The sequence below is a fragment of the Cupressus sempervirens genome, chromosome 10 (assembly GCF_028749045.1).
Source record: "Cupressus sempervirens isolate cs-2001-9-10 chromosome 10, ASM2874904v1, whole genome shotgun sequence".
Lineage (NCBI taxonomy): Eukaryota > Viridiplantae > Streptophyta > Pinopsida > Cupressales > Cupressaceae > Cupressus > Cupressus sempervirens.
The window spans coordinates 32,426,636-32,498,724 of NC_143127.1; positions in this window are offsets into that span (position 1 = coordinate 32,426,636).

Below are 72,089 nucleotides of genomic sequence, written 5' to 3' on the forward strand. Positions count from 1 at the left end.
CTTAGGCTATGAATACAATCCTTGTAATGATACATAATTTGCAACATGAGAATAAATCAATAAGATAACTATAATCAAGACAAATAAAAGGTAGAAAATATTTATAAAATATTGAGCTCCACCACTATGTCTTCTATAAATCTAGTGTCTGTATGGGGCATTAATAGGTCAGTCTTTTGGTGCAAAGAAAACCACCACTGTAAAAGAATCAACATAAGTTATAGGTAATAAATGTTAATGATCAATGATATATTATAATACACATTCAGAAATAGTTGTTTATGATATATTATAATAAACATTCAGATATATTATAATGTTAAGAATCTACTTTTGAGAATGGACTAATAGTTGTTTATGACAGCAAGCTTCCAATAATGGAATATGGTTCAACCTGATAGATATTTATTGGTGATAGATATTTATTGGTGAAGGAAATATGTCTGATCTCTTTCCTATGCAAGGCCTTCACCATGCTTACAAAAAAAATTGTCTATTTATTTGATGAAAGTAGTGTACGTCATTGATTACTTATGCAAGACCTCCTAAACCATTTTGCAATTTGATGAAATTTGATTGTTTGGTTCGCTGAATAAAACATATTTTAGTTTTAAAAAATAATGGTGGACTAAGCTTCCAAAAAGTGAAGGCACAGTTTTGATTTGCTTTACCTTATTCGGAGGGCATTCACAATGTAAATATCAAGTTAGTGGGATATCTATTTTCTCATAATTAATTAATCACTAAAGCCATTTATTCTCTCAAAGATTATAAGGGCAAGAATAAGATTAGGGATGTTCATTGAAATTGTAATGAGATTTCACATCAAGGGGAACCAAGATTTTTGTAAAATAATTCTAAGTGAGAAATATGGTGGAAGTGTTAAATGAATATCTATAGCATATTTTACCTTTTCTTAATTTTTAATTTTAAGAAATCAACATTAATATTTTTTCAAAAAAAGGGGGTAAAAAATTTATAGAAAATCAGAAAGCACTAATACAAAGAGATCAAGGACCTAAGGTCCCGAGTGAATACAAAAGAAAATACCCAAATAGAGGTAAGATAGCCAAAGCCATCATCTATCACTATTCTCAACCCTATCCTCATCAAGAATGCTCCTTAAGTCTAAATAGAGCTCTTGAGGAATCAGCTCCCATTCCTCAATACTCCATCCCTCAGCATGCTCGAAAGCCCATTTTGCCAAGCAGTCAGCTGCCCTATTCCATGCCTGTGGAATATGTGCAAAAATCACCATGTCCATCAGAGAACTAATATGAAAAATTTGTTGCACAATCCTAGCCAATTGCCAATTAACATCAGTCACTTTCTATTCATTAAGCAAATTGATTAAAACCTAGGAGTCAGACTCACAAACTAAATTTCCCCATCCTTAAGCAAGAGATTTCTCAAGAGCAGCAAGAATAGTCAAACCCTCCACCAAGTTAATGGTTTGAATCCCATCATAAATTGAAAATATAAAGATCACTGATCCCATGGCATCTCTACCAATCTCGCCAATACCAGCTGGACCCGGATTAGCCCTTGAAGAACCATTAGTATTGATCTTCAAGGTCCCCTGGGGGGGCAGCTGCCATCTACCAACCCTGTCAATTTTTTCCTTCTCACAACGCCATCTCTTAGCCCTAGTTAAGACCAAAGAAGATCCCAAAGACCCCAATCTCTCTACCAAATTTGTATCTCGTTTCCCCAAAGGAAAGTCCACTACGCACTTAGCCTCCACTGCCTCATGAATCATTCCCAGTAACCTCTACCAAATTTTTTGTACTAGCCTCTGCTCTCCACAAAAGATCCTTCGATTGTGCTCCAGTCAAATCTGCCATAATAAGAAGATAGGCCCCACAAACCATACCTCCTGTAGAAAAGGAGCCATAGAAGGGGGGCAACCCATCCTTTGCCAAAACTTGGTCAAGGAGGAAGCATGGACACAAGGAACTGCCCAAACTTTCCACCAGAAATGCCAAAGTTGCAGGGCAAAGAAGCAACGAAAAAACAAATGAGAAGAGTCCTCCTCATTAGCCCCACACAAGACATAAATAGAAGGGCCGTAGAACCCTCTCTTCTGAATATTATACCAAGTCAAACACTTATTTCAAGCTAGCATCTAGATAAAATAGTTGCATTTTGGCCAAGATAACTTGTTCCAGACCTTCTTCCACCACTGCACTTTAGGCACATCCATCTTATGAGACACCAATTTTCTATATCTAGAGGCAACTATGTAGATCCCCTTAGAATTGGGAGACCAAGCAAGAACATCAGCCTCCTAGAGAAAAAAACATCTTCTACTGGAGAGGATATTTCGTACCATCACACACTCCTCATGTAAATCAACAACTAGCCATTCATTTGGGGATTTCCATTTAGCCATTTCCATCTACCCACAAGGGAAAAAAGACTTAAAATCACTCACCCGAGACCACCCAGCATCCTGAAACCACTAACAAAGAAACAATAGGTTGAGAAACTGAGAAATGATAGGGGGATAGCCATCCAAAGAGTCGGACTAGAATTGGGCCTCCTCCCCATTGTTGCAAATCCAGAATAATCCATCCTTAATAAGCTTGGTCCCTTTCTTTAAAGTATCCCAAATCACAGAACCTGTCTCTCCAAGTGGCAACCTGGAGATATCAAGAGGAAGAATCCCTAGAAGATACTTCTGAGAAAGAACCAGCGCCCAGCTTTTATCCTGCTCATTACACCACCGCCAGTAAAGTTTAGCAGCCAACACCTCTCCTGTCAAAGCCGACTGCCTCAAGCCAAGTCCCCTGTAATGTTTCAGACTACACACCACTTCCCATCTAACCAAACTCCATTTGGAGGCCTCCAAGCAGCCTGCCGATAAAAATTGGTGCATCACCAAATCTAGGTCCTTAAGAAAGCCCATAGGAGCAACCTAGAGCATGCATCTATAAATGGCCAAAGCCTGCACAACTGACTTAATCAACTGGACACGACAAGAAAAGGATAACTAGCGGTGGGTCCAATGATTAAATTTCACCTAAAACTTATCCAAAATAACCTACCAAGAATCCCTTGGGAGCCAACTCACTGAGATGGGGATGCCAAGATACTTCAGTGGAAGATTCCCGATCTAAAACCTCAAAGTGTTGGCAATCCTCTGTTGAATAGAGCCTAGAGTATTGAAGAAGTAGATGGAAGATTTTCCTTCATTAATCTACTGACCTGAAGCAGCTAGGTACACATCCAAGACCCTACACAGATTAGATGCCTCCCTCATTGTAGCCAACCCCATCAATGCAGCATCATCCATAAATTGCAAATGAGTTTGCGGGGGTAAAGCTCCTCCCCACCTCCAGCCTTGAACAGAACTAGTCTCCACATTCTGCTTAATCCATCTCCCCAGGCCTTTGCTAGAAGAATAAACAAATAATGGGAGAGAGGGTCTCCCTGACAAAGCCCCCTAGAAGCCCCAAAAAGCTCAAAATGGCTCCCATTAATAAGCACCAAGAAAGAGACTGAAGTAACACAACCCCAAACCCATTGAATCCACTCTTCCACAAAGCCAAAAGCACTAAGAGCCTGCCACAGGAAGGACCACCTTACTCCATCATATGCCTTTGCCATATACAATTTGATGAACACTGCCTTTTCTTTTGATTTGGCCATAGAGTGGATGGCCTTAGTTGCAATAACAATCCCATCCAGAATTTGTTTGCCAACAACAAAACCACTTTGCTCCTCAGAGATTATATCATCCAGCCCCTTCTTTAACCTATCTACAATAAGTTTGGAAATAATATTGTAGATAACATTGCGTAAAGAGATGGGTTAGAATTGACTCAACCTATCAGCCCCCTCCTTAGGAATAAGAGCAAGGAAAGTAGTGTTAGTGTAGTTTTTTATTTTTCCTATTTTGCTAGGTTTTTCCTACACTTTTAATAATCTCGCTTAGGTTAATAAAGCATGTCTTATTAGGTGAATGGTTGTGAGGTGTCACCTTCCTACATGTGAGCATCCATTAGCTATCTTGGGAAGATACTTTTCTATCTTTAGTCTGATAGATGGTTGCTCCTCATTGGTTGGTGTTGCCACCTCCTCCCTCTTCCTAGCCTATATAAGCATGCTACCTGGCTTGTATTTGTATCTCTTGTTTTTGCATCCTCTTAATGCTATTTTGCTTCCAGCATTTGCATTACTCTCTTGGAGACTAACTCTATGATGCTATTTTGATTTTGTATCATTTGCATTCATAGTTTAGATATTTACTCTTTGCACTAGTTTTCTGGGTTATTAATCTTTTCAGATTCTAACATGGTATCAGAGCTTTTCTATGTGCAAGAGTAGATTTTAGTTTCCTTATTTAAGAGATTCGGGGGGGGGGAATAAACTTTATTGTAGTTTTTTGAAAAATGAAGTATGCTCTTCTCTTGCATTTTTGGATGATCCTGAGAATCAGAAAAGTTTTGACGAAAACAATTTTTCTCTGGGGTTTCAATCTCAAATCTGACAACCAACTTGCATATTTGGAGTTTTCAATCAGTTTTGCAGGTTCCAGCATGCCATTGATGGACTTAAGAAGCTAATCCAGCACTTGCATGTCAAATTTTGGTTGCTGGGGTCGTTTTCTGATTTTTGGAGCCGTTTTTTACTGTTAAAGGCATCTGATTTACACTACAGCAATATCTTCTGTTCATCAGCAAGAAAAACGCTTTCTGGGTTTTGTTTGCAGTCCCAAAAAACCATCTGGGTATCTTTTAGATTTTGCATGCAAGCTGTATATTTTTCAGAATCGAGCATGCAAAGCTACAACCATACCCCTCTCCGTTGGCAGCCGCAGATTTGAATGCAGTTTTCAAATGTCTCGTTCTTGCTCATACAGACTTCAATTTTGATGATTCTTGTTATGAACTTGGCTATTTTTTTATGCTCTATCTGCTAGTGGAGTTATTTTTTGATTTTTATGCATGAATTCTTCAGAAATTGCAAATTCTCAGCCGTGACTGTGCACAATTCTCATTTTGGAAACTTTGGAGGATCATAACTTTCTCATACGACCTCGTATCGAGGCGATTCTTTTTTTGAAAGTGCATGATTTTTCGAGTAGATCACAGTGGTGTTGTTTGTTTTCTTGATTATTGTGCCCAAGTTTCACTTTTAGCATATGCTCTTCATGAGGGTTTGTAATGCATTGAAATCAAGACCACTAAGTATCTCTTTCTAGTGGTAGTTGTAAATGCACTAAAATAAAGTGCCAAATCATAATTCTTTGGGGGGGGGGGGGGGGGGGGTTCTTTGATTGAGTAAAAAGGGGGGGGACATTGTCGTGGCTGGGTTCTCTTCTTTTTAGCATTTCTTTGCATTTCTTCATCATGGATCAAAAAAATATGCCCATCCTAACTCCATACAATTACTTTGAGTGGAAATCACGCATGACAATTCACTTAAGGAAAGCTGGATTAAATAGGATAACTATGGGACTTGAAACTGAACCTGCTAAAGATGAAGATAAGCCTAAGTGGTTTAACAAATGTGATGAGGCATTTGGAACATTGTGTTTGTCTGTTTCTCCTGACTTGCTATTTCACATTGAGTCTTTGGATACACCAAATGAAGTATGGACAAAACTAGAAACACTATTTGGCACACAAGATTCAATGAGGGGTCATATGTTGGAAAATGAATTAATAAGTTTGAGTCCAGGAAATTTCAACACAATCCAAGATTTCTTCACCAAATTGAAATCACTAAGGCTGTAGTTAAAACAATGTGGAATTGAAAAGAAAGATGAACAACTGATTCTTAGTATTCTCTCTAAGCTAAGTTCAGAATATTCTGTGTTTGTCTCTACCTTCTATGCTACTAAGGGTGCACTTGGTACTCAATTCACCATGCCATCTTTAGATGATTTTGCTATCAATCTCACTCGAGAACAGGACAAGCTAATCCAGATGGGCATTCTTAAGTCCTCTAAGTCACATGCCTTGGCTGCCAACCAAGGCACAAAAGAACAACAAGGACAAAGTAGTAACAACAATAGTAAGGACAAGAAACAAAAGAATAGCGAGGAGAAGAAGGATCAGATGCCAGTTTCTTCAAAAGCAACTATTGATACACCATCTTCCAAGGGCAATAAACCTAAGAAAGAAAAGGTCAAATGTGCTTATTGTAAAAGACCTGGTCATGATGAACATAAATGTTTGCAGAAACAACTTGATCACTTGACATACATTCTTGAGAAGAATAATATCAGTGTTCCTGAGTCTATCAAACAAAGTTCTAATGAAGGGTCTAACAAAGAAAAATAAAATAGCAAGGGGAAAGGAAAGGACAAGGCCCTTTTTGCAGTTGTTTCCTCACCATCCACTTGGCTTCTTGATTTAGGTGCTTCAGACCAAATGGCTTCATCTAAGGAAGAACTTGCATCCTTGGAGCCATGTACTATGCCTTCTATTTTGATGGGTGATAACACTCTTGTTGAGGTGTGTAGAAGAGGGTCTGTTGATGTGGGGGATGGTACATTCCATGATGTTCCTTATGTACCCTCATTGTCAACTAATCTCCAATCGGTACACCAGATCACTCACACAGGTTTAGGCAAGCAGGTTGAGTTCACTCCTGATTCAGTGGAGATATGTGAGTTGCACAATGATTCTACAGTTGCAGTTGGGAGAGCAGATCATCAGTCATGACTCTATATGTTTTCTCACTTTGTTCCTGATCCTCCTTTGACTGTTTCACTCACTCATTTTAATAATGTGAGCAGATTATGGCATGAGCAATTTGGCCATCTTAACTTCCACTACTTGCATCAGCTTAACCAGCAGAGCATGGTCATAGGGTTGCCTTCTACTTTGACATTGGAGTCACTTGGAATACATGATAGATCCTCTGATGGGTCAGATTCACTTGAGCAGTCTTCTACCTCCACTTTTGATGCAGAGAGTGATTCAGAGGACTCACCTCCTTCCTCTCCTAGTCATCATTCATAGGTTGATGATTCTCCTCTAGATTCTCCATCTTCTGGTCCACTTTGGGCTAGACAGACCTTGCAGTTTGCAGGTGATTGGGTTGGGGATCCATCAGACACCAAGCAGACTCGTTCACAATTCCAGGATGCTCTACATATCTTCATTGCTACTGCCTCAAATCCACATTCCTTTCATGAGGCTTCTGGTATTTTTGAGTGGGATACAACTATGCAGGAAGAGTATAGTTCCTTGATGAGGAACCACACTTGGGATCTTGTCCTTTTTCCTAAGGGAAGAAAACTTGTTCGATGCAAGTGGATCTACCGGACAAAATTTGCAAGCTTTGCTGGAGGTGCGGGATGCTACATCTTTTGGGGGGGCCTCTTCCTCTCACTTGGAGTCCTAATTTTCTTTGGGGAGTCTCTTTTCTCTCTCTTTTGGGGGAATTTTATGTACATGGGTACCTCATCAGGCTTGACTTGCCGGGACCCATTTCTACATCCACCTAAGCTTCGCTTATGGGGGGGTGTTAGTGTAGTTTTTTATTTTTCCTATTTTGCTAGGTTTTTCCTACACTTTTAATAATCTCGCTTAGGTTAATAAAGCATGTCTTATTAGGTGAGTGGTTGTGAGGTGTCACCTTCCTACATGTGAACATCCATTAGCTATCTTGGGAAGATACTTTTCTATCTTTAGTCTGATAGATGGTTGCTCCTCATTGGTTGGTGTTGCCACCTCCTCCCTCTTCCTAGCCTATATAAGCATGCTACCTGGCTTGTATTTGTATCTCTTGTTTTTGCATCCTCTTAATGCTATTTTGCTTCCAGCATTTGCATTGCTTTCTTGGAGACTAACTCTATGATGCTATTTTGATTTTTTATCATTTGCATTCATAGTTTAGATATTTACTCTTTGCACTAGTTTTCTGGGTTATTAATCTTTTCAGATTCTAACAAGTAGCATTTAGAGCCCTTAACATTTGCTTGTTATGTTGAGACTCTTGAACCATAGCCAAGAGGTCAAATTTGATGATATCCCAGAACTCTTGAAAAAACTCTATAGGGAAGCCATCCGGACCTAGTGCCTTCCCCCTCTTCATGTTAAAAACAACCCCTTCAAGCTCCTCAAGTGAGATATCCCTCATGAGCTGTTGATTCATATCTTCAGTCACAAGAGAGGGGATGCATGAAAGAACTTGCGCTTCCTCAAGAGACCCCCCTTGCAAATCCTCTCAAAAGAGGTATTCAAAGTATTGGACTGCTTCCCTAAACATTTCAGGAGAGGAAGAAAGAAGCTCTCCCCTATCATTCACCAATCCCGAGATAGAGTTACCATGTCTCCTAGCTCTCATAGAGTTGAAGAAGAAAGTTGTATTTTTGTCCCCCTCTTGTGCCTTCTGTTTCCAGTACAATTCCTCTCATAGTTCCCATTCTTCAAGCATTTTCATAGCCTGAGCCTCATCCTGAAGCAATTCATCAGTAACCCCTGCCTCTCTTATCCTTCTAGTGATGCCATCCAAATCTACTTGAGCCCCTACCTTTTCATGAAATAGATTCCCATAGTGCAAACAATTCCATCGCTTGAGCTCAAATTTAACATGTTGAAGCAGCTTGGCAAAAATATACATTGAAGTACCATAAGATGGTCTACCATTCTTCCACCAATCAGAAACTAAATCTTGCAATGATGAGACCCAAAGCCACATAAGTTGGAACCTAAAGGAAGGCTTCTGTAGCACCCAAGTTGATTCTAAAGCAAGTTTGATAGGCCAATGGTCCGATCCCCTCCAATCCAAGATCTTAGAGAAAGATGACCACAGCCCGCCGATCTAGTAACAAGAAACCAGGAACCGATCTAACATTTCTACAATATAAGACTCACCACTCTGACGATTGTTCCAAGTGAACTTCCATTGTTCAGTTTAGTATCCACAAGGTTCAAGGATTTGATATTGTCTTGAAACAACAGTGTGGAAGGCTCCAGTCTACCAAGACCCCCTCGCTTCTTAGCCAATTCACAGATAGCATTGAAATCTCTAGCCAAAATCCAAGGATGAAAGGGTAGCATGCTATGAATTAGCCTGATGTGGGACCACAAAGCATGTTTACCCTGAAGATCAGTAGTTGCATAAATATTAGAAAATAATATGACCTCACCTGTCTCCAAGCAAGAAGATAGAGAGGATTTGGAGGAAACCCACCAAAGAGGCTAGATTTTTCTAGGATTCCATAAGAAAGCTAAACCCCTAGAGGCACCATGGGCTCCAATGCATTGGCATTCCCCACTTCCCTACAACCTAGACTTCAGACCTTGCATACTTTCCATAGATAACTTAGTTTCTTGCAGGAATAGAACATCAGGATCTTGTCTTCTGACTAACTCAAGAATAACTTTTTGTCTGGGGCCGCTATTCAAGCCCCTCACATTCCATGACAAAACAATCATTTCAAGGGGCATGAAAAAATAGAATCCAAGGGCTTAACTGCCTCTAACTCCACCAAATTTTCACCAGCTAATTTAATCTTTTCCACATCCTTTTTTCTGCCAGGTTTACCAAATTTTTCTGCCCCACCCTTCTTAATATCTTTCTGCAAAATACCAAGCTTGGAAGGAGGCTTATTCTTTGCCATAGAACTTGAACCAATGAGGTGTCCAAGAGTTGGAGAATCCATACCTGTAGTTGAAGCAATGGCCAAGGGTTCCTGTACCTCAGAAGTCCCCTTTTGTTGATCAATATCTGATTGCCGAAATTCCTCCCCTAGGGGTTTCATAGAAAACTCAATAATAGGATCATCTTGAGCTAATTCCACAAGCCCATGTACCAAGTTGACCAAACCCGGGTTCACCTCCTGTTGGCTAAGCTCATCCAAAACCTCAAACATGTTAAAGGTATCATCTTGCCTTTCTTTAAAAGCCCTCTTAAAACCCTTGTTCCTATTCCAAGCCCTGACCAGAAAAAAGCCATTAGAAGCCCCTACCTCAATAGTAGCAATGTCCTTCCCTTTATCTACCTTAGGTGGCTTGGTCTTAGGTTGTGACGATTGGGATTCTCAAGGATGATTCCTTGGGCATCTTCGCTGCAAATGACCATATTCTCGACAAAGGCAACAATGAAATGGAAGAGCTTCATAACCCAATTGCTACACCCAAGAATAAGAACCCACACACATCTCTATTGCATCTGGTAAGGGTATACTAAGATCAATTTCAACACAAATACGAGCAAAAGACATTACCTTTTTACCTAGGGTCTGCGATGAAGTCCCTATAGGTTTTCCAAGCACAAAGGCCAAAAGATGTAGCACATCCTCATGACAGCATTCAATCAAAAACCTTGGTAAGCAAACCCAAATAGGGACACGATTTGGTAGCTCCTCTGCAAGATTGAAACCTGCATGCTACGGCTTAATAAACAACCTGACCTTATTGTGGAAATAAGGACCTCCCTCAAACACCCTATTATGAACTGCAGTGCAGTTGAAAGTAACCATGAAATAACTGTTGGCCAACAATGTTATCTCCATTTCCCCTTCTGGCTCCCAGGTCCTCCGAGCCCAAACCTCCAAAAATTGTATGGAAATCCTCATTCCAAGAAACTTGCAGTATAGGGAATGGTGCAAATAATATTCTGCATCATTTACAATCATTTCTGCCAGGACAATTAGTTTAGGCCCCTCCTTGCATCTCTCGATACATCCATTGGTCTTCATAACCTTTGAGCCATTTAATAGCCCCAAATCGACAATCTTAGAAATCGGAGCAAATAGGTTATTGTCAAAGGTCATCATCCCTTGGCTAGGGAATTTAGGGCCTAAAGCCGCCCAAAAATCCATGCGGGGGCTCTTCATTGCTGACTCCCCCATGGCATTAGCCATTACCACAAACTTCACAATGCAAGAGGGTTACCCTCCCTTCCCTTTATCCAAACCTGTCCAACTTTAGCTGGAACCACCACACCCCATCTACCACAACCCAAACCAGACCAGGGTAGCGGGCAGTCACAAACCACGAACACCGTCCACATCCCACAAATGATGCAGGTCAACAAACAACTACAGAGCTTTCTCCGTGCGCAACAAAGTCTCCACCTCCAGATCACGACCTCATCTGCAACCCGTCAGGGAGAACCACCCAATAGTCATCCCTTAAACCTATAAAAGCCCACCATCACAACACATAGGAAGAACGAGAGTAGAGCTAGGGCACGGGTGCCCTAGCTTGAAATGCAAATGCAAGCAGAATGCTTAGCCAACATCGTGTCTAATCTCAATGAAAAGGTCCTCCCAACTCAACATTAATATTATTGATCTTAAAAGAATCTTATTTTTCAAATGCACAATCATTTATAAATTATTTATTTTGATAATGAAGAGAAGATTGTTATAATTTTCTTATAATTTATTAATAGTCACTAAAGCCATATCTTCTCTATCTTATCTTCTCTCAAAGATTATAAGGACTAGAATAAGATTAGGGATGTTCGTTGAAATTGTAATGAGATTTCACATCAAGAGGAATTGAGATTTTTGTACAACAAATCTAAGTGAGAAATATGGTGGAAGTGTTAGATGAATATCTATAGCATATTTTACCTTTTTTTAAATTTTAATTTTAAGAAATCAATATTAATATTAATTGATGTTAAAAGAATCTTATTTTTCAAAATGTACAATCATTTATACTTATTTGCTTTGATAATGAAGAGAAGATTGTTATAATTTTCTAGTAAATAGTGATTGGTGGAGTTAAGTTCAAAATTTTGTTTACAATCTTTCTTAGAATAATTAAAACTTACGCTAAAAAAATCTTGAAAAATTATAAATCATAGGTTAAAGATAATTAGAAGAGCTAGGTTGATCGTTATGAATATTCATTTATGTGAGTTTTCTTAGGTGGATCCCATAGTTATCATTGTCAAAGTGATGTGGATTTCTGGATATGATGAAATTATGAAAGGAAACCTTTATTTCACAATTTAGCATAAAAGAAAAAGAGTGCATCCTATTCATCTCAACAAGGGAAATAGAAGATGGTATTAAATATTATATCTTATTATTATAGTTCCAATCTCCCAACTATCTCCACACACTTTTCTTGCAAGATAATTGATTGTATCTAACATATGCACTAATGAACAAGAAGGGTTTTGGGTAACTAATTGATGATGTGCACCAATATTAGAGCTTCTCAAAGTAGCAAGAAGCAAACTACTAATCTCAAACCATCATAAGTAATCAATGTAACAATAGAACTTATCCAAATTAATCTCATAAACATACCAATGCCATTAAATAATAAGAAGACTAACATCATATTAGAATCCATACCTTCAATTCCATGTCATATAAGGGAATTGCTTTCCACCGTGAGGGAGGAAGAAATAATGTCAAGGTATAATATATAAAATAGAAGTAGGATGCGTAATTTTTTTAAAATATTATATAGACTATAAAAAACTCAAAAGTCATTTTTTTTTGTCCTTTAGTCTTAGATAAAAATAAATCAATTATTCCAACCATTTGAAATTGAAATAACTCAAAGTGAAAATAAATATATTAAAAAAATCACACCTACAATAATAATAAGACAACGATATCTATAATGAAATCATAAGTATATATATCAAACAAGAATAAAAATCATAGAAATAAAGATGAACCATGAGAGCTAGAACCAAGTTAACCCACTCCATTTCCAAAATGAAAATATTATTAATGAGCTTATCTATAGAGATAATCGACCTCCAACATCATGCCATATGAAAGGAAACTTTTTACCATTGAGGGAGGAAGACATGACATCATTGAGTTGTAATCTTCAAAATAGAAGAAAATTGACTATTATTTTAATATAATATAGACTCTTAAAAACTCAAAAGCTATATATTATTTTCTTATATAGTTTTAGATAAAATAAATTTCAATGATTTTCACTATATATGAATAGAATTTAATTCAAAGTGACCATTAATACACTGAAAAATATACGCCTATAATAATAATATGAACAAGATATCTATGATGAAATCAAACATGCAAAACAAGAATAATAATAACAAAAATACAAGTGAACCATAATATATAACCTTTAACCTACTCCATCTCCAAAATGAAACTATTACTGATGAGCTTATCAATAGAGATCCATCTCATATTTCTATAGAAAAACATAACAACACTAGCTTATAAAAAATATGAATAGAAAACAATAAAATTACTTAATTTGAACTATAAGTGTATGATAATATTTCAAATATCTTTATCTAGTAGAACACAAGGGCACAAACCAATTATATCTATAAGATTTGGCTATGGAGGTAGCCACCTAGGATCCAGAGGCAATGGAAATCACAACAAAAAAGAGATAATGAATATGAGGAGAATAAAGTGTATTCCTACCAAGCATGCAATACAATCAATACTATGGATGGGTATGTATAATAACTAGAGTTCATAATTTACAAATGAATGTTTACACTTAGCCAGTTTCTTAAAAAAATGGCTCAACAAAATGAGGTTGTGAAAAACTAGAATAGGGGAGCATTACATACTTTAGGATCTTGAGTCTAAATTTGAAATGGTGTCACTTAGAATTTGACCAGTCTTCACGAAAATGACCATAACTTATTCCAAACGTAATTAAAATCATCCAATCCAAAATGAAATAAAGGATTCTACTCATGTTCCATATAGGGTAGCATTTCTAAAAAGTATTTGATTTTTTTAACACTATATAGGTCATTTTCAAGGAGCGTAGCCCCCACGTTTGAGTATATGACACCACTCCCTTTTTGACACCAAAAAACTCTAGGTAGGCCATATTTATTTATTTTTGAATTTTTTTTTTTCATTGGTTTTTTATTATTAAATTTTATTGGTCATTTTTAAGAAAATTGTTTTTCTATATGCAAGTTATAATTAGTTTTATTGTTTGAGTACAAAAAAAAGCCGCAATTGTATATTGGATTTATATTTCTCATGTATTTTATATGTACATGATTAATTTTTATTTTTGAAGTAGAAAACCTATTCAAAAAGTAATAAAACAACATTTAAAAAAAACAAAAACTAGAATAGAAACACTATATACTTCAATTATACAAAAAATAAATAATAAGATCTATAATAGAAACCCTAAACCCTCACCTCTCTTCATGTCAAGTATAAATCACTAGTTGGCACTAAATACCCTCAACCATATATCCTATCTATTAGACCTAGGTTATAGTTAATGTTCTTTAGACCATCCATTCTATCTTAATACCAAAATCCTAAATCCTAGGGGCTCTAGGCTCTATATAGTTGAAATCAAATATAGGTGTACCTATATACCTAACTACCATCCATCTCACCATATCTCTGTTGACAATTGGCTAATTGTGATATGAAATTGTTGTGATTAGTGGCAAAATGGGTGAACCCACAATAATAAACATGATTTGCATGTTCGCGTGAACATACGTTCACACGAACATGGTAAAAGTGTTCACACGAACGACATGTTCGCATGAACATGCAAAATCACAAAAATTTTAGCCTTTTTTTCATATTTTTTTTTTTCTCTTTTGACTACCATAATTACAGGAGAATGATCTCCTACTGTAAAATAAAAAATGTTAAAATGTGCTGCTTATAGCAAGCTTTCCAATGACTATAATTTTAATACATAATTTAATAATTAAGACTTTCAAATATGAATTTAACTCATTATAGGTTCATTACCGATTGAACATCAATCGACTTTGACACCTCGAAAAAATTAGTAAATTAGGTCAAATTTTTTTTGACAAATATGGAGGAACTGGCTTATTGAGATACCTTTCTATTCAAAAAAAAAAATGGTTTATGATAAATTGACTTCAACTTATCTGTGTCAAACTGAACGTATGTCTGAATTACAGTTCATGTCACTTCAAAACTTCATAAACTATACAATATTCAACCAAAATAAATCAAACCAAATGCATCCTCTGGATATTGATGTTAAAAATCTAACGTCAAAAGAATTACTTCATTATCATTTATAGAAAAAAAGTTATGTGTGTCAAACGGACTGTCACTTTTTAAAATATTGAATTTTATTATGTACCACTTTTCAGAGGAGATAAAAAAAATTGACATAAGTAATTTTTTTTTTAGATTAAAAAATATGGTTAAAAAGTAGGAACAAAGTACTCAAAATCACTAGTTTATGTCATCTTGAAATTATCTATAGTTTTGGAGATATAGTCACTTGAACGTGACGTTTGTTGCAAAAATATTGATTTCAGTGTCAAAATTGGTCAAAAAGTGGAACCCATTATTGTGGGATCACCCAAATATGATGTACATGTTGACAAGAAACCTCATAAATAAAGATACTTAGTGTTTGGTGATCAAAAAATTATCTAAGTATAGAATTTGGTTTATAAAACTATATTGTTCTGTTCATGACATGTTGCTGATGTCATATTATGGCAAGTGAAGTTACATGGAGATAGTATACATGTTGATGATGATGTGTATAACCTTGTAAGTTTGTACAGACTGTATGAAAAAAAAATTTAGTCATGTATTGATGAAACATGACAGCAGAATTGAAGGAAAGAATTGTTTTGGTTGCAAAACAACTACTTGTCAAATTAGGGCCAACATCCTAGATGTTTAATCTAACTTGGAAAAATGAATTATGGTCTTAGCCGACCCAAAAATATTTTATGTAAAGGCATGGTATTTATGCAGAGGACTTCTTGTGATAAGAAGAGTGTAATCTTGATGTATCATGAGAGCGAACCTGTGAGTGAACTTTTGTGAAAGTGATATATGAAAAGTTTTGTATGAACTATTTGGTGATATGAGATTGAGCTGAAGATCAAAGATCCAAAATGAGATGAAACAAAGATTTAGGATCTCACTTGTTGTTGTAGATAGATTCAAGGAAGACATATGTATTTTAGTTGTTACTACATACATTCAAGCAGTGTAACCTCGAGAAATAATTTTGGATCCATTGAGCTATGGATTGAGTGATGATGTTGTAGTTGGTGACATTGATCTATTATTTAATTCTGAGATAGATAAAGCTGAGCATAGATTTGGTACATTTGATGAGATCACACAACATGCTCATCAAGCAAACTTGGAAAAGGCATCTTACAAAAAGGTTGAATCAATTATGAAGAAAGCATTATCTGAGGCCAGAATGATGGAAAGTGAGTCTGAGGCAATGAGATAGACATTGAAACAAGGAGTATTAAATATTCAACCCTTGTCAATTTTAGTTGCAGAGACAACTTTGGGATAGAGTATACCCTATGCAATAGTATTTGATGTTTAGCCTAGTGAACATAAGAAAAAAATAGAGAGATTTACTGAAAATGTGCCAACAAAGGTAAAGAGAGTCAAGTAGATGGCTTCAAGACCTAGAAAGAAGTAGAAGGCATTGTTGACAATTGAATCTAGTAGTGATGAGGAAATTAAGGAATAGGAAATCAAGAAAGCTAAGAAGGTGACTCCGCCTAAACAAGTAGCAAGAAAATCTCAACAACCATGGAAGCTGAAGATTGAAAAGATAAACACAACAATTGCAAATGAGGGAAACTTTGTTTAGATGAAAAAATTTTATGATCTTTATAATAACTTTGAGAAAGACCAAATTGATATCTCTACTGTAAGACATATCATTGCAAATGATTTAAGTATGAAATATATAAAAGGAGTAGTGAATCAAAAATTCTATGAGAGACTTATAGAGAAGAAGACCTTGAACTTCAAACTAAGGACAATCTGCAAGAGTACTGATGATGAAGATGAGATCAAGAGATTATTGAATAACCTCACTCCTTACTTAAGGAACACATTAAGATCATTTTTGTTCATGGTTGGTGAGAAGGATAAGTTGAGAAAAGAGACAATAGTAGCTATCAGCAAGATGTTGTTAGAATCACAGATAGCAACTCCTCTAGCCCCTAGAACCTTGAAAGTATCAATTAGTGGTGATACTATGAAATTTTTTCAAACCAATGTTACTTTGAACATTGATGATACAAATCTATTTGGTGACTCTAAGCCAAATATGCCTGATACTGAGGATATGGAAGATAAGCTAAAGCAAATTGAGGAAGAAAAGAAGCTTACAGAAATTAAAAAGAAAAAGATAGAGGAATTCAAGAAACAATTGCTTAAGATTGAAAGGAAAAGAAAGGAAGAAGAAGATAATAGAAGAATTGGAGAAGAAGAAAGGAAAAGAAAAAAAATGGAAGAAGAAAGGAAAAGATCAGAAGAGAAGGAGGAAAGAGAAGAAAAAGAAAGGAAAGAAGAGGGAAAGAGGAAAGTTAAGGAAGCAACAAAGAAATAGAGGGAGAATGAAACTAATCCATCCAGTTCATCTACTCTACTCTCTCTTGCAATTTTGGCCACTAATGATGATGATCAAACTGATCTAATTTAATTCCTATCCAAACTCCTACAAAATAATAAGATAGTAAAGAGTTTGTAGAGATCTTTGATGGAAGTGACTGCAAGATTGCATAGTACTTTGACAGTAAAACACATTGAGTCAGATCCAGAACTAAGAGCACAAGTAGTGCTAAAATATTTTGAAAAAGAGTTTACAAATTTGCCAAATGTTGTAGAGGCAAAAACTCAAATTTTCCATGATGCTAACTTGTTTAGCACCATCTACTAGAATATCAAGAATGACTTGGTCAACCTTGATACATGCATCAAAGAACTCTAGAGATGTCAAAAAGAAGGGAAATTCTTGTATGTTAAGTGTACCTTATCATGCAAACTGACTAAGGATTTGGATAGTTAGAGGAAAATTTGAATGAGTTAGAGGCTTTATCTAGCCTAATCCAACACCCATCAAGTAAAGTTGATGATATTCAAAGCCAAGTTGCCAATGTTCATAGTGAGATCAGGAAACTAGAACTTTGGAAATAAAAAATATTGAAGAGAACATCTGATTTTAGAGAATCTATTTCTTTGAAGTTATCATTTGTTGAGAAGCAACTAGAAGAATGTGTCAAGGCCAAGGACACATATACCAACTATTTGTATTCAGATATAAATGCAGTTGAGATTGCATCATATGCATTATATGTGCAATTCTCTCATCAACAAAGTCTACAAAAGAGACATGGACAAAAGGTATGGACAACTTGAAAACTAGTTTTGAAGATTTTATGAAGATTATTTCAGCATAAAGTAAAGGATAGTAGTTTTGATAGTTTTGGACAGAAACTTGACATTTTGTGACCTTTGTCATTGATGTCAAAGGTGGAGTAATAGAAGAGAAAATTGTATACATGAGATTGTTGGGAGAAATACTTGTTTAGTATGAAGTATATTCTAAGGGGGAGCATATATGTAAATTTATAAAGTTTTAATAGATGTGATGTTTATTAAATTGATAGTTAATTTTTGTCACTTAGCCAATTTTCCCTATGTTGTTGCCATCAATGCCAAAGGGGAAGATTGTTGACAACTGGAAAATTGTGATATGTAATTTTTGTCATTAATGGCAATACATGATGTACATGTTGACAAGAAACCTCAAAAATAAAGATACTTAGTATTTGGTGATTAGAAAATTGTCTAAGTATAGAATTTGGTTTACAATAGTATATTGTTTTGTTTATAACATGTTGTAGATGTCATATTATGGAAAGTTATGTTACATGGAGATAGGATACATGTTTATGATGATGTGTATAACCTCAAAATTTTGTACAAACTATACAAAATAGAGTTAATCATATTTTGATGAAACAGGACAACGAAATTGAAGGAAATAATTGTTTTGGTTGCAAAACAACTACTTGTCCAATTAGGGCTAACATTATAGATGTTTACTCTAACTTAGAAAAGTGAATGGTGGTCTTAGCCAACCAAACAATATTTTATGTAAAGGCATGGTATTTATGCAAAGGACTTCTTGAGATAAGAAGAGTGTAATCTTGATGTATCATGAGAGTGAACTTGTGAGTGAACTTTTTTGAAAGTGATATGTATGAAGTTTTTTATGAACTATTCAGTAATTCAAGATCAAGCTCAAGGTTAGAGATTAGAAAAGGAAGGAAAATAACAATAGATTACTTGTTTGAGTAGTGAGCTCTTCTTGTAGTTGAAATTGCATGTTTGGGTAGTGGGCTCAACTTGTATACAATACATTACAACTCCTAACACGGTTGGAATCTCCTAACAAGGATTCAAATTCTCATAATAGGGACTGTTATATTGAATTTTCTCATTGACTCCCAACAAGGTCCATCCTCTAACAAGGAACATATATATCAGTTTATTATCTAGTGGGTATCATCGCCACCAGGGATTTCCCTGGCCAGGGTTTCCCTAGTTAACAAAATATGGTGTCATCAGTTATCTTTATGCATTGTTACTATTATTGTTCAACATTGCTTTATTACTTTGTTATGCATGGTTTAAAGTAAGTAATAATATGTAGTTGGCAACTAAAGTTTGTAGATTATTGATTCATCACCCCCTCTCAGTAATCCATATTTATAATAATCTTCCTCCTGATTACTCTCTATCTCTACCTTATATCTCTCACACTATCCCCCTTCTCTTACCATATATCTCACATATCTTCCCCCTAATTACTTTCTTTCTTAGTCTTTACACCCTGTGCTCCTCTCACACTCCTATATCATCCCCCCTATCAACTTCTACATCACATATCTCTCTTATCTCATGTCAAGGTTCCCCTATATCCATCTCTTTATTCCTATTAATCATCTACACCTAAGAAACCTTAAGACATCCTCTAGGATAATACCACTTATGGCCACTTATGAAAGCTAATGCCCATTAAGAAATCCTGGGACATCTTATGAAGATATCCTAGAACACCTTAGGACTAACTACTTATGGGGAAAATGGAAGAACTTAATAAGATGCATTTATTAATTTTAAGATCTTTACCCAACACTCAATACAAGACAAAGAGGGGATTCTAGGGATAACTCTCAAAATAGCTCAAGTTACATAATTAGCAAGACTCAAGTAAGATGAAGAGATGCTAATGCAAAACTCAAATTATATTAAGGAAGTGTGCAAAAAAAACTCTATTATGCAATGTTAATTCACCTTGGATTTTTTTTGTGAAGGTAAATTGATCAAATTGAATTGGTTGAATTAATCAAAGTGACTAAGTGTTAGATTGATTGATGTTGGCCATTTTTGCCTCCCATTCAGCCCATCATTGATAACTACTCTAAGAGATCTTCAATGGGCTAGATTATTTGATGTGGGTTAACACACTTTTTGGTTGGGTTAACATTTTGTGTTAACTCGGTATCTTCATGAGTCAAGTTGGTTTGGTTCCTTCATTGGTCAAGCTAGTTTAGTTTACATTCATTGACTGAGTTGGCTTGTTTTCCTCATTTGTCAAATTGTGGGTTAACACATGTTTTCTGTCAGAGTTAACATTTTGCATTAACCATTTCTATCATTTTGGAGAATGAATTTGCTGCTCTTTCTAAAATAATTTTTTTTTCCATTTTGAAAGGCTTACCTTTTTTCTTTCTCTAAATCCCTACTACCTCTTCAACCAAACATTCAAGAATTGTGCTAACCAATAGATTTATGCCACATGGCAGATCTTTCTTGTTCTTGGTAGTGAATCTTTGGATATTTTCTGGATGCATCTTGGTTCATTCTTTTGAAGAAGATCTTGACCTATGGTTGTGTTTTATTCATCTGTTGGGGAGATTTTTTGTAGTGCATCTGGGATGTTTATTTCAAAATGAAGATCCACATTGATGGCTCATCCTTTTCTGGGAAAATAAAATTTATTCCACATAAGTCAACTCTAAAATTTTTATGGCAGGTTAACATTGCATGTTATCCTATCCTACATTTTTTGACAATGGCTCAAATTTATTTGTTGCGGCCATGACACGTTACAAGGATTGTTCTTTAATGGTGAACGACATTCGTTGGCCTTGTTTGTACAACATCTATGCATCTCAAGCCTCATTAATTATTGTAATGATCAAATCTCATGGGATTTGATTTCTTACGGCTAGGTACATTTGTTTTTCCCTTCTTATCACTTCATTATATCAAATTGTATTTCATGATCAAATCTAGTTCTAATATTCATTTATTGCTACTCTTTGCAACTCAACTCCACTTTGGTTGGGGATTGAACTCCATAGTTTAGAACTGAGTTATGCCTAATCTATAAAGGCAAGCTGTAAATACTTTTTTTGGGTTCTTCTTTTTCTGCATTTTTTGTAGCAACATTATGCTATGTAATTCCTTGCCTTCCATTAATGAAATCTTTGTTTCTTACCTTATCTTTCCATTTTTCTATCTAGTGCATGTATATGCCTTGTAGTAAATGTTTTCTTTATATATTCTTAAGTTACATGTTGTGTTTAGTTTGTTGGCAATTGTTGCATCAGTGAAAATTATCTTTCCTTTCAATATTTCACCAGTTTCAGACTTGCATGTCACTTTAGGAGATAGATTGAAGTCAAGTCCAGTGTATTTCAGGATTTCATTGATGTGTAGTGCATCTACACGAAAAGTTGCAACCACTATTTCTATCTTGGTGCATCACCCCCTTTTGTCTTTTTGCATTTTAATTTCAATTTCCTTCTCCCTTTTCCCCTAAAGTGGTAGAGTAGGGCACCTTGATAGTAAGGAAGTCAACCTTCTCTAGAGATTCAGCCTCAGAGCACAAGTCCCACACTTGGAGGTTGTTTCCATGTTACACAAGGTTGCCAAACAAGTAGTTCCTCAAGAAAGGGTGCAAACTTTGTGTCAAAAATTTTTGGCATGCCCGGTGGGACAATCAATTTCAGCTACACAAGTTTGTTGAAAGCCAATCAAAATCTATTCACTAAGAATTTGGGTGTTATTCTTGGTGCAATTAGCCTTTAGAGGAATTCCATTAAACACCATGTCAACTCTAGTGCACTTCTACTAGTTTCAAATAGACCCAGTGCTGGTATGTAAAGATCAACTTTGATCTTTTGTGATTTCCAAATCTTTCTATGAAATTGTAGCTTTTATGAAGCTCTAACCATGGGCTTGTTTCATAGAAATAACTACTATTCCCCTCATCTCATGACAATACTATTCCTCAGCCCTCGTATTGCCAATTTCAATCTTAGCCCCAAGCTGGTTATAGCTAGTATGCTCAGAATTATTACTACCCTCTTACCTCTACCCCATTAAACCCAACGCCTCCAAATGATGAAATGAAGAAAATTGAAGTATGATGGCTAAGATGGGTGAGAATTTGTTGGAACTCCAAGTGAAAATAATGGAACAAAATAAGTGGATGGATCTAAAGCTTCAAGAGTGAAATGGGAAGTTGGTGACCTAGGATAGGTAGCTTGGTGGGATTGCAAGGCAACAAGAGATAGAGAGACAATAAGAGGATATGGAATACTAGGCCTATCTCTAATAACAACAATAAGAAGAGAGGGAGAGATAAAGACACATTGAGGAGAAACTTGCTAGGCAAGTTGCTACATCAAGACAGGAGGAAATGAGGCTACAATTAGCTCATTTTCAAATAAAGGAAGCAGAGGCAGCCCCTTCTCCAAAATTTATCATTACCAACTTCAAGAAGTCCCCTCCATTACAAGAGCCTATTTTTGTAACTTCTCCACTACCTATGCTAGAAAACTAGTTGGGTCATGAGCCTTCCACACCTGTCACCATTTCACTCTTTGAGGGTGGACTAGTTGTATGGACTCCTGATGGCCCAAACAAGGAGTTTTGGGAGAGTGAAAACAAGCCCACAAAGCTACCATGGGAGGAGTTACAACCTGCTAAGGATGACAAGGAGGTAGTTTTTGAGAAGAAGGAAGAGCATTCCATCCTCTTATCTAAAGAGTTTCCCTCCTTTGTCTAGGAAGAAGAAGAAGAAAAGGTTTTTCCTTCTTTTGAGGAACAAGTCATGGCTCTTGAGCTCTTGAAAGAAGATGAGGATCTACTACAAGTTGATTGAAAAGAGAACTATTTTCTGCAGTAGACAGTCCTCCATCATATGGTGGATGAAAAAGAGGATCCCAAGGATAGCTCTATCTTTGAGGAAGAGCATGTTAACATGCATGAAGTTGCCTCTCAAACTATGCATATTATTGCAGCCATGATGGAGGATATCGATGATGAGGATGATCTTCTGAATGATTTTGATGCTATCTGCTCTTCCATAGATGTTGATTCATCATCTCCTATATATGAAGAGCATGTTCTTTAGAAACAACAAGAGAAGATTCACACCATACCAATAGCTCTCAAGGAGGTGGTTCATGAGAAACATGAACATGAAGTGGAGATTTTTTCTTCACAAGAAGAGGAGCCACTTCCAAACCAGCAGGATACTACCATTGTAGAGCACAATGGTGAGGTCAAGGCTGATTTCTTGGACCTGACACCATCAAGAGGATTCCCCATTAGACATCTAGCTCTACAAAAAATCAACAAGTTGCCCTCAACCATACTTACTCTTGAGCATGAGGGAGAATTATACAAGGAAGAGCAAACATGTTTTGCTCAAGAATGCATCTCAATGCTGGAGAGTAGCTTCTTTGTCTTCAAAATTGGAAAGGAGGTATTTTATGCAACAATATGTTTGTTGTGCTTGCTGGTCTTTTCAGCTGCCCACACACATGGAAAAAGAAATCAACTTGTAAGGAAGGGTACCTAGTTCAACAAGCCAGTCAATAGCATTTTTTGATTTTTTGTGTTGTAAATATTTGTACATATTAGAGTAGGTGTTTTTAACTTTCCAAGAAGTGCACGAGCATAGTTTGCAATTTTTAAAAAAAAGTTTCTGGAGCTCCCCAGAGTTTTTTTTTTGTTGGTTGTAGAATTTTGTGAAGTTTTAGGTGGGATAACATGTCATTTCTTTTGGTGACTCTATGCCCAATGGATTTCTTAAGGCCACTAGTCTATGCTTAGTAGGCAAGCATCCCCTCTGAGTTGCCAAGAATGTTGGCCCTTTTTACCCCCCATTCAACCAAACATTGATAATCGATCTGAGAGATCTTCAATGGGTTGGATTATTTGATGTAGGTTAACACACGTTTTGGTTGGGTTAACATCTCATGTTAACTTGATCTCTTCATATGCCAAGTTGGTTCGGTTCCTTCATTGGTTGAGCTAGTTCAGTTTATTCATTGACTGAGTTGGCTTATTTTCCTTCATTTTCTAAGTTGTGGGTTAACATGCATTTTCTATAGAGGTTAACATTTTGCGTTAACCATTTTTTCCATTTCAGAGAATGACTTTGTTGCTCTTTCTGAAATAGGGAAATTCACTATTTCGGAAGGCTTACCTTTTTACTTCCATGAAATCACAAAAAGTTTGCTGCCTCTTCAATTGAACATTCAAGAATTGTGCCAACCAATAGATTTATGCCATGTGGTGGATCTTTCTTGTGCTAGGCTATGAATCATTGGATATTTTCTAGATGCATCTGGGTTGTCCATTCTTTTGAAGAAGACCTTGACCTATGATTGTGTTTTATTCATCTATTGGGGAGATTTTTTGTAACATCTGGGATATTTATTTCAAAAGAATATCTACATCAATGGCTCAACATTTTCTAGACAAATCAAATTTATTCCAAATGGGTCAACTCTAAAATTTTTGTGGCGGGTTAACATTGCATGTTATCCATCTTGCATTTTTTGACATCGGATGTGAATTTATTTGTTGCAGCCATGAAACATTACAAGGATTGTTTTTCTTTGACCTTGTTTTCATGACATCTATACATCTCCATGCCTCATTAATGATTGTAATGATCAAATCTCATAGGATTTGATTTCTTATGGCTAGGTGCATTTGTTTTTCCCTTCCTATTATTTCATTATAGTAGATTGCATTTCATGATCATATTTAGTTTTGATTTTAATTTATTGTTTCTCTTTCAACTCAACTCCACTTTGGTTGGGGTTTGAACTCCATAGTTTAGATCTGAGTTATGCCTGATCTATAAATGCAAGTTGTAAATACTTTTTCTGGGTTCTTCTTTGTCTACATTTTTTGTAGTAGCATTATTCTATGTAATTCTTTTCCTTCCATTAATGAAATATCTATTTCTTACCTTCTCTTGTCATTTTTTTGTCTAGTGCATGTATATTCCTTGTAGTAAATGTTTTCTTTCTATTTTTCTTAAGTTACATGTTGTGTTTAATTAATTTGCTAGCAATTGTTGCATAAGTGAAAATTATCTTTCCTTTCAATATTTCACTAGTTTCAGACTTGTGTGTCACTTTGGGAGATAGATTGAAGTCAAATCCAGTGTATTTTGGGCTTTTATTGATGTTTAGTGTATCTACAGGCAGTGTTGCAACCACTATTTCTATCTTGGTGCATCACCCCCTTTTCCCTTTCTGCATTTTAATTTTAGTTTACTTCTCCTTTTTCCTCTCAAGTGGTAGTGTAGGTGCACCTTGATAGTAAGGAAGCCTGCCTTCTCTAAAGATTTAGTCTCAGAGTTCAAGTCCCACACTTGAAGGTTGTTTCAATGTTACACAAGGTCACCTAAGAACTAGTTCCTCAGGCAAGGGTGCAGACTTTTGTGTCAACAATTAACTTGCTTAGGGTTAATTAATTTACTTACAAGAAATAAAAGTGTAACATTAATGATACAATAATTTAGATTTGAAATATAAATGGATAAATAAAAATGAAAATTATCTTCAGAGTGTGAAGAGGAAGATACTTTGAAGGCCTAAAAATAGAAGTCTAAAAATAATAGGAAAATAATAAAGACTAGATGAATCAATAAGTCAACAAAAACACAACCTAGAAATCAATTTGTCCTAGGTACAGGTCAACTTGTCATGATGTATACATCTAATTTGAGGGTAAAGTTTGACCTAGGTAAATATATACTAGAGCCTAAAAGGTTTGCAAATCTTGAAATGTATGCAAAAAGAGTACTCATATCCACATTTGAAACTTTGATCTTTGAATTCGCACACAAGAAAAATGAGAAATTTGATGGGAGATGGTTTTCCTTAATCAATCCCTAGATTTAAGAATTAAAATTAAGTTGAAAAAAAATGTAAAATATGTAATAAAGAAAGATAATCTATAAATAATTTACCGCAACGATGAAACCCTCCAACCCAAAATTCTTTTCCCAAACCTGCATTTGAAAGCATACACAAAGCTTTCTTATTTATAATTATATTAAGCTTTTTTGCTGCCCCATTTTCTTGAGGGGTGTAGGCAATAACTTTCAACCTTCAAATACCATTATTTGCACAATAGTTATCAAACTCTAGTGAACAAAATTCACCTCCATTATTCCTTTTCAAACATTTAATTTTGTCACCTCTTTGGTTTTCACCAAGTGTGTTAAAAACTTTGAATTTAGAAAATGCTTTAGATTTGATAGCCATCATATATATATATATATATATATATATATATATATAAATTTCTAGCAAAATCATCCAGGAAAGTGACAAAATATTTTGCACCTCCTAAAGTACTTACCTCAATAGCACCAAAGACATCTGAGTGTACAAGTTCCAATGGTCTAGTCCTCATGTCATGCCCATCTTTTAAGAAGTTGGCCTACTTTTTCTTGTTATAGAGATAATGTTCACAAAACTTAAAGCTTTTTTATTGGAGATCTGATAGTTGATCCCTTTTGAGCATCACCTCAAGTCCTTTCTTATTTATGTGGCCTAACCTTTGGTGCCAAAGTGCCACATTGTTGCCTACTACAGTCATAGCAACACTTACTTTGGTAGGAATTTCAAAGAGGTATAAAATACCAAATTTATTGCCCTTGGAAATGATCATAGAGCCTTTATTGACTTTCCAAGAATTTAGAAATGGATGACATCCTTGTGAAAAAATCTGACTAACATAAATTAGATTTTCCCTTGACTTGGGAATATGGAAAACATCCTTTAGCAACCATTGGCCTCCTCCTTCCATTTGCACCCTAATATCACCTTTACCAACTATCTCACAAGACTTATTGTCTCCAAGAAATACTTCTTCAAACTGTACTTCATGATAGTTTGTAAAATAATCCATACAATAGGTGGCATGAAAAGAAGCTTTGGAATCTATCACTCACGAATCTGATTTGGTGTCATTTTTTGAAAGAATTAAAATAGTCTCATCCTTCTCATAGGTTTTATTTTCTTCAATATTCCTCACCTTATCATCTGCCTTCTTGTAAGCCCAACAATTTCCTTTTAAGTGGCTAGGCTTACGAAAAGACCAATAGTCCCCATTTCTGAATCTTGACCTTGATCTATTGGGTGATATAGCTTTCCTTCAATTGTAATTGTTACCTCTATTTTTTACTCCTTCCCCTTGTCTCAATGCTGATCATGGTAAGTGAATCACCAAAATTATCTTTATTTTTTCGTCTCATATCTTCACTCAAAAGAGTGAAAATTACATCATCAAAAACAAGTTTTCCTTTGGCTGAAATTGAAGTGTTAATGACTCTAACAACTTCATCCTAGCTACTAGGAAGCAAATATAATAAGAGAACATATTTTTTCTCATTTTCTTGTGTCATACCCACTGAGTTTTCTTGGCTAATAACAATATTAAACTCATTGAGGTGACTGTAAATAATTCTACCTTCCTTCATCTTGAGAGTATACAACTTCATCATGATGAGGACTTTGTTGGTAGCTAATGCATTTGTATACATGCATGCAAGCTTATACCATATCTCCTTTATATTCATCTCATGGATGACATTAAAAAGAACATTATTTGCTAGCACAAGTAAAATTAATGGTTTCTCCTTCTTGTCTAAAGTCTCCCAATTTTCATTTGTCATAGTCGCTGGTTTCTTTGCATTTCCTTATAACACAAGAGAAAGATCTTGTTTAATTAACAATGACTCTATCCGCACCTTCCAAATGCTAAAATTCTACCCTATGAATTTTTTTACTTTTGCATCTTCCATTATTCTAGAACTTCAACACTAATTTACAACTTGCACAACTTGTGCTATGATATCAATTGAAAGGATTTAATTATGAATTTAATTACAATAGATGAACAATCATATTAGACAAGAGAAAAAACAATAAGAAATACACCAGATTTATCCTAGTTCAGCACAACTTGTGGCTACGTCCACACTAAGCAACATATTGAAGTGATTATGAAAAAAGTTAAGCTACAAATGATGCAAGAGTAACATATGTAAATGTTCCAATTACATAATGCTTTGAAGAGTCTTGAAAATAAAGAGACACATAATTGGATGGAAAAATATACAATGCTTTGTGGTTGAGGAATTATGATTTGTATTGCCCCTAATAATTCAAAATCCTTATATAGGTGAATATATCTTGATGCTCAATTTAAAGATTCTTGATTGATATTTGACCATGATTAAAAGTTTGTTTAATTTTGTGATGGGTTAAGAATGTAAGAATTTGGTATAGCTCTAATACCATGTAAGAATTTTCCTTAGGGAAAAATCCACCAAGATCAAGGAACTCAACCACAAGCACAACAGTAGACCAAAAGAGTATGATCAGAATAAAGATATGATACTCAATTTAATGTGTAAGTACACTAGGAGTGCCTATATATAAAGGCCTCTAGAATGCTTCTCGAATGCCTAGGAATCAACATACTAATAAGACTTACAACCAAGAACATGTCCACCAGAAGTAGATTATCCTCCATTAAGCATAGTAGTAACTGTGATGATGAGAGGATAAGCCTACAAAGGTGTAGGATGCAAAATCATGTTGTAGACACCATGTGCTGAAATGGGAGTGTGAATAACTATGTTGTCTACATGACAACTCAATTAATTATGCAAACGCTAGTATTCTAGACACCATGTGTTGAATTAGAGTTGCTTACTCTATCATTGTCAACATGAAAACTCATAAGAGTATGTAAACTCCTAATTGTCTCACCAAAGAAATAATAAAATAATACATTGACTGAAGTAAACTTAAGTAAAGTGTAACCAGCACCCCCCCTTAAGTGCAACTTTGGGAAATGCACTTAAGCTTAATAAAGCTAGGATGAAATGCATGATGGGTCCCGACTACTAGGCCATGTTAGGTACCCATGCAAAAAGCAATGAAATCTCTCACAAAGTGGAGAAAGAGGGAAAACCTCATGGGAAAATCCCTCCCCCTAAAAGAGAGATGAAAAATCAAGATGCATGGATGGATGGAGTAATCAAGACCCCTCCATTACAACATACATCAAATATATAAAAAAGAGAAGTATGAGAAGGAAAAAACCCCATAAGAGTAAAAAGTCCCCCCCATAAAAGAGAGAATAAGAAAGGAGACAAGGTAGTCTCCCTCCCGCCCCACTAATGTAGAATGCCAATCAGTGATAGCTGATCCAATGTAGAAGCTGATCCAATGTAGAAGTTGATCCAGGACTGTTGAATAATGTTCCTCCCCTTTGGAAGAAACAATATCATAGGTACATATGAGATGCTTCCCCTGTGTGTGCAAGGAATCCTCAAGATGAATGATGCCTCTGAAACCTGCTCAACTGTCCTTGTGTCGATATTGACTATCGCCCCTTCCAATGCTGCTAACAAGAAAAATGTAAGATCTAGCAAGGATGGATGTAGAACTTGTCCCAAAGAATCAACTATCTCCTCAAATGATAAAGAGACCTTCTACAACTACTGTACATAAGAATCCACAATCATATGAACATATGAAGACTGATCATGTAGAGAATGGACATGAGGGTCAGAGTGAGCCCTTGCAAAAACTAAAGAAGGATCTTCTTCATCAAAGAGAAGATGTATATCATCAATGATGTCTCCCAAATATACTATGTGTGACTCCACAAACAAACCTAAAATATCTGTCAAGAAGTCATCGACTAATGCTGAAGTTGGAAGACTAGGTGTATCATGTTGTTCTAAACCTATCATTGTGGCTATATATGCATGTGAAATGTGTTGATGTCATGACCTCTCCCTATATCTATCAATAGGATCCCACATATTTGAATCTATTGAATCATTATCATTGGTGTAACTATTAGTTTGAACAATGTATGAAGTGTGAAGAGGATTAGAGGATAAGCTAGGTGAACTTTCCTTAAACTGAAAAATTCCTCTTTATAAAAATCTCATGAGTGTCAGGATCCATAAATCTATATGCCTTAACACCATCTTCATATCTGATGAAAGTACAGGGCCTAGGTGGTGCTACCTTGCATCCCCTGGAAGATATGTTCACCCATGTTGGACAATCGAAGACTCGGAAGTGTTTCATAACTGGCTTTCTACCATACCATGCCTCGAAAGGAGTCTTTCCATCTAAGGAATTATGAGGAGACCTATTAAGTATGTGATTGGCACTACTTATAGCTTTGACTTCAAGTATAGGATCTAGATACTTGGCTTATATCATGTAACTTGCCATTGATTTAAGAGTTCATATCCTCAGTCCTGCAACATCTATCTTGTGGAGATTGAATGCTAGTGGATTTTAAAGATCAATACCCTCAAGTTTGCAAAAGTCTTTAAGTCTTGTGTTCACATATCTACTTTCATTGTCCATCCTAAGAACTTTGATGGCTTTCCTTGATTTTTGTTCAACATGACTCTTGAAGAATAGAAACTTGTCCAACACCTCATTCTTGTTATGAAGAAAATAGACCCATGTGTAGCATGAAAATTCATCAATGAAAGCGAGTATGTAGTGACACTGGCTAACTGATGTCACTGTAAAAGGACCTACTAGTACCATGTGAACCAACTGAAGAACAATTGGTGCTCTTGAAGACTTCCCTTTATCAAACTTCTCCTCTAGATGCATATCTAGTGCTGAACATGTTGAACATTCACCTTTGGAAAAGTTGATTCTAGGCACATCCTTGACCATGTTTTGTGAGCAAAGTTGATTAAGATAGCAGAAGGAAAGATGACCATACTTCTCATGCCATAATTTGATTTGTGGATGAGATTGAGTCAACAAGGCATGTGAAGGAGACTCATCCACAAAGTGGGAGAAAGAATACAACCTTGTGTCATGATTAACTTTCCCCACTACAACCAGTGAATCATCTTTGAGAGTGCGCACCATTACTGAATCTAGAAGGAACTCAACTTTATTGCCATCTCCATAGTGAATGATTTGGTAAACTGAGAAGAGATTAGAGCTAAGGTTAGGAACATAGAGAATGCCTTTGAATTCCCCATTTTCCAACTCCACATGTCCTTTCCCTTCAACTTCCATTTTTGTATTATCTCTTAGAAAGATGTGTGTTACCTTAGACTGCTTTAATGGAGAAAAGTTTCCTTTGGAAGAACCCATATGATATGAGGCACCTGAGTCAAGAATCCATTCCATTGAAGAACTTGAGTTTTCCATAAGTGCTTTCCCTTTGCCCTTTATATTCAAAGATGAGGATCCTTTCTCCTTATAAGCATTAGGCAGTGGAAAATTACGTTTCTTTATGATGTTTGTTAACTTGTCAATCTTTTTATGATAACACTCATGTTCATCACAACCCAACTTCTTGCAATAGGCACACTTTGTCTTCTTCTTATTAGTGCCCCCCTTCTTGTTTGAATTCGAGGAAGACTTGCCTTGTTGACTTGATTGTGGTGTTGTCTTTTCTGTATCGTCTTGTGTGTTATTTTTCCACTTCTTCTTCTTCCCTTTTCCTTTATTTGAAGTCTGAGAACCCTCATTATTGACCACCAAAGCCTTAGACTTGGGTGAATTGAGAATCCCCATTGATTGCAACTTCTTTTCTTCATCCTCCAACAACTAAGCATAACGATCAAAAGTGACTTTCTGATAGGCAGCCCCTAATGTAATCTTTGTGGTGTTGTAAGAAGAAACAAATGTGGAGTACTTAGATGGCAGCTTGTTATGAATGAGATAGATTAACTTGTCATCTTTAATAGGACTACCACTACCATCAAGCTTCCTTCTTAATTGATTCACCTTAATGATGAAATCCTATATAGAATCAAATGTCTTAGGATCTAGGGATATAAGCTCATCTTCAATTTTGTAAACATCCTCCTTAGACACTTTACCATATAGGGTTTTGAGGGCATCCCAAGCATCCTTGGATGTCTTATACTTCTTTATTTGATAAAGGATTTTATCTTCAATCCCCAACATTTAATATTACCTAGGGCTTTCCTATCTACAAATTTCCAATCATTAATGTCAATTTTAGATGCTTAATCATCTATAGGTTTAGGAAGGGTACCATCAACATATTGGGAAACTTGATTATGCATTAATTGACACCACATTTTAATGGACCATGTAGCATAGTTATGTGGTGTTAATTTTGGAAACTTGAAATTTCCCATGATGCAAGAAATGAAAAATAAGAGTAGGAAAAGAGGAACATAACATGAAGAAACACCTCCCCCTTTTTCACTCAATCAAGAAACCCCCCCCTCCCCCCCCCCCCCCCCCCCCCTGCCAAAAAAGAAGAAGCTTTTGGCACTTTATATGTAGTGTGTTTACAATAGCCACTTGCTAATTTTGGCCTTAGTGGACTTCTAATTTTGACTTTTTAAAATATCCTTATAGAGTTCAAAATTGGAACATTACAATGTATCTTAGATATACAACAATTCTGAATTTATATCAAAGCATTATAATGCAGAAAATGACCTAATTTTGAAAGTGATACTTTTGTCCACACAATCCTATAATCTGATGGAAGGTCTAGAAAGTAGACGAAAAATAATGCACTTTCAAAAAAATGGAACTTGCTTTTGAGTCCAGATGAGCTCGTATGGAGCAATTGAAGTTATAAAATGTAGGATTGGACAGGTATAGTTGCCAAAAGACACAATTTTTGACAAATATGAGCACCAAAACTAGAAAAGAGCTGCACCACTAAAAAGATCAGCAAATTCTAGCCAAAATAAAAAAAAATGCACCTAATTTGGAGCCTCAATGACTAAGATATGGCCTCCCAAAGTTGGATTGTCAAATAAAAAATGAATATGGAGAGGGGTCTTATCAGAAAAAGATGAGATTAAATTTGATGGTCAAATGATTGTCATAGCAGTTCTAATTTTCCTACAGATGACGATCATACGACCATCAATTTTAAATGCATGAAATGATGACATTGGTAGAATTTAGCCCCCAGGATGATGTGGTGGATGATGTCAGCATTTATGAATAATCCATGTGTCATCTATAACTTATTGAGTCACTAGTGATGTGGCAAAGTACATAATCTACTGACTTGTATGCACAAGTTACTAAGGTGGTACTTTCCAATGCTGACATGTGTGCCATGTGCTGACATATTTGTTGATTTGGATCACGAACTGTGCAGGTGGGTACTCCATGTGATGGATTGGGAGTGAGTGAAGTTGGCACTTGGGTTGTATGACATGTCTAACATGTGGACCTTTTCACTACCAAAGCTCTTTGTAGGGCTAGGGGAAGATTTAAGTGGTGTCAGTACCAAAAAATTGGCAGTAGCAATGGGATCTGTACGCTAGCCCAAAAATTTGATGTGGTGTAAGGAACTTTAAAACATGACACTAATTGTAATATTCAAGCCAGTGATTGGGATTTAAAATCCCACATTCACGTAGCAACCGAGCAATGACTTATTTAAAAATGAGGCTGCTAGATTAGAAGCCAATGGAAGCCACTAGATTGTGAGGAAAGGGAGTTGTCGGATGTCAGAAATTGGTTTCTCTAGTTTATGGTGGTGCTCAGCTGGTTGTATTGTATGAACGTTGGTGGTTTGGAAATGCCCATATTTGTGTGTAAGTGCACCAGAAATATTGATGAAGTTTGCCAATTAATTGAAATATTCTATGGTCTTGCAAATAAATATGCCAAATTCACAAAGTATATTCTACTATAGGGGCTAGGATTTCACCACCCAGTTCCTACAAAAAAATTTCTCTACAGGCCGAATAGGCCAAATTTATTCAATATTTTTTAGAAATTTAAAAATATTTGTAAAAAAATAATAATTATAGATCGGGAACAAAATAATTACGTAGATTTAATAGATCATACTGGATTTGCAAACTGGGCATTTGGGTGCCAATTTGCAAAAAAAAAAATTGCCTCAAAATTGACTATAGCCTAATATAGGCGAATTTATAGTCAATTTTCACTGAATCGATGTTTCATATGCAATGGTGAGGTCTACTTTGGCTCTAGATGCTCTCAATATCTGCGGCTACTCCAAATTTCGGTTGAGGTGCTGAAGCAAGAATGGTCTCGAATAGTTATGTGAAGAGAATCTCCCTCAGCTCTGATACCATGTAAGAATTTTCCTTAGGGAAAAATCCACTAAAATCAAGGAACTCAAGCACAAGCACAACAATAGACCAAAAAAGTATGATCAAAATAACGATATGATATTCAATTCAATGTATAAGTACGCTAGGAGTGCCTATATATAAAGGCCTTTGGAATGCTTCTAGAATACCTAGGAATCAACATGCTAATAAGTCTTACAACCAAGCACATGTCCACCAGAAGTGGATTATCCTCCATTAAGCATACGAGTAAGTGCAATGATGGGAGGATAAGCCTATAAAGGTGCAGCACACAAAATTATGTTGTAGACACCATGTGCTAAAATGAGAGTGCAAATAATTGTGTTGTCTACATGAAAACTTAGTTAATTATGCAAACTCTAGTGTTGTAGACACCATGTGCTGAATTAGAGTTTCTTACTCTAGTGTTGTCAACATGACAACTCATAAGAGTATGCAAACTCCTAAGTGTCTCAACAAAGAAATAATAAAATAATGCATTGACCTAAGTAAACTTAAGTAAAGTGTAATAAGTAAATACTTATTTACACCAACAAAGAAAATATCAAAGGATTGATACACTCATAAACCTACCAAAATTAGCGTAGCTATCAACTGGTTGGTGGGCTATAGTTTTTTAGAGAAAAAAAAAGACTCAATTTGGTTGACTAGGTAGTCTGATTTGCACACACCTTTTTTTACTGCACACTCTACTTTGTGTTTGCACTCCACCTTTTGCCTTAGCAATCATTAAAAATTACATCATCATTTATTTATGGTAAGTTCTAGTTTGAGATAACTCTTAATGAAAATTGAAATCATTGAGGTATTCAGGTTTGTGAGGTGGTCCAACATAGGCATGAAGAGCTACCACTTAGCGAAGGCCGCAATGTAAATGTCTTAAAAACCCGATATAGGTGCATTCGTGTTTGAAACCTCTTATTTGAATAAATGAAAAATATTTAAAAAAATTATCTAGAAATTTTAGATTAAATCAATGTATATGTAAAAAATTTAAAATTGAATTTATTGAACTGATAAATAGATAGTATTAGGTATAATATATAAGTGAGAGGAAAAGGTGTAACTATAGTTGATAGTTCAATAGATTCAAGGTTGTTGGTAGAGAAGGATTAAAAAGTATTATAACATCTCTATAATAAACACAATAGTTAAGAACATTATAGTATGTATTGTGTGCAATACCTCATAAATATATAAGATAAACTAAGTGAGTGGAATACTCCACCTCTTTGAATAGTAGTGCTTTCATTGTTCAACAACTTTTTTTCTCTATATATATATTTTATTTCAGACATAGCCTCTATTAAATTTATGATATAATCTTATTTCCACTAACTTTATTTTTAAACATATACTTTTATTAATTCTTAATAATTATAAGCTAGAATAAAATACTTTTATAATTAAGTACGATCAATAATTGTTATATTAATACAACTTATTTTAACCTATTTGTAAATGGACATGTCTATCCACGTAACTTAGACAAAAATTGAAAAATTTGAAAACACAACAGATTTTGTTGAAAATTTCAGCATTTGTTCTTCATGATCTGAATGTTCTGTAATCAAAAACAACAAAAAAAATTGAAAAAAAATCACTGTATTTTCATAAATCTGAATTTTAAAGAAAAGGAAAAAAAAAACACTTTTCATACATTCTCAACCTATGTAAATATGGTTGCCAACAACACATGAATGCACCATTAAGTATCCAAATTATGTACAACTCATGCTGATAACATCCTCATTTAGTATTAATTTTTAAATCAATAATTCTTTCTGTAAAATGTACATTCAGAAAGCTTATAGCCACCGGACACAATTGGTCACCATATGCATTTCATTGGGCTTGCAAAATTGGCCACGCCAATCTGTTTCCTTTAATTCTCCTGAAATCACAGGAGTGCCAAAAGCTACGGACTTGGCAATGAAAATCATCATCGTCATTGTAATTTCCTTTAAACTTGACCCAACAAGTGACTCTCATAATAATAATAATCTGCCCTGCATACCTCTCCCCCACACCCGCACTCTTCTCTTTCCAAACTTCTCAAACGCCTTCTTCTCTCTTCCCTTACTTTCTCATCAGGAAATGTTTCTGCTGCTGCAACTGTCACCGACATTGCAATCTTCAAAGCGGGAGTACTTATGACATCATCATCATCTTTCCCCATCAATGGAAACCACTTTTCCAGAGAAAGAGTGGGAGATGACAACAACTCGTCCCACGAGACCTCTGCCCTTCCCAACACTTTGCTCTTCGATCCTCCAAATATTTCTCCTCCTCCTCTTCTTCTTCTCCACCTCACTTCAAACACAACCGACTCTGATTTAGACAGCATTTCATCAACTCCTTTTCCCTCACATTCCAAGCTGAATGTCTCTCCCCACTGTGGCTCTGGGCAAGCCTCGACCTCCTTCGTATTCACATGAGCTATCTTCTTGTTGAGATAATACCGAACAAACAGACTTCCTTTGCAGCCATATTGATGATCAAGAAGAGCAATATTTTTCGCCCCAACAACGTCCAACTTGAGGTGCACAGAGCATCTTGGCCTCCTCTCCTCCATTGAATATCTGATCGTTGTTGCAGAGTATATGATTGCCTTGATCAAAACAGTGCTTCTCCAGACAAATACTGAGAATATAGGAAATGTGCAATGAGAGGAGTAGAATTGCAAAGAGGTATATATAACAATTCCGTAAGAAGCTAAAGCAAAGATCGGGAATAATATGATATGATATGGCTAATTTGATCATCCACCAACCGTTGTATGGCGCCTACACTAATGAGAGTGAAATATTCCGTCCCTTATCGTGGTCATCCACTTGAAAATAATACATGGCTTTACAAGTTTTATTTTAGAATTTATGAATTTGGTGATTGATTTTCTTGTGTTTGATGGACTGGAGATTATATTCCACCCATTCATATAAAATACAATCTTAATATATCTCGATTGATCTCGTAACGTGACTGAAATCATTATTTAAGTTGCTATAATGCGGTGAGAACAACTCAAAGGAATAATATAACCACATGCCAAACCCTGCGTAGCTGTCACGCGGAAAAGGTGAGTATTACTGGACGACTCTTCTTTTAAAGATGCGAACAACAATCCCCTTCACTCCACACCTGTTTCTATGGCACTTTACAAGTCATTATTGTTGACCACGATGATTCTTTTAAAAGGTGGTAAACATAAAGGCCATTGTCATTGGCGTATACATTACGTTTTGTGAATATGTTATATTAAAAAAGGCAGTTTTTAAATGGCAATGTTTTCGGCAGCAATATCGTAACATGGCAGAAAAGATGGAGGAAGCAATATTTTTTATCATCTATGTGTAAAGGTTTGCAGAAAAATCTGCTTGTGTTTGAATATGCAAAAATAGGTCTTCATGTTTGATATTTACATACTCTCATTCGTCTTCTTTCCTGTGCATGTTTGAGAGATGAATAAGGAATTCAGTTGAAAAGGAAAAACAGGTATCTTCAAGCAAGAAATTTTTTTAAATGATGAGGGCAAGTAATAAATCAAGCGTCTTCAAGTATGATGGCGTATACTCATTTCTTAAAAAACAATACAAAGGTAGATATCTCTGACTCATTTATTTTTGTCTTTGAGAAATTAAATCACAGTGGTCTTAAGTTATTTCAGAGATTATCAAAGAATGTTTTAAAAAAAAAGGGAACTGGTTATAAAGGAATTTGTTTAGCCCTGTCAAGCATCACTGTCAAAGCATTTTTTTTTGGGTTTTACAAGAAAGAAAGTCTCATTTTATTCTTTGTGAAAAAGCAATTCTTGAAGGAGACAGTTTGTTGAATCAAAATGAAGATTGTTATTTACTTACTGTTGTCTGGTTCAGCTATAATTCTAATGGCAATAATGCATTTTTTCTTAAACCTTAAATGATTTAAGGACTTCTTCAAAGCGGTCTCTAAAGTGAAGAATTATTTTCAAATTGCTCTGTTATCCCAGAACAGGATTCGAAAGATTTGAGAATACTCTTGAAGGCTAAATTTTTATTAAATACAGAATTTTATATGTACTGTTTTGAAAGGAAAGACATGGCTGATAGTTTTATAAAGTGAAGACAAATTCGAGTTGTAACTGATTATAAGTTGGTTTTTTCAAACAAATTTTAAGAGGGTTTTCAACAACCCTAACTGGTTCAGTTGGTTCCATTTAACCGAACAATTTTGAAATTCTTCTCTATAAATATAGAGATCTTTTGTAAATAAAAAGTATCAGTTGAAAGAGGAAGAAAGAAGATATATATTTCAGAATAGATTGTAAAGACTAAAAGTCTTATTATAAACTTGTATGCATGTATAAATGTCATACATATGCATTTATATGTGTGTATAAGGTTGTAATTACAACACTAGTAAAAGGGTTAAATACCCTGAGCAGTAGAAGATGCAGATTGTAAAAGAGTTGGAATTCAATAAAGAATACAGGTTCATGGAGTGGTTTTTCTCCCTATGACGAAACCGTGAGAATTTTCGAGGGTTTTCCACTTGGCACAAAATTGATGTCTCTTCTTTCTGTGAGTTGATACTATTCAGTATGTTTACATTTCAATACAATTTGATTCTCCACTGCTATAAACTGTGAATTAAAAAAATTATTGTAATCAAATTTTGGGATAATTTAATAAGCGTTCTATTTCACCCCCCCCCCCCCCTCTCAAAACCCTGATATTTCCAACAATTATTTGGTTAGTAGAAAAATGAGATTCTATTTATAAAATTTAATATTAAATTTAGTAAACAGAGAAACAGGTGTCCAGCGGAATGGGAGATGATGAAATTTCCTGAATAATATTTGAGATCGGGCTTTTCCTCAAACTGGTTTTCTTATCGGCCCGTCATTTTCAATCCTACGTTGATTAATAGAAACATGTTAATCATTTGTAGCAGTTTCAACATTAACATAAGACCGTCTCAAGTAAATGGTTGTAAGCAATATAATTTGGACTTTTGGAAGTAAATATATTATTGACTGTATTTTAGTGTGCAATGGGTAAGTCAAAGTGGTGTGGGAGGTCAACTAAAAAATGTTACAAGTATCTAAGTTCCATATTTTTACAGAATAGAAAGAGGGAGAGATGTGAATATATAAAGAAGTATGAAGGAGAGAGAGAGCTCATACAGCTACAAATTTTTGTTCATATTTTGATGCTCCTTTTTGGCTCATTTCTATTATTACAATATTTAAACTTTGCATTAATCTCAAAAGCTCAGAGTACATTAATCTCAATATTTAGGAATTCTCAATCATGTTATTTCTTGTAATCTCAAAATCTCTCTGAGAGATACAAATTTAGCTTCACATAATGCCTTGATAAATATATCAATAATATGGTCCTCTGTCTTGCAATATTGTAGATAAATCACCTGTTGTTAGATGAGATGTCAGATATATTATTGATGGTAGACTTCAATGTATTTTGTCGGAGCATGAAACACTAGATTCTTGGACAATGAGATGGCATATTGATTGTCGCAACGAAGTAAAATAGGTCTTGCATGATGATGCTTGAGGACTAATAGAAAAGCTTATAGCCAAGCTATTTCTTTTAGTGCATCATTTGTTATAGTATATTCAACCTCTGTACTAGATAGAGAAATGGTAGATTATTTTTTATTGCATCAAAAACCTAAACTAAGAAAGATAACACAACCTATCCAATCTGAATCTGAATACCCAATAAATAGAAAATCTCCATGAGAGGAGTAATAGATACCTATTGATAAAATCCTTGCAAATATCTTAGTATTCTTCCACTAAATTAACATTATTTATTTATTTCAACATTCAAGATATAGTATCTTGTTCTTTAATTAATGGTTGTTTTTTGATGAATAATATCTTTTCTATTAATTAAATTATTAAAGTGACATATTCACTAAAAAAGGGTTGAGGATACAAAGATCACCCCATGAGAGTTCACATGGCAAAGCCAGAAAGCTAACAATTATTCATTAAAAAAACACTTATAAACTCCCCTTAGATGGCTAAAGCAATGCCAGTCGAGGGAGGTGAATCATGATGATTGTCAAAATTCCATACATCAATGGGTTGGTGGGTGGCTCAAGAGGAGTCCACCCATCATCAATAGTATCTTTTTTTCTTCTTCTTTTCCCTTCACTTTGGGAGGCGAGATCGTCAAGTCCAGACAAGGGAATGACCACTTCAGATCTCTAGTAGAAAATGGCCATACTAATGTGCAATTTTGACCTATGGCACTTGTTGTACTATTCTATTTTTCATTTTATTAAAATAGCAAGACGAATGTTTGTATCTAATAAAAACAGTAAAGACTTCTAATCCTCATTCAAGGATTTATATAATTGTACATTATTCTCACGTTTAAAGAAATGTAAGAAGATAAGATAGAGGGGAGACAGTTCTAAAGGCTATTATAAAGATATGTCACAGATCCAGAAATTTTGAAACAACATAACATAATTAAGAGAACCACTTTCAATTGGCTACAGTAGAATACAATTTGTAGCCATATATTTCCAAGTGGATGACCACGCCAGGTAAAGCGATAAGGGATGGATTTCATTCTCATAGAAACAGTTGTCGGGCGCTCAAATAATTAGTTTATCATTCTCATAGAAACAGTGGGTGGACGGTGAAATAATTAGGTATATCATATTATCCCCGATCTTCTCTTTAGCTTTTTGGAGACATGGATAACTGATGATGGTGTCAAGTTTAATGAAAATTATGATGATGGGTTTCATTGCCAAGTCCAATGAAATGGCATCAGCGGAAATATATATTCAACAAATTTGGGTGGCCTCTTCAGGGAGTAGGAAGAGCTCAAATTGTGGCAATTCTTGTAAACATGCAAGTTGGTTATGGTGGACCATTGTGGCCAGCAGCGTTGTGAATGTACATTTTAGAAAACATTTTTTTTTCATTTAAAACTTACTCCTACATAAGGATGTTATCAAATGACTTGTATGTAGTTTGAATATATAATGGAGCATCTTTAACGTTTTCTAATAAACAGTCGAATTTTAACTATTTTATTAATGAGAAAAGTTTTTTCAGCATTCATATTGTTGGCAGCCATCTTTTAATAATAAAAATAAAAATAAATGTTTACATATTATATATATTTTTTGATGAATAGTCCTTTTCAATTAATAAAATTTACTAAGATTACAATTCACATACTATATATATTAACAAATTAAGTGAATGGATATATGATTTTACTTTACACTTAAAGGGGCTAAGTGGAAAACAAAGAAAAAATATAGAAAAGAAAGTCCTAATATCATAGAGACTTCAATTAAGTTATAATATCATGAATTCATTATGAGATACTTAAAAACTTAGTTCTTAGGATTATTTGCAACAAAAATATCTTTTGTTAATATTATAGAAAATTAAGAACATAATTTTTTAATGAACATTGTACAATATATAGATATAAAATAATAAATATGCAACCAAATGTACATATGTGACTTTTCCTATAAATGCTAGGTTTAGAGGTGAGACAAACTAAAATAATGTCAACTATCTTAATATTGTGACATGAGACATGAAAATTAAATGACACATAATATGATTATATGAAAAGAAAGTGTTTTGAGAAGGTTCCTAATTCACTAAGTTAAATTAATATGTGAACATGTGTGAAGGTCATAACTATGAACTAGTTTTACGCTATACTATGTTAACATTACAATAGAGAAACTAGATTAGAAATACCCATGTTAACAATAACACTCCTTGATGATGAAATATAAATCGTGTAAGGAAAAAGACCACCTAAAGATTTTGAAAAATCATGTGCCAATATGCAAGGGGTACTTCCAATGTCATAATTCATGGGTCTCTATCTAAAGTTATATTATCTTATCATGTGTCGTAGTGTTTAGTTACTTGTTCTAGTCAATCATTCAAGCTAGGGAAAAAATTGCTATTTATTATCAATTCAAAAATGATTTATTAGGTGTGAAAAGCTTATACAATTGTTGTCAATATTTCAATGTAATCCCCCTCTTACATATTCATAAGTGTCATATAATTCATCATAAATAAACCAAAACTCTAACAATGACATAAGATTATCATAGACATCAACATGACAATTAGAATATAATTTTTCTTAGAAATTGATAAATAAACTACCCAAAAATCAACAAAATATATGTACATTATGTGTGGGTGGACCCTACTATCTATAGTGGAAAGCTCACTCCATAGACTTTAAACCCACTTTTCATGGGCTCACATATCTTTTAGGTGGAGTAATAATTGAAGGATGAGAGGTCTCTTAATTAATACATAAAATGAAACAAAAATTTAAAAATAAAATAATGAACTTTAATGAACAATTTTTATAAAGAAAAGTTGACTAAATATATAACAAAAAATTATCAAAATCTATAATGCATAAAAATGGAAAAAAATAATAAAAATAATAATACCTTAAGAAAAATGTGGGCTAGCACTAGAGTTAGATCCATATGGGAAGCACCCAGAAACAATTACGAAATCTTAAAACAAAGCTATATGGATGTAGGTTGTGAAAAAGAGTTTAAAAATAAAAGGGTCAAGTCTAAAAAGTAAAATCCCCATGTTGTAAGAGAAGTGATAGTAGACAAAGGGTCTAGTTCATCATTATTTCCCTATCATATTTCTTAACTTGAAGAGCTAGGTCCAAGAATGTCCAATCATCAAAATTATCGTGTTGCCCTCTTCTCATCAAGGAGATCATCGCAAGTGACATTCATGAGAAACCTTTGGAAGTCATCCTAAAGTATTATCTCAAGTTGATCATCCAATAGTTATTGGTGGAATCCAAGTTGGTGGAGCTTCCATATAGTTGGAAGGAGATCCTTGATAGTATGAAGGTACAACCAAGCTTTGAGGCGAAGAGATTTGAGATGGTGATTGCTAGCTAGGTAGAAGTAAGAAGTTGGGTCTCAATTCCACAAAAGTCTACAGATTGAGATTGTACTCCTTTGGAAACAGGTACCTGTTTTAAGCTTAGGCACCTGATCCTAGATTTAAAAAATGGGCACCCATTTTTTTGAAAATCGAGTACCCATTTTTTATTTTTAGAAAATGAGTACCCATTTTTGAAAACATAAAAAAATTGTATTTTTTAGAAATGGGTACCCATTTCTAAAAATTTAAAATCTTGTTTTTCGTGAGAATTTTGTATGCCAATTTGACATTTTCAAAACAGGTACCTATTTTTTGAATTTCAAATAATGAGTAGGGTATGTGCAGGATCATGGTCACCCAAACTATGGCCTTAAGTGGCAGTGAAAATCTAGAAAATCAGGGTTATGTCAACTTGAAACATAATTTTAAAGTGGTTCTGGACTTTATATCAAAAATTTGTAAGAAAATAATTTGTAAGAAATTGAATGTAGTTTCTAAACTACTAGGCCTTATCTAGAGAAAAATATAATTGATTGGTCAAAAGTTTGGATTTTAATGCAGTACTACAAAAATTTCAGGATGAAAATAAAAAGTAGGTGTATGTCTGACCACCTTAATCAAAATCAAATGATAATTTTTTTAAATATAATTATAGATATAAAAGTAGATTCATGCCCAGATGTGACATATATTTTTGGGTATTTATATTCCAAATAAATAATTAAATATAAATTTTCTACTAAAATTTTTTTAGAAAAAAAACTCCCATGTCTACCATCTTAACTATTAGAAATACCAATTTTTAAATTTTTTTTTCTTATACTAGGCGAAGCATAGAATGTGACACAACTTTTGGATTTAAAAACTGTTATACCATTTGAAAGTTGTAGCTATTTTTCAATCAGTATGTCAATGAGCACTTTACAATCATCTTCATTGAAAATTAACTAATAAATACTTATTGAACTCAGAATTCGACAACAATTATATCGATGGAATCTCGAGAGTGTTATAAAAAAACCCTTTTTGTTTCATTCAATTTCGATGAAGATAATGTTGTCAGATGGGTACCCAAAGTTTGAGTGTCAGTGAAACCCTTCTCAAACACATTTTTTGGGTTGACCAAATATGCTTGGTAAATACCAAAGCTAATCAGATACCCAAATTCAAATCGGGTATCCAATCAAGTCCAAGATTTTTCAATTGAAATTTGGAGGGAAATTTGAGAGGAAATAAATTTAAGAGGGAAACTTTAGACTGTTTTAGAGGGAAATTTATTTGGGGGAAGTGTGGACATTGATATTATTATTATTATATTATAGTAATATGTATAATAATAATTATTAAATATAATATAGTTATAAATATAATAATAATTATTATAACTAAATATAATATAGTAATATATATGATAAATATTATTATTATTAAATATATATAGTAATATTATATGACTATTATTATATATAACAATATATATGGTTATTATTAAGATTAAATCTATAATCTAGTAACATATATGATTATTATTGTTATATAATCTAATAATATATTATTTTTATATTAAAATATACAATATTATATTATTATTAAATACAATATTGTCATAAAATGCATCAAAAGAGGTAATAGGTTAACCTCTGACCCCTTTCAACACATTCCCAATGGGTCCCTAGGGGTCTTAGGGATATACATCATTAAGAAATGCATCGAGAGGGGTCATAGGTTAACTTATGACCCCTCTCGAAGCATTGGAACCAACCAAATGCGTTCCTAGGGGTCAGGGAGATAGGTTGACATGAAATGTGTGGAGAGGGGTCATAGGACATCCTATAGCCCCTTTCGACCCATATAAATGATTATAATATGTCCTTAGGGGTCCTAGGACCCCTAGAGACATATGTTATCATAGAAAGTGTCAAAAGGGCTTTCGACTGATATAAATAATTATAATATGTCTGTAGGGGTCTTAGGACCCCTAGAGATATATGTTGTAATAAAATCTATTGAAAGGGGTCATAGGTCATCCTATTGCCCCTTTCAACCCATATAAATGATTCTAATATGTCTGTAGGGGTCTTAGGACCCCTAGAGACATTTATTGTAAAAAAATGTGTTGAAAGGGGTCATAGATCATCCTATGGCCCCTTTTGACCCATATAAATGATTCTAATATGTCCCTAGGGGTCCTAAGGTCCCTAGAGACATATGTTGTAATAAAATATGTCAAAATGGGGCATAGGTCATCCTATGGCCCCTTTCGACTCATATAAACAATTGTAATATGTCCCTAGGGGTGCTAGGACCCCTAGAGACATATGTCATCATAGAATGTGTCAAAAGGGGTCATAAGTAATCCTATGGCCCCTTTTGACCCATATAAATGATTCTAATATGTCCCTAGGGGTACTAGGGCCCTTAGAGACATGTGTTGTAATAAAATGTGTCAAAAGGGGTCATGGATCATCCTATGACCCCTTTTGACCCATATAAAAAATTATAATATGTCACTAGGGGTCCTAGGACCTCTAGAGACATGTTGTAATAAAATGTGTCAAAAGGGGCATAGGTCATCCTATGGCCCCATTCGACCCATATAAACGATTCTAATATGTCCCTAGGGATTCTAGGACCCCTAGAGACATATGTCATTATGAAATATATCAAAAGGGGTCATAGGTCATCCTTTGGTATCTTTCAATCCATATAAACTATTATAATATGCCCCTAGGGCTCCTAAGACACCTAGAGACATATGTCATTATGGAATGTGTCGAAAGAGGTCATACGTCATCCTATGGCCCCTTTTGACCCATATAAATGATTGTAATATGTCCCTACGGGTCCTAAGAACACTAGAAACATATGTCATCATGGAATGTGTCAAAAGGGGTCATAGGTCATCCTATGGCCCCTTTAGACCCATATAAATCATTGTAATATACTTATATGTCCCTAGAGATGCTAGGACCCCTAGCGACATATCTCATCATGGAATATATCAAAAGGGGTCATAGGTCATCGTATAGCCCCTTTCAACCTATATAAATGATTCTAATATGCCCCTAGGGATCCTAGGACTCCTAGTGACATATGTCATTATGGAATGTGTCTAAAGGAGTCATAGGTCATCCTATGGACCCTTTCGACTCATATAAATGATTGTAATATGTCCCGAGGGGTCCTAGGGCCCTTAGAGACATATGTTGTAATAAAATGTGTTGAAAGGGGTCATAGGTCATCCTATGATCCCTTTCGACTCATATAAATAAATTTAGTATGTCTCTAGGGGTCCTAGGACCCCTAAAGAAATATGTTGTAATAAAATATTTTGAAAGGGGTCATAGGTCATCCTAATATGTCTCTAGGGGTCCTAGGATCCCTAGCGCATATGTCATCATGGAATGTGTCAAAAGGTGTCATAGATCATCCTATGGCCCCTTTCAACCCACATAAATTATTGTAATGTCCCTAGGGGTCCTAGGACCCCTAGAGACATATGTCATCATGGAATGTGTCAAAAGGGGTCATAGGTTATCCTATGGCCCCTTTCGACTCATATAAATGATTCTAATATGTGCTTAGGGGTTCTAGGACACCTAGAGGCATATGTCATCATGTAATGTGTTGAAAGGGTCCATAGGTCATCCTATGGTCCCTTTCAACCCATATGAATGATTTTAATATGTCCCTAGTGGTCCTAGGACCCCTAGTGACATATGTCATAATGAAATGTGTTAAAAGGGGTCATAGGTCATCCTATGGCCCTTTTCGACCCATATAAATGATTGTAATATTTTCTTAGGGGTCTTAGGGCCCCTAGAGACATATGTCATCATGGAATGTGTCAAAAAGGATCATAGGTCATCATATAGAAACTTTTGAACCACATAAATAGCTGTAATATGTCCCTAGTGGTCCTAGGACCCGTAGCTACATATGTTGTAATAAAATGTGTTGAAAGCGGTCATAGGTCATCCTATGGCTCCTTTTGACCTATATAAATGATTCTAATATGTCCCTAAGGGTTCTAGGACCCCTAACTACATATGTCATCATGGAATGTGTCAAAAGGGGTCATAGGTCATCCTATGTTTCCTTTCAACCTATATAAATGATTCTAATATGTCCCTAGGGGTCCTAGGACCCCTCACATCATATGTAGTCATGGAATGTGTTGTTTGAGGTCATAGGTCATCCTATGTCCCCTTTAAACCCATCTAAACGATTGCAATATGTCCTTAGGGATCTTAGGACTCCTACAGACATATGTCATCATGGAATGTGTCAAAAGGGGTCATAGGTCATCCTGTAGCCCCTTTTGACACATATTAACAATTGTAATATATCCCTAGGGGTCATAGGACCCCTACAAACATATGTTGTAATAAAATGTGTCTAAAGGGGTCATAGGTCTTCCTATGGCCGCTTTTGACCCATATAAATGATTGTAATATGTCCTAGGGGTCCTAGGACCCCTAGAGACCTATGTCATCATGAAATGTGTCAAAAAGGGTCATAGCTCATCCTATGGCCCCTTTCAACCCACATAAATAATTCTAATATGTTTCTAGGGGTCCAAGGACCCTTGGAGACATATGCCATCTTGGAATGTGTCAAAAGGGGTCATAGGTCATCCTATGGCCCCTTTCAACTCATATAAATGACTATAATATGTCCCTAGGGATCCTAAGGCCACTAGAGACATATGTCATCATGGAATGTGTCAAAAAGGGTCATAGGTCACCTATGGCCCATTTTGACCCACATAAATGATTGTAATATGTCCCTAGGGGTCCTAGGACCCTTAGAGACATATGTTGTAATAAAATGTGTCGAAAGGGGTTATAGATCATCCTATGGCCCCTTTTGACTCATATAAATGATTCAATATGTCCATAGGGGTCCTAGGACCCTTGACAACATGTCATCGTAGAATGTGTTTAAAGGGGTCATTGGTCATCCTATGGCCCCTTTTGACCCATATAAATGATTCTGATATGTCACTAGGGATCTTAGGACCCCTAGAGACATATGTCATCATGGAATGTGTCAAAAGGGGTCGTAGGTCATCCTATGGCCCCTTTCAACCCATATAAATGATTCTAATATGTCCCTAGGGGTCCTAAGACCCCTAAAGGCATATGCCATCATATAATGTTTTGAAAGGGATCATAGGTCATCCTATATCCCCTTTCAACCCATATAAATGATTTTAATATGTCCCTAGGGGTCCTAGGACCCCTAGAGACATATGTTGTCATTGAATATATCAAAACGGGTCATAGGTCATCCTATGGCCCGTTTTGACCCATATAAATGATTGTAATATGCCCTTAGGTGTCCTAAGAGCCCTAGAGACCTATGTCATCATGGAATGTGTCGAAAGTTTAGACCCATATAAATGATTGTAATATGTCCCTAGGTGTCCTAGGACCCCTAGAGACAAATTTTATCATGAAATGTGTTGTAAGGGGTCATAGGTCATCGTATGGCCCCTTTCGACCCATATAAATGATTCTAATAATAAGAAGAACAATATTATATGTTGTTATAGTAACAAATGAAAATAATATAGTAAAAATAATAATAATATAATATACTAATCATATATATATATATTAATATATATATTATATTTATAGATTATAATCATAATAATAACTTAATATATTATTATATATTAATAACATAGCTCATAATAATAATAATAATAATATATTATAATAAAAGTATATATTATAGATTATAATTTATAGATGATGATAATAATAATAATATATATTAGTAACATATATAATATATTACTTTATTATATTTAATAATAATATATTAAAAATAATAGTAATATAATATAATAATTTCATATATATATATATTCATAGATTATAATAATAATAACATATATTATTATATTTAATAATAATATAATATAATATTACATTATAAGGTAATACATAACTCATAACTCATATTTTGGTAATTCATAACTCATTACTCACTAATAATAAATAGTAATTCGTTTTTCCTTCCAATATTTGGGTGGCAATATCAGATATCCGATTTCAAATTGGATATCCGATCTGAAATTGAATATCTGATATTTACTGGCATTATTTTCCCAAAATATTCCCAAAAAAGTTTGATAATATATTCCTATGTGTCCAATACTGTCATCTAAATGGGGAGTAGTAGTCATCGAAAGGCTAAACACAAAAGGAAGGTATCCAATGAAGACATTGCGACATATAGGGAAATGGAAAAAATAGAATACTGAAGGAGAAGACAAGGTATGTTAAATGTGAGTCAAGTGGACGATGAATTAGTCGAATGTGAAATCATAGAGTTAGATAATGAATATGTGCAATTGGAAAATGAAAATGTACCAATTGAAAATGATATTGTCGGAATTAAAAATTTAGAGAATGAAAATTTGGAGGATGAAATGCTACCTGGTCATAGTGTAAATTGCATGATTGACCATGCTGAACATGACAATGCATAAAAACCTAATTCACATGAACCTTACATATCTCCTAATTATAATTTACATGAAGGTTCTAGAACACAAAAATGGATAATTGAAATTGATGAAATGATTATTACCAATTTGGAAGGGAAAAAATTAGAAAGAACCATTTAGTTATGGGTTTCAAGACTATATAAGATGTTTTTCGGCAACAAGATAGTGGTGGAGCAATGTCAACTTTTTATGCACTTATTAAAGATGCAAAAGATGAGACCTATGCTTTCCAAATTGAAGATTCGTGTCAGTAAAAAGTTGGAAAGAAATGCCATTATTGTGAAGAATCTTTTCAGTGCTCTCAATAGCATTGGGAAAAATAGTAGGGAAAAGGATAAGAGAGCTGCTTGAAGGGTTATTACAACCCATTTGGTAAGTCATCATTTGAGAAATGGTAGATATATGACACAAACTTGTATTGACTTGAACCTAAATTGTACTACTTTGAGAAGAGCACTTAGTCGATGAGAGAGAATTGATGATCCTATTCAAAATGAAACATGGGCTTTTGGTGGGAGACTTCCACATTTTGATAAGAAGCTATTCGATGATGTGGAGAAATAAATTACACAATTTTGGAACTCTAGCTCACGAGTATCGCCCAATCCTAAAGACATGTTAATGTTAAGAATTGGCATCAGAGACCGCATGCCACATCCTAAACACTATTTGGAGGTAAGTCAAACTATATTGTTCAAATAATTTAGAGAGATTCATCCAAGTATTCATATATCACAAAGGGTTTTTGAATCTTTGAATCCATTTTATTGTGTGCCACTGAAAATTTGAAATGCATATTGTTGCAAATATCATGTCGAGTTTTCTATGCACCATGAACTATTATGCTCCATCTATTCTACTTTGTATAGTAAAGAAATGTTGGAGAATTTTGGTTCTAGTGGGCTTCCAAAATCATCAAGAGACTTGCTAGATCAATTTTTATGTCGTAGAGTTGATGGTTGTTTCTTTTATAGAAATACTTTCTTAAATGAGAAGTTTTCAAAATGTGGTGGCTTATCCAAGTTTGACACATGTGTCCATGAGGGGTGTGAACAAGATTTTGGAAACACAATATTAAAAAAAAAGGTATATGAAATGGTGAAATACACATTGAAGAGTGGGGGTGAGGGCTCTAGATGTGAAATGGTTGCAAAAGAAATCAATGTGGCTAATTTTATTTCAGATTTCACGGAAAAGCTTTTCTACAAGTATGCAAGACATGGTCACAGGTCTTAGTGGTTGGATCAACAATTTAGAATGTGCAAGGAGAATTTTCCCATTGGCACTATTATATCAGTTGTTGATTTTGCTAAGAAATACACATTGCAACCTCAAAATGAGACACAATCTCAATATTACAACTCCATTCAGATTGATATTTTTGTCAACATAACATATATATATGCCCTTAATAGTGTGGAAGATAATCGAAAGATTATTAGAGAGTATCATTTTTATATGAATGATGATAGATCTCACTCTCATGAGTTTGTACAAAATAGTTTCAAGAATTATTTTTATTTCTTATAGGAGCATGCAATTTCTATGGATAGACATGTCATTTGGTCAGATAACTATACAGATCAATTCAATAATGCTTGCATGTTTTATTGGTTATGTAAGATGCATGTAGAGAGGGGGGTGCCTCGTAGGGGCATGTGTGAAGAGAGCTCTAGTTAAGGAGCAATTGAAAATTTTAGTAGCAGAGCTTCTTGATGCTTGTAGTATTGTTGATTGGTATAGTTTAGCATTATCACAGGGGGGGAATCTTGATTCAGTGGTACATACGTTCTTTTGGTTGGTTGAGGAAGGGTCTATAGGTGATAGATTAGATTGTGCTATAGTGAGAGACTCATAAAAAATGCATTCATTCCGGAGCTCTGATTCTAGTACATGGACAATTTGGACATGACAACTAGATTGCTTTTGTCATAGTTGTTTTCAGTGTGATTGGGATCACTGTGAGTCGAGTGAGTGGGTGGACACATGGGCTCCACATTATCTTACTCCATTGTCTATCATACCCTCTATCAAAAATGATGGCATGGAAAGTTCACTTGAGCATAACCATCTATCAGATCTTCTTTAGCTAGGACATGTCTTTGAATTGGTTGCACCATAGGGGAATGATGAGAAATCTGATTATTGGTTAGCACATTGTGTAAGAGGTAAATAAAAAATTGCACAATTGATAACAGATGATGATGGATTCACATATTCTACTGGTTCAGTGGTTGTCACTGGAACATGGCTATGGACATACATGCTTAGAAGGAATGGAATTCCTACATTTAAAGACTATTAGAAGCACAAAATAATTCTCATATATTTGCATCTTATTATAGCAACAAATGTAAATTTGTTGAAGCATCAAGGAAGACCAAAAGTAAAATAACTTTTTACTATTACTAATGTTGATCATGAAGCCTTGTTGGAGACCAGAAAATAGAGAGAGGACTCTACTGGAACACTCGACTAGGTATATTTACTTCTTATGTTATTTTCTTCATAATGATTCAGTGAACCAATGATTATCTTGTTTATTACAATGAGTTACTAATATTTTTTATGATATTGGCTTTTGTAATAATGAAAAAGACAGGTTAAATTAGTTACACATTCTAATTTTTATTTTGGTAGGTTCTTTATAAGGAAAGATGGTTTCTTGTGGATATTTTATTACAAGTTTGGCTTTCTTCTAATTTAACATAGAGCTGACATTATGATTATTATTATTTTTTTTATCAAACTAATCAAAGAAGACAAATCCAAAAAATATGGATGAACAAATAGAATACTTAATTCCTTAAAAAGCAATTTGGGGAAGGTGTCGATAAATTTGAATACTCATTCACAATGAGGCATTGAAACAAGAAGTGATTTTTATGATGATAATATTGTGTAAGCCTTTTACTACAACTCTTATCAATGCATTTCATTATTTTTTATGGTGTGAGGTTTCCATTGTATATTTTACTCATTATTTTATTCTAATAATGTGATCTTGTATATTGTCAAAGTTAAACCCTTTTATATTGTCAACATTTGGGACTAAATCAACATGTTGCATTTGATCCTCTCCATAATCATATTCATGTTCAAGTGCTAGTTTGAATGGTGAATCCTCCCTTGACTTGAGCTAGGAAAAATACCTAACTGCATAGCCTCTTGAAAGCACAAACTTTAAACTTTATTTTCTTGTTTCTATAGTGTTTCTCATTTTTTTTGGTTCATCATGGGTGCCATGTATTATTACAACCATGCAAACTCTTCCTCCATTGGAAAAAAGTGCGACAACAATGCTTACCAAATTGATTTTCCCCTTGATATTAACTTATCTCCTATATTTAATTTTTTTGACTTGTATGCTTTCAAAGGTACTTTTTCAACTGATGTGGATGCAGGTACACTTGACAAACCTAAGGAGGAGTTAAAGAAAGCCATACCACCTATGCCTAAACCAGTGGTGGAAACTATTTTGGACAAGAGGATCAGTAAGAAAACAAGGAGGAAAACATATTAGGAGTATCTAGTACAGTGGAAGGGGAAAACAATACTAGATGCCACTTGGTTGACTATGAAGGCTCTTAAGGCCTATGGCATTGAACCTTCACTTCTCAACAATCCAGAGACTAGAGTTTCTTTTGTGCAGGGGAGAATGGTGCAGAGCACCTAATTTTTTTCTTTCTTTTCTTGATGTAATAAGGTCCATGGATAGATCTAATGATCTCCCTATGACCATCCTCTTTTGTAATGGACACAAGACCCCATGGTGCAACTATAAGCCTGGGGCATCAATTGGTCCAGTAGAGTGGATTTTTGGTTATTTCTATGTTTTCTAAGTAGTCTAGGTGTCTAGAACAATAGTAGGGTCCCAATGAGTTTGTGGAATCCATTTACAAGAAAATTTGCAATAAAAGTAGTCTTAGTGCAAAAATTGCAAAAATTGCAAAAAGTTGCTTAGCAACTTTTGCATTTTTCTTGACAAGTTTTCAAAATAAAACTCCTAATGGCTAAAACTAACCATAGGTTGGTTTAATCAGTTTCAAATAGCCTATAAAGGCTCTAAACATTCAAAGATGTAGATAGATTGAAAAAACACATTGTACTTGCTCTCAAATCAATAAAAACTTGTTTTTTCTAGTGTAGTTTTTCTGCATTCTCACCTACAATACAGAACCAAATGGTTGGAGGGTGAAATTTTTGCATTGATAAGTTGGCACTGTTCATTAAGAAGATCTTGATTTTGGTTTGAAGTCCCTATCAATCATTTTGCAAAAGATATCCTTTTTTCTTGGTTGTTGGTTTGAGAAACTCTTAAAATCAAGGTTTGGTCACAAAAATGACCCTAACTTGATTCTCCACTGGTGGATTTATTTCCATTTTGGCATGGAGAAATTTAGGGATGTACTTTATCATATTTTGGAAGTTTTGGAGTAGGAGTTTGCATTGGTGAATTTTGAGAGCAAGCCCTAGGTCAAATATCTCTATGTATTTGATCCTGTTTTGGAGGAATTTGAGTGGATAGGATGGTGGAAAGAGTTTGAGGACTTGGTGTAAAAATAAATTACCCTTATTGAAGTTTGAGGCCTCCATGTCAATTTGATAATTTTACCATGTAGGGACTCATATAGGGGTTTTTCTATTTATTTTGCAAGGCCATGACCCCTAAAACTTGAAATCTCAAAAATAGGAGGTATTCTTGGATACTGTAGAGGACCAACATGCCTAGAGCTTGGAAATTAATTTTTGAGGGCCTCCACTTTAATGGATTGGTTCATTGAGTAGGAACACAAAGTGGTTGGATCTTTACCTCTTGAAATTGAGAAAATTGCAATCTCATCTACTCTTCTTTTATAGTTATCTCTCTTGCAAGATATTCGTCATACTTCCTTTGTTGCTAATCCATTTTTTGTTGATCTTGGTAAGCACACTCATCATTATGCATGTAATACTCCTATTTTCCATCAATACTCCTCATCTCCTCTTATGTTATCAACATGTGGGGGATAGTTCATAAAAGTTCATAGGTGCACCACATCAATAAAAGTTCATAAAAATAACATTCTATGACATTAAAGGTTGATACTCCATTTTCACACACTCTTTAGCATCTCCAAATGAGGTATTCATTAATATGGTGATTTAACATCACCAAAAAATGTTGAGCTCTTAGGCCCAACCCTTCGAACAAGAGTAAAATCGACAAGAATCCATTTGCATGTAGACTCAAGCCTCCCCAAATGAACTAGTCATTACCAAGGTGGTTCAACATTACCCATTAGTGTTGAACCCTTAGGCCCACCCTTTCGACTGAGAGGAAAACCATTTCTTAGTCCAATAACATTAATGAAATACAAGGTTGTTGATCATTCACATACCTAGTACATCTAATAAAAAGAGTTTTCAAGAATGCATGACATGTTTCCAAATGCATATCCATAAAAATGCACAAAAATGAAATTCTACAATATTAAAGGATGCTAGTTCCTTTGCACACACCCTTTAGCATCTCTAGAAGAGCTAGTGATTTCCGTGTGGATTCAATATCACCCAAACATGTTGAACCCTTAGGCCCACCCATTTGAATTAGTAGGAAAATTGATTGGTTATCCAACAATGTTCATGGTAAGAAAGCTTGTTAATCGATCACATACCAACCAGATCTCATAAATAAAAAAATCAAGTAATGCATACATGAGGTATGCACAATCACTAACCATTCGATGCAATTTTTTATCACATCAATACATGGAAAACTGGTATAGAGCACCTAATATTTTTATTTTCTTGATGTAATAAGGTCTAGGGATAGATCCAATGATCTCCCTATGACCATCCACATTTGTAATGGACACAAGACCCCATGGTGCAACTATGAGCCTCAGGCATCAATTGGTCCAATAAAGTGCATTTTTGGTAAATTCCATGTTTTCTAGGCAAGTCTAGGTCTTTAGAACATTATTAGGGTCCCTAGGAGTTTGTAGAGTCCATTTGCAAACAAATTTTCAATAAAAGTTGTCTTAGCGCAAAAATTGCAAAAAGTTACTTAGCAACTTTTGCAATTTTCCTGACAACTTTTCAAAATGTAACTACTAATGGCTAGAACTATCCATAGGTTGGTTGAATCAGTTGTAAATAGCCTATATAGGCTCTGAGCATTCGAAGAAGGAGATAGATTGAAGAAACACATTGTACTTGCTCTCAAATCAATAAAGAACTTGTTGTTTCTAGTGCATTTTTTTGATTTTCCATGTGCAGTACATAACCAAATGGTTGAAGGGTGAACTTTTTGCATTGATAAGTTGGCACTATTTAATTATAATATTTTGGTTTTGGTTTGAAGTCCCTATCAATCATTTTGCAAAATTTATTCAATTTCCAAATACACATCCATAAAAGTGTATCAAAATAACATTCTATGACATTAAAGGATCACCACAACATAACTTTGAAACTGCTGATCTTGGCATCGAATTGTCAGTGCCATTAGCTCTGGGTAGGTGGGTGAACCCAAGTCAGACCCTTGTTTCATCCACGGAGACCATCCATCATCTGCAGCCACCCCATACTGAGGAGTCTCCAAGGTGCTCTAAGTGCATTTCGAGGTTGATCTTTTGAGAGTCATAACTTGGAGCTTGTGAGGGCTGTTGATGAAATGTCAAATTATACAAGACAATGATGCCAAGGCCTAAAATAATCTATCTCATTTTTGAGAGATCACATTTCGTTTGGAATCGGGACAACGATCTCGTTTGATGCCAATACTCACAGTGTGCTTCAGTTCATAGGTGCACCATAGTATAACTTTGAAACTGCTAGTCTTGGCATCAAATTGTCAGTGCCATTAGCTTCGAATGGGCGAGTGAACCCTAGTGACACCCTTATTTTGACCACAGGAACCCTCCATCATCCATGGCCACCCCATACCGAGGAGTCTCCAAGGTGCTCTAAGTGCGTTTCGAGGTTGATCTTTTGAGGGCCATAACTCAAAGCTCATGAGGGCTATCAATGAACTGTTGAATGATATAGGATGGTGATGTCGAGGCCTAAAATAACTTATCTCATTTTTGAGAGATCATAGGTCCACCACAACGTAACTTTGAAACCACTAATCTTGGCATCAAATCATCAGCACCATTAGCCTTGGATGGGCAGGTGAACCCTAGTGATACCCTTATTCCAGCCATGAAGACCCTCCATCGTCTGCAGCCACCCCGTACTGAGGAGACTCTAAGGTGCTCTAAGTGCATTTTGAGGTCGATCTTTCGAGGATCATAACTTGGAATTGAATGCTACAGGATTATGATTCTAAGGCCTAAAATAACCTATCTCATTTTCAAGAGATCACCTTCCATTTGGATTCGGCACATCAATCTCACTTGATGCCAAAACTCATAGGTGCACCACAGTGTAACTTTGAAACCACTGATCTTGGCACTGAATCGTCAGTGCCACTAGCTCTGGATGGGCGGGTGAACCCTAGTGACACCTTTTTTCTTGCCATGGAGACCGTCCATCATTTGTAGCCACCACGTACCAAGGAGTCTCCAAGATGCTCTAAGTGCATTTCGAGGTCAATCTGACGAGGGTCGTAACTTGAACCTCATGAGGGCTATCGATGAACCAAAAAATGCTACAAGATGATGATGTTGAGGTCTAAAATAACCTATCTCATTTTTGAGAGATCACATTCCATTTGGATTCGAAACAACGATCTCGCTCGATGCCAAAACTCATAGTGTGCCTCAGTTCATAGGTGCACCACAGCGTAACTTTGAAATCACCAATCTTGACATCGAATCGTTAGTACCATTAGCTCTGGATGGGTAGGTGAACCCTAGTGACACCATTTTTTATGCCATGGAGACCCTCCATCATCTCCAACCACCCTATACCGAGGAGTGTCTAAGGTGCTCTAAGTGCGTTTCAAGGTCAATCTTCTGAGGGTCATAACTCAGAGTTTATGAGGGCTATTGATGAATCATCGAATGCTACAGGATGGTGATTCCAAGGCCTAAAATAATTTATTTCATTTTTGAGAGATCACCTTTCATTTGGATTTGGTGCATTGATCTTGCTTGATGCCAAAACTCGTAGTGTGCCTCAGTTCATAGGTGCACCACAGTGTAACTTTGAAACTGCTAATCTTGGCATCAAATAGTCAGTGCCATTAGCTCTGAATGGGCGGGTGAACCACGACCACCTTGTACTAAGGAGTCTCCAAGGTGCTCTAAGTGCATTTCAAGGTCGATCTTCCAAGGGTCATAAATCAGAGCTCGTGAGGGCTATCGACGAACTGTTGAATGCTATAGGATGATGATGTCAAGGCCTAAAATAACCTATCTCATTTTTGGATTCGGCATAGTGATCTTGCTCGATGCCAAAACTCATAGTGTGCCTAAGTTCATAGGTGCACCACAACATAACTTTGAAACCATTGATCTTGACATTGAATTGTCAAGGCCATTAGCTCTGGATGGGTGAGTGAACCTTAGTGAAACCCTTGTTCTAGCCATGGAGACCATCCATCTTCCATGGCCACTCTGTACTAAGGAGACTCCAAGGTGCTCTAAGTGCGTTTTGAGGTCGATCTTCTAAGGGCCATAACTTGGAGCTCGGGAGGGCTATCAATGAACCATCAAATGCTATAGGAAAAATGAGCTGTAACTTTTTCTTGTAAAGTGAAAATGAGTGCAAAGAGTCAGTTAGGGGTTTGAGCACCATCATACAAGGTTGGAAACACCTATATAAGTTGTGAAATTATAACATGCATTAATAAAGCCAGTTTTGCTAAGTAGATCATTATGGGTAATCTAATCAATGTGAGAAATGTATAGATGTTATTCATATGGATATGTTATTGGGGAACCAAGTTAAAAAGGTTTGATCCAATCAAGTCTCTTAAGTCGGGATATTTTGAGGTTATGTTGAAATTGAAAATTTGTAGTATGAGGATAGTAACAAAGTGAAGTGCTAGTTATCAAAGATTATGAGTCTAGGAATGAGTTCATGGTTGGGAATAGAATCCATGGTTGAGGAGTGGAGTCCTTAAAAGTGTTGAGATTAGATTTGAAGCCAAGAGTTAGTTTCAAGGTTGAAGGTGGAGTTTAAAATTAGATTTGGGGTTATGTGAACCTTGTGTAGGAGGTTAAAAAGTGTGTTTATGTCATGATAGCACTTCAAATTAAACATTGCATCCAAATTTTATGGTAAATGTTGTTAAAATTTTATTCATAAATTATTGCATTTGAATAGAATATAAAAAAAATAATCAAAATTACTAATATTCCATAAACATGAACAATACACATGATCCACAATAAATTTAACAATACTACATACTAAATTAATATGTATATCATTGTGCACATAAATGAAAAAAAATATATCAAAATACATGTATCCATAGACACATTACACAAATATATATCAAATATCATGTATCGATAGACAAAGTACACAAATATATATCAAAATACATAGATCCATATACAAAATGTGGTTGATCATGCCATTGGAATGTGTATAATATCAATGTTTCTGTAAAAAATGTGGCATATACCATCTCAAAATGTCTCATGATGCATCCTACAACAACTATACCATCCTAGGGTGTTGGTGGATGATCAAAATGAAGCCTCTTTGCTGCACTAGGTGGATCAGATGCCTCCTTCATAAACAAAAAAGGAAAACCCAAAGTTAGGCTACTAAATTTATATTATTCTTTGTATCTAAAATTAGATTACTCAAATGCATAATGATATTGTTTTATGAAGATTTATACTATTAAAATTTCATAACAAATACCTCTCTTGTCTACCTCTTGTGTTGGTCAGGAGTCATCTCGTATGCCCTCGACAATGCTTGTACTTCATTGATTGTGGGTTGTGTATATTCAAATATGTTTGTCAGATGAATCTACAACTTAAACTATAACATTATAATTCATAGCATGCCAAATTTATAACATATCTAATCATGATATCAAACTACAACTTACTAGTGTAGGCTCCTCCTCAGGATATAGTGGCTACATCATCAAATCTACAAAACTCTCCCGTCAAACCTCGTGTGCACTAGGAGTCTCCTATGAGATACAAAATAGTAGTTGTTAATATAACGAAAGTTAGTTTTGAATTTATTTATGAAGATAAGGAAAATAAAAAATAAATGATACTTATACACATAATGGGGCTTTCTGTGCAAATGGAAATGGTTGAACATCTACAACGTGAAATATGTATGGGCTCATCGCCAGAAGCCACACCCTATATACAATAAAGAATATAATTAAATTTTATTACCACAAACATTTTACAAGAATGTATTTATATTTAATCAAATAAAACGCACCTAATTACCTTTTCTTTGTCAATGGGTGCTGGCTCATCCCTTGCACTTTGTCCCTCAGGGATAGGTGGTACCTGCAAGATAAAAGAAAGATTAGCAACCATATATGCTACAATATCAAATAGAAAAAATAATGAGAACACAACATAATGTACCATATATGTCTCAAGGCCAAATGAAATGGCTGCTAGCATGGCATCATCAACTTGTCTGAGCTCCTCCTCGGTCATCAAATAAACATGAATGAAGATCCCATACATGTATAAGTCAGTCTGGCTTAAAAATTAAAATTGCTCTATTATAAAAATTAACTTTAAATCACATATGTCATAACAAAAAAATGTATACATGTACCAACATAGAAGGAGTCCATGCCTCTACACTCCCCTCCTCTCTCGCATCAAGGTCTGTAGCCTCTGCACGTGTGTCTAGTGTACCCTCATCTAATACAAAATGATACTCAGGAAGATCATGTATGCGACCCAAGAAAATATTCTTTCACATAATGCAAGTGTCATGCACACAAACATGTGATGATCTTTCCAATGGTGAACTAGCCCTAGCATCATCAACACAGGGAGGCAGGACTGACCTAGCCTGAGATATGAACAGGCTACTCAGCCTATGAATGGCTCTAATGGTTTGAAAGCTAGCCTTTTCCACAATATCAGGATGTTGAACTCAAGGATGGGGGGAGATATCAATAGGGGGGACAAAATTGCTAGCTTTCTTCCACTGGGAAGAGGGTCTATCCTAAGGAGCTCCTAATCCTACACCCATGTTGGGCTTCATGCTCCAATAGTTCACTTTGAGTTTCAACACAAATTCTGCATATAATTTTCTAAGGAAATAAAATGGCACCTCTAAATTTCTATATGGAGGGATATCAAAAATCATCCACCAATGATTCTAAAATTTTGCATGTATAATGTCATTTGTGCACCATTTAATCGATAGTTTGGGTTTTTTTTGTCGACTGGTATACTGGTTTTTAGGTTTGCAAAAAGGCTAGCCAAATCCTCTTTGGTTATATGGCGAGCCACAACCTCATCATAGTCCAAGCCATCATCAAACATCTCATGCATTTTGTCACGCCAACAAAGAGTGACATTTTGTTGGTTGGTAAGGGTTTCAATGTTATCCACTATGGTGTTTAACATGGATAACATAGGAGCCAATGTGGGTACATTATTATATGTTCTTCGCAAAGTCCTCAATTGGGTGAGATTTTAGTTATCAAATCCTCGATTCAAGGAGGGTTTTGAGGGGGTAAAGGATCATTTGGTGGACAGTTTTGCAGGGGCACTAGATTGTTTGGTGGGGGGTTACAAGGAATATTATTCCTTGCTTTAGTGTCATCATTTTGATCAACCTTTCCTATTAATTTGCAAAACAAAATTTATATTTTTAAAAAAACCTTAATTTTAACAATTTCTATAAAACAAAACCCTAAATTCAACTAAAAGTAACAAATTCATGATAAAATTTGTTAAATTTATATTGAGATACACGATATATCAGATACACAATTTTAAACCCGATTCCTGAAACCCTGTGCACGGAAATCTCACTATGATAACAACCCGCGAGTCAAAAATAACATATTAGTAATTTATACTATTATATTATATTGTACTATTATATTATATTCTATTATAATATTATATTGTATTATATTATACTATTATATTATACTATGCTATTATATTATAGTACAATATTATATTATACTCATATTAATATTTGTAAATAATTTTCAAAATATAATATCGAGTATTTTTAAGTATTCAATATCGAGTATCCGATATTATATCGGATATCCGATATAATATTGGGTATCCGATATCAAATCGGATATCCGATAAGGGTTGGGCATTACTTTCTAGGTTTGGTACCTAGATAGGTGAAAAAAAGTCAGAGCAATTTTTGAAATGCTTTTAGATGTTTTCAAACTCTATTTTTTTCACATCGCCACTTTTTGGCACACCATGATCCTACACATACCTGGTACCTATTTCTTACAACTTTGGGTGGGACTTTTTTCTCCCACCTTGGATTTTGGTTTGGGATAGGATAGGCTTGGTGAGACCAAGCCTATGCCTTGACCTCTCAAGATTTGGCTAAGGTATTGAACTAACAAATTCACGCCTTGCCATAATTTTTAGAGGGTCTTCTCGATCAAATTTTTTTATGAAACAAAAATCCATTAGAGCTCTCACTATCCTAATTTCAGAAATATAAATTTTATAGTGCTATGATTTTATTTACTATTTTTGCATTATTTTTTAATAAAAGGTGGTACCTAAATGTAAAATAGTGAAGTTCACTAAAACTTCAATAACTTTTTTATTTTATAATTTTTCTTAACTTAATTTATATGTCATCAATCTAAATACAATTCTTTTAAGGTTAAAATAATTTTAATTTTTTTGAAAAAAGTAAAATTTTGATCAAATTATCTTGTCTGTACACAATAGGTTTTAAAATTTACCTTTATAGTCAATTAATAATTAATAAAAAATAATTATTCAATAAAAAATCAAGGAAAAATATTGTCATCAATCTTAGATGTATTAAGTAACTCACTTTAAAAATATTTACAAAAAATCATTTATTTGTGTCAAATTATGGTGTCCGTATACAAGTGTGGTATGGTCCTAAAATATGCATTTTGAATAAGTGGTTTTTAAAGATCTATAGCAAAAAAAAATTCTATCATATGGGTACAAAAATAAATTAAATATTCAAAAACTAGATTCAAAACACTAAGAATTTTATTTTCAAAATTTTTTTATATTCAATCTCTAAATGCCTCAAATTTTGACATGAATTGACAAAAAATTACAAAAATAGGAAAAAAACTTCCACTTTTTGCCCAAAAGTGAAACCCAACTTCTTGCACTTACCCAACCCAAAGGTTGAGAATGAGAATCTCCCTATCTATAGGAACCATGTATGCCAGAGCACTGACCACTAAAGGTGGGAGAAGAACTAGAAGTTGAGGCATCTAGAGGAACTTTATCTAGAAGAGAAGTATAGGTAGAGGTGAGTTTAAGGGTTCCTTGTTTCAAATGTCATGAAGCAGGATACAGATATTATGAGTGTATGTATAAGGATGATGATAGGAAAGATTCTACTGTGAATGAGGTTTAAGACCATGAACTTAAGCAAGAAGAAAGCTTATTGGCTTGGCAAATATTGGTTAGTCAGAGGGCACTAGAATTTTGTTAGAGGAATAATTTGTTTAGCACTCATTGTAAGTTTGGTGGTAAAGTTTGCAATGTGATTATGGACAATGGTAGTACTAATAACCTTGTTGCTAATGAAATGGTTTAGAAAATTGGTTTCAAGAGAGTGAGACATCCTTATCCTTATAGGATTGGTTGGTTATGAGGTGAGCATTCTTTGGAAGCGAGGGAGAAGTGCCTTTTTAATTTCCAAATTAGGCAGTATAAGGATCAACGGTTGTGTGATATTGTGGACATAAATAGTTGTCATGTGTTTCTTGGTAGACCTTGGTAGTATGATTGCAAGGTTGTGCATGATTGTGTCAAGAATGTGTTTACTATTGAGAAAGGTGGCAAGAATTTTGCTTTGATTCCTTTACAGAATGAAGAGCTTGATAGGAGGAACCTGAGTATTGGCAATCGAGTTGAGTTGGCAAATTTTGAAGGGTTAGCAATCAGTATGGACAAAAAACCTATGAAACACCAAGGATGGAAATGAAGAAGTAGAAGAAGAGAAAGGGAAAGAGTGTACAAGTTGAAGACTTGGAGGACATGTATGTAAAGAACCAGTTTGGGATTTATGTGCTGAATCCTGGAAGATGTTCTACTAGCTAAAGTGAGAACATCTTCTCACACCTGGGGAGTCTGATGCAAGAGCATCTTGGGGTAGTTTTCTATCCTGCATGATTAAGGAATTTTAGTGGAGTTGAGTGGACCTATTTGGGTCTTGGGTAATTAATTTTGATGTATTTAATAAGCATCGTAAGCATTTAAAGACATTTGATATTTAATTTCTATCAAAGGCCGACTTGTGGCTTAGGATGATATAAATAGGGCTTGTGGTAAAGTCTTTAGTCATTATTCATCCATCTTGGAGAAGAGGAGGTGGTAGAAGAAAAATTGTTGAGAAGGGCTAGTAGATAAGGCTTGGGAAACAAGGAGATTGCTTGGTGTGCTTGTGAGCAACAATTTGGATTTTCCTTGGAGGTTTTCTACTAGAGTGTGGATTTGGACTAGCTAGGGTTTGGATGGGATCTTGAGGAATCTTGTAGAACTATTACCTGCTTTATATTTGGCCATAACTAGAAAGGCGTTATAGCTCGACACATTGCATGTAATCAATTATTTTATGAATAAAGAGTTGTGATTTGGTATAAAATCTTGCATTGTTGTTTATCTTCCTTTGTGTGGTTATTTTCTAGGGGCTAGGACATCTCCTTTGGGGATTCTCCTAACTTGCATTACATCATTATAAGGCATAGCAATCACGATCTTTAGTCTTTGTTGCAGGTCATCACACTATCGCTATAGTACATAGTGATATGCAAATGCTCATCGCTTATCACCATATTCATATTTCTCTATGTGCAATCTACAATCAACTTTGATCTATTGCTATAAGCAATAGCGATCACTATTGACAATCATATTGATTTATCGCTATAGAACATAGCGATCAACCAATCTCATTGCTAATCACTAAAACCAAAACCTTATATCTTCAGTTCCTGATGACCGCTAAAGGTCATAGTGATATATCTCTTTTATCGCTCACCCCTATGTTAGCAATGTGCCCTCTATGCATGGCGATAGACTTGATTGCTATATGTTATAGTGATATCTCACCCAACTTTTGAAAGTGACCTTGCTGACATCGAATGTTATAGCATGCAACAATACTTGATGCTTCATCATTTTAGCTATAGCGATATATGAAAGAATCACATATCTCACAGAATTTCAAGAAAATCAAAATCAGAATCCATTAATAGGGATTTCCATGCGATGAGTATGTTGTAGAAATGCATTTTGGGACAAGCACCTTTGGTTTAGATGGTATATTATAATTCCTTGGAAACACAAAGAAATGCAGTCAATGATTCTTATATTTCATCACAATCAACTTAGTCTATGAATACAATCCTTGAAATGATACATAATTTGCAACATGAGAATAAATCAATGAGATCAACTATAATCAAGATAAATAAAAGGTAGAAAATATTTATAAAATATTGAACTCCACCACTATGTCTTCTATAAATCTAGTGTTTGTATGGGGCATTAATAGGTTAGTCTCTTGGTGCAATGAAAACCACCACTCTAAAAAAATCAACATGAATTATAGGTAATAAATGTTAATGGTCAATGATATATTATAATAAACATTGAGAAAATTATTTTTTATTTTTTATCTAATTTTTTTTTCTTTTTTAATTTTAAGAGTATAATTATGACCAATAATGCTTTTAGATTTTCTTTTGTGTATAATAAGAAATTTGTATTTAATATATATGAAAATATTTACAAACAAATTTATAAATTACACTTATTTTACTACTTTAATTCTATATTACTTCTTGTTCCATAATTATATAGATTGCTATGATAATTCCTGTAAATTTATCCTCTGATGTTCTATTGAGACCTATAAATGATATCAGTCATACCAATTCTCATGAACCAATGCTGTATAGAGACCTATTAATTATTATTAATATTAACAAAAATACTCAATATTCTGATAATTTGTTAATAAAATAGGATTCTACTTGTAAATTAGGTGATGATTGGCTAGCTGTTTTTTCTCTACTTTTGAAAATGGACTAATAGTTGTTTATGATAGCAAGCTTCCAATAATGGAATATGGTTCAACCCGATAGATATTTATTGGTGAAGGAAATATGCGTCACCACTAACCTATACAAGGCCTTTGCCATGCTTACAAAAACAATTGTCTATTTATTTAATGAAAGCAATGTATGTCATCATCTACTTATGCAATTCCTCTTAAACCATTTTGCAGTTTGATGAAATTCAATTGTTTGATTCGCCGAATAAAACATATTTTAGTTTTAAAGAATAATGGTGGACTACACTTTCAAAAATCCAAAGCACTCTCTCTCAAAATCAGGCACATTACCCTTCTGAATGTGTCTTATAAGATCATTGCCAAGGCACTCTCTCTAAACATTAGGCACATGTTGCCTTTAATTGTGCAACTTGAGCAAACTGGCTTCATCAAGTCAAAATATATTCTTGAAAACATCATTGTTGTCTTGGAAGGTATGGAATGGGCTCGCAAGTCCAAGCAGTAGGCTATCTTTTTAAAGATAGATCTTGCTAAAGCCTATGATCACATTGAACAACCCTTCATCTTGGCTATGCTTCAAGCTCTCGGTTTTGGTCCCAATTTTCTTCAATCTGTGGAGATGCTCTTTGGTGATGCTAATGCTTGCATTACCATCAATAATTTGCAATCTGAGGCTTTTGGACTTTTTTGTTCAATTAGGCGAGGTTGCCCTCTGGCTCCAGTGCTTTATGTCCTTGTTGTTGAAGGTTTTGGCTATTTTCTAGCTCATTCTGTGTCTTCAGGATTGGTTCATGGCATTTCCTTGCCTAAATCTCCCTCCCAGTTAGTCAATGATCATTTTTCTAATGATTCCTTTCTTACACTTCTTGAGGATGAAGAAAACATCAAAAATGCTTTAAATTGTCTGGACACTTTTTGTCAATCCTCTGGCTTTGCCATCAAATGGCATAAAATGCTTTGCTATCGCCCGTCTTTTTTTTCAGCTACGCTAATGCTTTCTTGGCATTCCCTTTGCCTTCTAGGCCTCTCCTATGGAGCTTTGGAATGTTGTGCTTGCCAAGATTAGCAAAAAGCTTGACTATTGGATCACCAAGCCGCTTTCTCTTGCTAGTAAATTATAGATTTGTTCTAAGATTTTGGCTGCCACTCATGTGTACTATTATTCCTATTGGGTGCCCTCCAAAGCTTCCTATCTCAAGCTAGAACATTTTCTCAGAGATTTTCTTTGGGCTTCTAGTTCTAACCATCATGGTTTTCAAAGAGTTGCTTGGGATTTTTGTTGTCTCCCAAGGAGTCTGGTGATCTTGGCCTACTTTCCACTCAGAAATAGGGCCTTGCTCTCTGTACAAAATGGATTATCTGAGGTATTTTTGGGGATGAATTTTGGAACATTTTGTAAGGCACTGCATTTCTTTCGGCTTCCCTGGTAAGAGGCTTGCATGGAAGGGGTTTGGTTTTCAAACCCTTCTCATCATGTGTGAACCAGTGGCCATTCAGGGCTCATTTTTTCTTAAGAGTATTTGGAAAGCCTGGGAAGCTCTTAATCCATGGCTTCATTGGGCTAGAGATGAGTTTCACAATGGGCTCTCCTTGAATCAACAGAAAATTTGGTGGTCTCCCCTATTTGCAATTCAGGGTACTCCTCTTGCCAAGATTCAAGGTGCTAGTGCTCTGCATTTTTTCAAACGTGGCATCCAAACTCCTAAGCATTTCTTTTCAAGATTCAACATGATTTTCAGGTCATGGGACGATATGCAAATTGAATACTGCCTTGTCAGTATAGATCAACAAACTTTTGACCTTTTGTTGTCTTTCATCCCTATGCACCTAGTTCATAAGGTGGGGATTCAATCTATTCGGCTTTGGTGGCATGATCGAAAGTGCTATCCTGCCACTCCATTTACCAATTATAAGCCCAATATGGGGTATAGATGGCTCTCACCCCATCTTTCGATGGTTGACACTCTTAACCAATAGTGGCATTTGCAATCTTCACTTTCTCAATGGAAAAAACATTTTGACACCATTTGGAGTGCTATTATAGAACCCAAGATTTCCCACTTTGGTTGTTTCCTTGCCTTCCAAGGTCTTCCCTTGGGGCCTCAGCTCAAGCACATTTGGGTTCCTAATCCCAAATGTCCCTTCTATGGTCAACCTAAGTCCTTTTTGCATATTTTCTAGTTTTATAATTGTGCTCAAAATTATTGGCACTGGATTCATGATTTTTCCAAGCCTTTCAGGCCCAAACGAATTTCATGGAACATGATCCTATTGGGTGATTCCCCCAGAATTCCTAAGAAATTCACTCAAATTTGGCATACCTTCAGGATGGAATTTTTTTTTTCTCTGTGGAAAGATAGGAATGCTATTCTATTCACTCCCAATTTTTTGGATGTTAACATTGTTATGTACACTAAGGCATGCATTTGTAACAACGTGATTATGCATATCCAGGTGCAAGCTAATAAAGTTTCCCTAGAAGTTGCTCACTTACAGGAATTGTTAAATCACTAGGGCAATGCTCCTTGCACCATTGCAATAGTTCCTCTAGATGCCCCAGCTAATGCCTCTATGCCTCATGGCCGCCGTTCTCACCACCACTCCTTAGGTCACCACTCGCACATGTCATGCTCCCAAGCTTCCCACCACAACTCTCCTAGTGGTGGTGATGGAAGATGGCGGTGCCGCTCTACTTCCCTACCCCGTGGTGGTTCTAGCTAGTCCCTAGCTCCTCCTCCTAGGCCTCGATGGGTGCAATTTGGGAAATTTCCTCGCCTGGCTTTGGCAATTTCTCATCCGCGGCCAAAGGTTAAGGATGCAGAGGCTGCCCCTAATCCTGTTGCTGCTGATGATGGCTGGAATGTTCCCAGTATGTCCCACAATCCCACTGATATGTGGGGATTTCCTAATAAAGATGATACTCCTCCCTCAGCTGGCACTGCCTTGGTAGCCTGAGGTTGTTTATTCTTTTTTTTTTGTGATGAATAGTTGTTGTTTCCTGCTAAGGCCATGTTTTCAAGTCTGGCTTCGGCCGTCTGAACTCTTTTGTGGGGTGATCTTGTATCCCTCAACCCCTTTTTTGTGAATTGTATTCTTAGTATATTTTATTAATTGAAAAGGACTATTCATCAAAAAAAAAAAGCCAAGGCACAATTTTGATTCGTTTAACCTTGTTTGGAAGGCATTCACAATGTAAATATCAAGTTAGTGGGATATCTATTTTCTTATAATTAATTAATAGTCACTAAAGCCATATCTTCTCTCAAAGATTATAAGGGCAAGAATAAGATTAGGGATGTTCGTTGAAATTGTAATGAGATTTCACATCAAGAGGAACTAAAATTTTTTGTACAATAAATCTAAGTGAGAAATATGGTGGAAGTGTTGGATGAATATCTATAGCATATTTTACTTTTTTAAAATTTTTAATTTTAAGAAATCAACATTAATATTAATTGATATTAAAAGAATCTTATTTTTCAAAATGTATAATCATTTATAATTATTTGTTTTGATAATGAAGAGAAGATTGTTATATTTTTTTAATAAATTGTGATTAGTGGAGTTAAGTTCAAACATTTCTTTACAATCTTTCTTAGAATAATTAAAACTTAGGTTAAACAAATCTTGAAAAGTTATAAATCATAGGTTGAAGTTAATTAGAAGAGCTAGGTTGATCATTACAAATATTCATTTTTGTGAAATGTCTTAGGTGGATCCCATAGTTATCATTGTCAAAGTGATGTGGATTTTTGGATATGATAAAATTATCAAAGGTAACCTTTATTTCACAATTTAGCATCAAAGCAGAAGAGTGCATCCTATTCACCTCAACAAGGGAAATATAAGATGGTATGAAATATTATATCTTATTATTATAGTTCCAATCTCTCAACTATCTCCACACACTACTCTTGCAAGCTAATTGATTGTATGTAACATATGCACTAATGAACAAGAAGGTTTTTGGGTAACTAATTGATGAGGTGCACCAATATTAAAGCTTCTTAGAGTAGCAAGAAGAAAAGTAGCTAATCTCAAACCATCATAAGTAATCAATGTAACAATAGAACTTATCCAAATTAATCTCATAAACATACCAATTCCATTGAAGAATAAGCAGACTAACAACATATCAGAACACACACCTTCAATTTCATGTCATATGAGTGAATTGTTTTCCACCTTGAGGGAAGGAGAAATAATGTCAAGGTATAATATATAAAATAGAAGTAGAATGCATTTTTTTTTTTGATATTATATAAACTATAAAAAAATTAGAAGTCATATTTTTTTGTCCTTTAGTCTTAGATAAAAATAATCAATTATTCCAACCATTTTAAATTGAAATAACTCAAAATGAACATAAATATATTAAAAAAATCACACCTACAATAATAATAAGACAATTATATCTATAATGAAATCATATGTATATATATCGAACAAGAATAACAATCATAGAAATAAATATGAACCATGAGAGCTAGAACCAAGTTAACCCACTCCATTTCAAGAATGAAAATATTATTAATAAGCTTATCTATAGAGATAATTGACCTCCAATGTCATGTCATATGAAAGGAAACTTTTTACCATTGAGGGAGGAAAACATGACATCATTGAGTTGTAATCTTCAAAATAGAAGAAAAATGACTATTATTTTAATATAATATAGACTCTTAAAAACTCAAAAGCTATTTTTCTTATATAGTTTTAGATAAAGTAAATTTCAATGATTTTTAATATATATGAATAAGATTTAATTCAAAGTGACCATAAATGCACTGAAAAATATATAACTATAGTAATAATATGACCAAGATATCTATGATGAAAAACATGCCAAACAAGAATAATAATAATAGAAATACATGTGAACCATAAGATATAACCTTTAACCTACTCCATCTCCAAAATGAAACTTTTACTGATGAGCTTATCAATAGAGATCCACCTCATATTTCTTTCAAACAACATAACAACACTAGCTTATAAAAAATATGAATAGCAAAACTAAAATTACTTAATTTGAATTATAAGTGTATGATAATATTTAGAAGATCTTTATCGAGTAGAACATGAGGACATGGGCCAATTATATCTATAAGATTTGGCTATGAAGGTAGCCACCTAGAATCTAGAGGTAATGGAAATCACAACAGAAAAGACATATTGAATATGAGAAGAATAAACTGTATTCCTACCAAGCATGCAATACAATCAATACAATGGATGGGTAAGTGTGATAACTTGAGTCCATAATTTACAGATGAATTTTTACACTTAATCAGTTTCCTAAAAAAATGGCTCAACAAAATGAGGTTGCAAAAAGCCAGAATGGGGTAGCATTACATACTTTAGGATCCTAAGTCTAAATTTTAAATGACGTCACTTAGAATCCAACTAGTTTTCACCAAAAAAATGATAACTTCTTCCAAACATAATTAAAATCATCCAAACCAAAATAAAATAAAATATTCTACTCACATTCCTTATAGGGTAGCATTTCTAAAAAGTATTTGATTTTTTTAACACTATAGAGATCATTTTCAAAGAGCGTATCCCCCACATTTGAGTACATGACATCACTCCCTTTTCGAAATCAAAAAACTCTAGGTAGGGCATTTTTATTTATTTTATTTATTTTTGTGTTTTTTTTATTTTCATAGTTTTTTTATATTAAATTTTATTGGTCATTTTAAAGAAAATTGTTTGTTTATATGCAAGTTATAATTAGTTTTATTGCATTTATATTTCTCATGTATTTTATATATACAGGATTAATTTTTATTTCTGAAGCAGAAAACTTATTCAAAAAGTGATAAAACAACATAAAAATTAAAAATTAAAAAAATTGAGAAACCTAAAATAGAAAACCTATAGAAATAACTTAGAATACAAACACTATATACTTCAATCATACAAAAAATAAATAAATAAGATCTATAATAGAAACCCTAAACCCTCACCTCTCTTCATGTCAAGTATAAACCTCTAGTTGACACTAAATACCCTCAACCATATATCATATCTATCAGATCTAGGTTATAGATAGTGTTCTTTAGACCATCCATTATATCTTAATACCAAAAGCCTAAATCCTAGGGGCTCTAGGCTCTATATAGTTGAAATCAAATATACATGTACCTATGTACCTAACTACCGTCCCTCTCACCATATCTCCCCCCTAATTATGCTCTGTCTCTAACTCATATCTCTCACACTATCCACCTTCTTTTACTAT